Raw genomic sequence first — 70,793 nt, 5'->3', positions numbered from 1 at the left:
GCCCCCCCACAGGACCACAGAGCACCCCCAGAGGCCCACACAACCCCCTCAGCCCTACAGAGTTCCCCAGAGACCCTCACAGCCCCCTCAGCCCCACACAGCCCCCCCACACTCCCCCATAGTCCCCCACATTATCCACCCCCGCCATAGTCCCCACAGCCCTCCACCCCATAGAGAAGCCCCATGCAGTTGAGAATGTACATCCTTTCCTGACTCAACAGCCTACTAAGGGTCAGGATAAAATGCCATGTCCAAGAGTGCCATGAACACTGTTTGGGGACAGGGATGGCCAGAAAGGCTCCCACCAGACATGACCTGTGGTCTGGGTCTTAGGGGATGAGTGAGATTTGAGTAAGGAAGCCTGTTTCAGCTCAGGGAGCAGACCAGAGGAAAAGAAGGAAAATAAACACAGGGATAATGCGGAACACAGAGATAAGGGACACAGAAGCCTGATTCAGTAAATCCACCTTCAACTAATAGGAATTCCAAAAGAAAAGAATGTAGAGGGAGGGCAATTAACAATACAAGATTAGAGGAAAGCGTTGCAGACCTAAGGAACAGACCTAAGGAGACATGGGTATGCAGATGGAGTGCTCCGTGGAATGCAGGATCAAGGAAAAAATGACCTGCCTCTAAAAATATCTGAACAAAAGTGCAGAGCAACAGGGAGTAAGATTGGTTGACAGATTTTGAAGATGGTAAAAATAAAACGTTCACTGCAAAGGCTGAGAACTGCAGTGCATCAGATCCCCATCAGTAGCAATGGTTGTAAGAAGACGATTGGGAAGTAATTTTGAACCTTGTTTTCTATACTAGGCCAAATTATGAATCAAGCATGGGGTAGAAAAAAGATACTGTTAGACCTCCAAGGACTCAAAAAAGCAGAAACCCATCGTCCCATGCATCCTTTCTTGGATAGTTACTTGAGGATGTATTCCAGCAAAGTGAGAAAGAAAGCTAAGAGAAAGACCTGGGATTGACTCTTGAGTGATCCACCAGAGGGTGGTAAAGGGAGTCCAGGGCTGTGCTCCCACTCAGGGACAAGGAGTGGGGGTGCGGATCCATGGGGTAGGAGAGGGCAGGGGAGGTCTTGAGAATAAAAGGGTGGCAAAACTGAGGCCACATCAAAGGCACATTATTATTCTGTTATTAATATTATTCTGTTAATAAAAAGGAAGAAAGGCAAATAAAAGCTATAGGGAAAATGTATATAACAAAATTCAACTTCCACTGTAAAGCAAACTAACATAGGATAGGATTTTCAGTTCCCGAGGGAAGGCAAAATGAGTTCGCCCCCTTTGCTCTGGATGCTAAGAATATCTTCCTTATGTGGTTGGAGACGGTGGTGGTGGTGTTGATGACTTTAGGCCCATAGAGAAAGAAATGTGCCCCTGGCCCAGTGGTTAGCTGTGCAGTGAGTAACATGTAACAGTGACATGCCCAACTGCCTAGGGGTGTAGAGGCTCCCACTGTTGCAGTTCGAATCCACTGGGCTCCACTTTTACTATAGACTAAGCTGCAAAAGTAAAGGCTGAGGAGGATGGTGTTGTGGGACCTAGAGAGAGTGGATAGCAGAGGCCATCCTACTCCCACCTTCCATGAAGGGGAGTCAAGACGCAGACCAAAGGTATGGTAGTAAATATAGGGGAGTAAGAGCTAATGTAAAGTTTCAGAGAGAATCTGCAGAAGAGTTAAAACACTCCTCTAATGTAAACACAGGGGGAGGAGGGAGAAGGTGCAGAGGGTAGAGGGGACTGGAGGTAATTACAGTTGATGCTTGAACAACATAGGGGTTGGGACCGTTGATCCCCTCCCCCATTGAGTCAAGAATCCACATAAAACTTTTGACTCCTCAAAAATTTAACTACTGATAGCCTGTTGACGAGAAGAAGCCTTGCTGATCACATGAACAGATAATTAACACATCTTTTGTATGTGAGATATATTCTGCATTCTTACAATATGGTAAGCTAGAGAAAAGAAAATGTTATTAAGAAAATAATTATAAGAAAGAATATATTTAGTATTCATTAAGTAGAAGTGGATCCTTATAAAGGTGTTCGTTCATTCTCATTGTCTTCATGTTGAGTAGGCTGAGGAGGAGAAGGAAGAGGAGAAGCTGGTCTTGCTGTCTCAGGGGTGGCAGAGGCAAGAGAAAATTTACATGGAAGTGTACCCACGCAGTTCAAACCCGTGTTGTTCAATGGTCAACGGTATTCATCTTTCATATTAGGAAGCCAGTGTATTTTGTCAAATACTCATAAATCACAAAGTAGGAGGACAAGTATTTTATTGACACTGAAGGGAATAACGACAAAAACAAATTAAAAACAGAAGCGATAAAAAGTTTAGTCCCCTAAAAAAAAAAAAAAAAAGTTTAGTCCCAAGGTGGTAGAACTGGTGTGGGGGGGGGGGGGAATGGGTAAAGAGACATTCTTATCATTAGTTTTTGTTTGTTTGTTTGTTTTTTTGGTATTTTTTAACCTTGTTCGTATGTATGATTAGAATTCCTGAATTTTAAAAATAAAACCAACAATCAAATTACCTCCAAAGTCCTTGAACATCATGACTCAATACTCCATAAAATAAACATATTTTACTGTTTTTCTTTTTCTTTTTTTTTTTTTTTTTTGAGACAGAGTTTCGCTCTTGTCGCTCAGGCTGAAATCTTGGCTCACCGCAACCTCCACCTCCTGGGTTCAAGCGATTCTCCTGCCTCAGCCTCCTGAGTAGCTGGGAGGGATTACAGACACGCACCACCACACCCGGCTAATTTTGTATTTTTACATGGAGAGACAGGGTTTCTCCATGTTGGTCAGGCTGGTCTTGAACTCCTGACCTCAGGTGATCTGCCCGCCTCAGCCTCCCAAAGTGCTGGGATTACAGGCGTGAGCCACCACACCCAGCCTTTCTGTTTCATTTTTAAAATCATTTTCACTGGCACTTTCTCAGTTTTACAACTGTCACCAACTGTACACAGAGCATGCATTCTATACCCTAGACATGAAGGGAAAACAAACAAACAAACAAACAGTTTCTAATGCTTACCTAAAGTTACAGTGCCAGCTGATGAGAAGAATAATAACCACCCAGCCCCATCATGTTCAGGCACTTCCAGGTACCAGGACAGATGACTTCGACTCCTTCCTGACTCGTAGCAGCATCCTTACCTAGTCTCAGATCAATGAAACCTGTTCTTGTTTTAAAGGCCTCCTAGCAAGGAGCTCAGCCTGTCTCCTCTCTGGCTGAAGCAGTTCTATTTTTATTCCATGCTGTTTGATGGCTCATGTCCAAGCCAGTGGCTGTGCTCCAGGTGCCAGACTCCCTGGCAGCACCCCTATTATGAGACAAAGCTCTGCCTGGTCCAGGCAGCAACCTGGTCACAGCCTGATCACAGGCTGGTCACAGCCCTGTCACAGACATCTGTGCACACTTCAATCTGCCCGTTGTAGGGACAGCCTGCAGGCCTGCCTGAACCTGGCCAAGCCCTGATAACATGCAGGAACCACATCTGTGAACCATGTCACAGACTGTCAAATTGTCAAACATTTCACACCTACAGTGAATACAAAGAAAGGAAAAACAAGCCCCACTTTTCCCACCACCCAGTTCTAGTACAGGCAGACCTCAAAGATATTGTGGGTTTGGTTCCAGACCACTGCAATAAAGCAAATATCACAATAAAGTGAGTCACACACATTTTTTGGTTTCCCAGTGCATATAAAAGTTATGTTTAAACTATACTGTAGCCTATTAAGTGTGCAATAGCATTCTGTCTATAAAAATAATGTACATACCTTAATTTAAATACTTTTTTCGCTAACAAATGCTAACAATCATCTAAGCCTTCAGCAAGTTTTGGTCTTTTTCCTGCTGGAAGGTCTTGATTCAATGTTGATGGTTGCAGACTGATCAAGGTGGTGGTTGCTGAGGTTTGGGGTGGCTGTGGCAATTTCTTCAAATAAGACAACAATGAAGTTTGCCACACCCAATTGACTAGTCTTTTAGTGATGGACTTCTCTGTAGTGTGCAATGCTGATAGCATTTTACCCACGGTAAAACTTCCTCCAAAATTGGAGTCGGTCCTCTCAAACCCTGGCACTGCTTTATCAACTAAGTTTATGGAATATTCTAAATCCTTTTCTGTCATTTCAACAATGTTCACAGCATCTTCACAAGGAGTAGATTCCATCTCAAGAAACCACTGTTTTTGCTCATCCATACAAAAGCAACTCCTCATTCATTCAAGTTTCATCAGAAAGGAGTCTTTTTTCCTGAGCAGTAGATCTCAAAGTGGGCTTAAAAATATTCAGTAAACCATGCTGTAAATAGGCGTGCTGTCATCCAGGCTTTGTTCTTCCATTTCTAGAGCATAGGCAGAGTAGATTTAGTGTATTTTTAATGGTCCCAGGATTTTCCGAATGGTAAATTAGCACTGGCTTTAACTTAAAGTCATCAACTGTGTTAGCCTTTAACAAGAGAGCCAGCCTGTCCTTTAAAGCCAGCCATTGACTTATCTCTAGCTTTGAAAGTCCTAGATGGGATCTTCCTCAAATAGAGTCAGTTTCATTTACATTGAAAATCTGTTGTGTAGTAAAGCCACCTTCATCAATGATCTTGGCTAGATCTTCTGGATAACTTGCTGCAGCTTCTATAGCAGCACTTGCTGCTTCACCTTGCACTTTTATGTTGTGGAGATGCCTTCTTTCTTTTTTCTTTTCTTTTTTTTTAAGATGGAGTTTCATTCTTGTTGCCCAAGGTGGAGTGCAATGGCACGATCTCGGCTCACTGCAACCTCCGCCTCCCAGATTCAAGTGATTCTCCTGCTTCAGCCTTTCAAGTAGCTAGGATTACAGGTGCACGCCACCACGCCCAGCTAATTTTTTGTACTTTTAGTAGAAACAGGGTTTCACCGTGTTAGCTAGGCTGGTCTCAAACTCCTGACCTCAGGTGATCCTCCTGCCTTGGTCTCCCAAAATGCTAGGATTACAGGCATGAGCCACTGCGCCCAGCCTAATACCTTCTTTCTTTAAACATCATGAATAAACCTCTGCTAGCTTCCAACTTTTCTTCTCTAGCTTTGTAGCTTCTCTTAGCCTTTGTAGAATTGAAAGAAAGTTAGGGACCTTGCTCTGAATTAGGCTTTGACTAAAGGGAATGTTGTGACTGGTTTGATCTTCTATCCAAGCCACTGAAACTTTCTCCATATCAGCAATAAGCCCATTTCACTTTCGTATCATTCATGCGTTCACTGGAGTAACACTTTTAAGTTCCTTCGAGAACATTTCCTTTGCATTCACAATGTGGCTAACTACTTGGCACAGCCTACCTCACCTTTTGAGACTTCCTCACATGGCTTCCTCACTAGCTTAACTATTTCTAGCTTTTGATTTAAAGTGAGAGACCTGTGACTCTTCCCTTCACTTGAACACTTAGAGGCAATTGTAGGGTTATTAATTGGCCTAATTTCGATATTGTGTCTTAGGGAATAGGGAGGCCTGAGGAGAGGGAGAAAGACAGGGAAAGGCAGGTTGGTGGAGCAGTGAGAACACACACATTTATCAATTAAATTTGCCATCTTATATGGAAGTGGTTCATGGCACTCCAATTACAAGAGTAACATCAAAGATCACTGATCACAGATCACCATAATAGATGTAATAATAGTAAAAATGTTTGAAATATTTTGAGAAATACCAAAATGTGACCAAGACACAAAGTGAGCATGTGCTGTTGGAAAAATGGCACCAATAGACTTGTTCAAGGTGGATTTGCCACAAATCTTCAATTTCTAAAAAACACAATATTTGCAAAGTGCAATAAAATCATGTGCACTAGAACAAGGTATACCTGTAAATCCTAAATAAATCTAATGTTGCAACCCCCTTGGGCCCCTCTCAGTCACCTTGTCCTGACTTTGGGATTAACCTTCATCATGTAGGTTTCATGCTCTTGGTCTATAGATACTTATCAGTTCAGGCTGCTAAAACTAATTACTATAGACTGGATGACTTAAACAACAAACATTTACTTTTCACAGTTCTAGAGGCAGGGAAGTCCAAGATCAAGGTGCGGACAGATCCAGCGTCTGGTGGGGGCTCTCCTCCTTGTTTGCAGATGGCCACCACCTTCTTATATCCTCATATGGATGAGAGAGAGATCATCCCTCTCACATCTCTTCTTGTGAAGGCATCAATCCCATTCATGAGGATTATGAAATCATGAGATCCACCCTCATGGTCTAATCACCTCCCAAAGGCCTTACCTCCTAATGCCATCCTATTGAGGGTTAGAGTTCAACACGTGAGTTTGGCAGGGACACAAACATTCAGTCCATAGCAGGTATGGATGCATGAGTAGCACACGGCGTTGCTTGGTGTGTTTGGTGCTCCTTTAGCAGCTTGCTTTTGTGGTGCAGCATGGTTTTTGGGTGACTTTGGGATGACACACTCAGCTCTACGTCATCCCTTTGCATCAACGTGTGGACAGCCTTTGGGCGTGTCTGTCCTTGTGTGGACATGTTGAGGGCATTTGGGGTATGTCCAAAAGTACGCTCATGAATGTTGGTGGACATCTTTTGGGGGATGAAGTGGGGACACACTGAGCCAGCTTACCTTTGGCAAGCTCTTAGCCTCACAAAAGTGCTATTGTGAGTTTTAATGACAAAAGTGATACCTGAGTAGTTTTGAGAATTTAGAGAGCATACAAAAATAAGTAAATAAAAATCATCTGTTGTCCTCTACCTAAAGGTAACAATTGCTTGAGTTGGTTCTGTCTCTTACCTGTCCTTATGTTTTTGAGAAGGAGCCTCACTCTCACCCAGGTTGGAGTGCAGTGGTGCGATCTCGGCTCACTGCAACCTCCACCTCCAGGGTTTAAGCCATTCTCCTGCCTCAGCCTCCTGAGTAGCTGGGATTACAGGCACCACACCCGGCTAATTTTTGTATTTTTAGTAGAGACGAGGTTTCACCATGTTGGTCAGGCTGGTCTTGAACTCCTGAGCTCAGGTGATCTGCCTGCCTCAGCCTTCCAAAGTGCTGGGATTACAGGCGTGAGCCACCTCGCCTGGCCTACCTACCCTTTTTCTATGCATTTAAACATGTAAACACAATATAGCTATAGAGAAAAATGTTTTAATAAATCATGATCATACTTCTGTACTGTTTTGCAACCTACCTCACCTCTTTCACTGAATAATAGATTGGGTATTAGTGATAATGGAGGTTATGTGGTTCATTGAATTAGTCTCCTATTCCTGGACATTTAAGCTATTCGAAACATCTTGGTATTTTTTTTTTTTTAATTTATTTATTTTGTGAGACGGAGTCTCGCTCTGTTGCCCAGGCTGGAGTGCAGTGGCGTGATCTCGGCTCACTGCAAGCTCCGCCTCCCAGGTTCACGCCATTCTCCTGCCTCAGCCTCCCAAGTAGCTGGGACTACAGGCGCCCACCACCACGCCCAGCTAATTTTTTTTGCATTTTTAGTAGAAACAGGGTTTCACCGTGTTAGCCAGGATGGTCTCGATCTCCTGACCTCGTGATCCGCCCGCCTTGGCCTCCCAAAGTGCTGGGATTATAGGCGTGAGCCACCGCGCCCGGCCCATCTTGATATTTTTAACAGATAACTTTCTTTTAATGTTGTTCTTATGTGACATTCGCTGCATTCACAAGAACATATGTAATGAAAGTGTGAGTGCGACCCTGTCCTCAGCACTAGGCTGTCATCATCGCTGACACTCCTGTGTGTGCCTCTCCTGGCCCTGTGACCCTCACTGCAGAGGCACCTGTTCTCTTGGATTTAGAGGTTGTGTTTCCATTGTAATCCAGGTTCCACAAACTAGTAGCTGGTCTTCCCAAAGTGGAAGGTTCATGTACAAAGTCCACTGGGCCACGGTGGGAGAGCACTGCAGAGCCCGGGAAGGAGGCCATCCTCCCTGCTCTGAGCATGTTCAGCCCCCACAGGCCAACAGTCGATCTCAGAAAACCCACTGGAGTGTGTTTATGGTTAAAAGAGCAGGAGACAGACAAGAGACAGGGAGCAGCTGTGTTCATCAGGGTAAGCATGCAATAACCACTTTCCCAAAACACCTTGTGTTGCTGGTGTTGAGGTGAGGACCCCTCTTAGGAGGTGCAGAGGAAGTCTGCTGATTATGCAGGCCATCTTGATATTTACTGTTGATTCTCCCTGGTCCCCTGGCCCATTCATAAGTAAATGATTACCTAATTGTGAGGTTGGGAATGGAAGACATTATGATGGGGCAGGGGTCAAGAATGAGCCCTGGAGCTGGGGTCAGGACACCCAGACTGAGCTCCTTGGGCCTATCATGTGCTTGTAAATGAGGGCAACGCCCATCACGACTTTGTACTGTCTGTCTCTGAGTTCCAAGAGGTCTGAGTGAGTGGACGCGGTACCTAGACACATTGGCAGCCTGGGCACAGGGAGTCACAGCTATGCAGGGGAAAGGGCTTTGCCTGGTTGCTTGGTGGGCCCTGAAGGGAGGTCTGAACCTCTCAGTGCCTGGGACTGGGCCCCCCTGAGGGCAGCTTGCTCATCTTTTTAGAGGACATTGCGTTGGACACACTGAGCTGCCAGGTGCAGGCCCACACTGGCCAGTGTTCAGGCCCCAGAAATGCAGCAGCCAGAAAAATGCTAAGTCACCAGCCCTGTGTCATGGGGCCTGTCAGTCTTCTGGGCCTGTCCCACAATGCCAGAGAATAGACAAAGGTACCCCTAGACAGGTTAGAAGCCTTTAGAACTCAGAGCTTAAAAGGCAGCTGTGGCCAGTGGTCCAATCAGGCCAGGGTCCCTCCGTGACTTTTGCCAGCTGTGTGACCTTGAGAAGGCCACTTCAACCCTCTGAGCCTCGTACCCTCTGCAGCCCTAAGTTGGGACTACTCACAGCTCCCTCTGAGAGTGCTCAGAGGGTACAGCTCAGCAAGCAACCCTCTGGCCCAGGATCTGGGCAAGTGGCTGCTGCCCGGCAGGCCTCTGGGACAGGGAGTGCAGTGTGGGACAGCCTTCCTCTGTGTCCCAGGTCAGTCCCAGTCTCTGTCCACAGGGATCATTTCCCAGTGGCATGTGAGAGTGGAGGCCTGGCCTGGGGGCCTGAGTATCTGGCATGGGTACAGTTCCCAGCATCTGACATCTTGCACACCACTGGGAACTTCACCATGACCCCACACAGACCATGCCAAGCTTGCTTCCCAGGTGAAGGCAAGGCTCAGGAAAAGACTTCTTTCCACAGCTGCGTGGCAGGCTGCTCAGAGCTGAAGGCCCAGCTGTGTCTGGCATGGAGACACCAGACCTTTCTCCGCCCTGAGCAACGGCTGTGCAGGCAGCGGCAGGTGAACTGGGGTGCAGGTCTTCAAGAACTGATCGGCTTTTAAGAACTGTAGTGAAGTGACAATTATTTTTACTATTACTCCTACTTTTTAAAGCTGAATAGTTGATAGGGAATACTATGAAGGATGACAAAACACAGGTGGAAGAGATGCTCAGTCCAGTTTAATTCAACTATGTTTTGTGAATTTGCTTGGGTCATGGAGAGTGGGATGCAGGCTCCTTCCACTAGGCAGGAGTTCATCAAGCCCTGCAGCCTAAGCTGCCAGTTTGCTCCCCCCAGCTCAGGGGAGTGCAGGAAGGACATGAAGGCTGGGGTGGATGGGGGGCTCATCCTGGACTAGTTCAGGGTTGGGGGCAGCCTGATGTGCAGCCACATCTCAGCCTCACAGGGTAATCACAGAGGTCCTTATAAGAGGGAGATTAGGAGGTCAGAGAGGAGACGCTACTCTGATGGATTTGAAGACAGTGGAGGCCACAAGCCAAGGAACGTAGGTGGCCTCTACAAGCTGGGAAGGAAAACAGACTCCAGAAGGAAGCAGCCCTGATGACACCTGGATTTTAGCCCTGTAAGACTTGTTTTGCACTTCTGACCTCCAGAGCTGCAAGAGAATAAAAGAATAAATTTGTGTTGCTTTAAGCCACTGCTTATGGTAATTTGTTACAGCAGGAATAGGCATTCTTTTTTTTTTTTTTTTTTTTTTTGAGACAGAGTCTTGCACTGTCACCCAGGCTGGAGTGCAATGGCGCGATCTTCGCTCACTGCAACTTCCAGCTCCCGGGTTCAAGCCGTTCTCCTGCCTCAGCCTCCCGAGTAGCTGGGATTACAGGCACCCGCCACCATGCCCGGCTAATTTTTGTATTTTTAGTGGGGATGGGGTTTCATGATGTTAGCCAGGCTGGTCTCAAACTCCTGACCTCGTGATCTGCCTGCCTTGGCCTTCCAGAATGCTGGGATTACAGGCATAAGCCACTGTGCCCGGCCAGCAACTGGCAATTAATACAGGCCTTCTGTTTCCAACACTGTCTTCTGTACAAACCTGCCTGTCCTATGTACCATTGGAATGCTGGTCTCTGATGCGTAACGGTGGAGGAAAGTTGGTGCAGAGATAGCAGCCCTGCCAGGAGTAGCCGCATGTCTTTACTGCTTTCCACGTAGGAGACTTTTTAGGAGTGGTGCTAATGGCAGGAATTTTAGCATGGCCTAGATGAGGTTTGATTGGGGGTGATTGAGCCACCCATGTCCCCAGAATAAGCTACACATCGCCTAGTCTGTTATTCAAGGCCTTCTGCAGCCAAACCCAACCCAGAAAAGGCCAGTCCACACCCCAACATGACCGACAAGGCTAGGAGAAAGTGTCAGAGGGTCTTGATGATTACACCCCAGTGAGTCCACTTGGAAAACACTGTGGCCCTTCCTCTGAATGCTAACTGGGCCCCCATCCAGAACACCAGTCCCTTCATGGAATTCCTGGCAAGCAGTGTTTCAGCCCCTGCTTGAATGCCTCCAGCGACAGGGTGCTCACTGTCTACAGGCCAGCACCAAGGGTTGGGAAGTCCTTCTTTATTAATTTATTTGTTTTTGAGACAGAGTTTTGCTCTTGTTGTCCATGCTGAAGTGCAGTTGCGTGATCTCGGCTCACTGCAACCTCTGCCTCCCGGGTTCAAACGATTCTCCTGCCTCAGCCTCCCAAGTAGCTGGGACTACAGGCACAAGCCACATTTTTGAATTTTTAGTAGAGACAGGGTTTCTCCATGTTGGTCAGGCTAGTCTTGAACTCGAAATCCTGACCTTAGGTGATCTGCCTTCCTTGGCCCCCCAGAGTGCTGGGATTACAGGCGTGAACCACTGCGCCCGGCCAGAAGTCTTTCTTTAGAGGGGCAGATGTCACTGTGAACCTTTGCCAGGCTCGGCCCTCTTGGGGAGTGCACCTCCGCCCTCCACCAGATGCTTCCCCTCACCTGGGTCACTATGCAGCCAGACACAGCACTTCGCCTAACTGCCACAAACCTGACTTCTAATCCAAGTCCTGAGAAATATGGAAAAAGGGTCAGGTCCAGGAGTGTCCTGAGGCTGGCCTCTCAGGCCTGCCTCCAGGACACTGTCATCTCTGCTCAGCACAGAGGACCTGTCAGCCACAGACCCTCCCCGCCACCCGAAACTGCTTTGTGACCTGGTCCAAAAAGAAAGTGTGAGAAGAAAATGTGCTATGCGCATGCCAGAGACACTCATACATTTGTTCTTCAAACGCCGGGAAAATCTATTGCTTGCTTTTTTTCTCCATTACCGGGGGCCTCTGAAGGCCTTAGGAGACCCCTCATTCCTGGGATGGGGGCTCCATGAATGGTGGGTCCCCCAGTCTTCTGGAAAGAAATACTAGGAGGGGTTTCAAATCTCAGCAGTGACATAACTGACAGGCTTTTTTTTTTTTCCTGTCAATATTTTTTAAGCATCTGGGATCCTCTGACAACTATTTATGGAAGCGGATCCACCCTGCAGTTGCTGCTATCTGGGGAAGTTACTGAGCAATAAATGGCTCTGAGAAGGCGGAGCAGTGGCTGTCCTGGGAAAATACTCCAAGAATGGGCTCCAAACGTCTCAGTACCAAAAAGACTCTGTTTGAAAAATGTGTGCTTGTTTTTATGACTGTTCAGTATGTGCCTGGGTGCATTCATTTCACGCCTCCCTCCCCCCAGTCTATGATACAGAAAACAAACGTTCATCAGGCAATGCCAGCTGGTGTCAGGGTAGCTTCAGGAAAAACCATGTCTAATCAACTGCGATGCCTGTATTTGTTATTAACACTTCACATTTTGTGGTGGTTTTCATTTACCCTATGAACAGGTAATCACAGGCCTGGTATGGTGGCTCAATCCTGTAATCCCCAGCACTTTGGGAGGCTGAGCCAGTGGATCACCTGAGGTCAAGGGTTTGAGACCAGCCTGGCCAATATGGTGAAACCTCGTCTCTACTAAAAATACAAAAATTACCTGGGCGTGGTGGCAGACATCTGTAATCCCAGCTACTCAGGGAGCTGAGGCAGGAGAATCGTTCGAACCTGAGAGGCAGAGGTTGCAGTGAGCTGAGATTGCCACCATTGCACTCCAGCCTCGGTGACAGCAACAAGTGGGGCTACACAGCGAGACTGTGTCTCAAAAAAAAGAAAAAAGAACAGGTAGTCATGTATGAACAGTGTACAGCCCAGATGCACCGCTGGTCTACCCCTGGGTGAGGCTGAGATGCGGCTGCACCAGCACCTCTCTTCTACGTGCTGTGGCTAGAACAGGGTTCGGGCCAGACCTCCACCCCAGCAGCCACCTCCTCCACTAGCTGCCAGCTTCCCACTGCCTCTGATGAGGACATCATCTGCCCTGGGGACAGCCAGGGGCAGTTAGTGTTCATTGGGGACTTAAACGGGCTCTGCTATCAACACCTGCCTTCCTACTCCCCAGACTCCCAGGGTCCTGGGACCCGTCCTTGCTGGAGCACACTTTGGGGTCAGTGCCCGTGGCAGGTTGTAGGAACTTTGGTAGCTAGAAACAGGGGAGTTTTCTAGACTCTAGGCTGAGGGGTGAGGCAAGCAGCACATCTGGGGTTGAAAGAAGCGGTGGCTGCTGCCCAGGAAAAGGAAGTCCAGGTGTTTTGGGGGGACTTTGAGGGAAAGGTGCTGTGCCCTTTGAGGGAATCTGCCATCGCCACATCCCGTTCTCCTCCGTGCTCCTTCGGATGGACGGAGCGGTGGGAATGTGAAGAGCTGAAATAGCTTCCCATGGGCAGGAGGGGAAGCCAGAAGAGCACCCACTGTGTGCAAGAGCTCTTCTGCAAAGCCTTCCTTCCAAAATAGGACCTGCCAAGTTCCAGGCAAGCTTCAGTCCCTCAGTCAATTGCAACTGCTTGAGTTTGTGCATTTCAGTTCCCTTCCCCTCCCAGAGCCTCTGCAAGACATGCTCTTCAAAGAAACTAGCTCCAGCAAATAAAATAATGAATCATAAATTTTATTTCAAAATGTAAACGTCACTAAACATGCATACACGTTAAAACAATAAAATTTACAATTTCGTTAATTTTTCTTTTTGCATAGGACATCATTACAATATAGAATCTATGCCATACAAAATACATACAAAGTTTTATCCGAGCAAGCCAAGGCCAGACTGGGAACTGTACAACTGTAATACTTCACTGTAGTGATCCAGGAAAGATGAAACGTGGCCTTCGGAATTATGGTGGGTGCTGGTTAAAAAAAAGTTCCTACAGAAAAGAAAAACATGAGCTCCATGGAAATGGTCTTGGACCCTTGGATTCTGCCTTGGGCTTTTGGCAAATGATTCCAGAGAAGCTCCACCAATGGCTTTGGATGGGAAGGAGTTGCCTGTGCGGGCCTGGGGCAGCTGAGACCCGGAAGCATGCACCCAACACATGCACACAAGCAATTCCCAGTCACCAAGGAACCACCGCAAGCCCCAAACCCGACAATGACAATGCATAGTTGCTCAGTAGTGCCTCCTTTCTGCTGAGGCTTTCCAGCCCCGGAGGCCTCAGCACTAGGCACCAGGGGCCTCTCTAGGATGAGGCCAGGGAGCAAAGTCTCCCACTCACACACCCAGAGGCAGGCACCTGGAGCCGGCACAGACGCTGGGGCTAATGAGCCCACGTGGTGTCTAGAGCCACATGGGAGGTGGCCTCTTGCTCCTCTCAGGGCAGCCAGGTACAAGGGCTCCTCTGCTGAGTGCATGGCCTCGCAGGCATTCGGCTCACACACCTGGTTTGCAAATAAGCACGCACTGCGACCTGTCCACGGGCCCTCTAGAAGAGGCCAGGGAAAACAGGACCCTGAGGCCTTAAGAAAGCTGTTCCCGTGCTCCCACCCCCACCCCCATGACTTCCTGCCTCCACCCCCCACCCCCCTCCCCGGAATGTGTGACTTGTAGGGTAGGGGACGCTACTTCTCTCCCATTCAGTTCATTTTTAAATAAAAGTAGTAAAGTTTTAAAGCTGTATGAGAAAGAGAGAGGCAGGGCAGGGCCAGGTGGCCGCACTGCAAGTCTGAAATCTTCATGGGGGTCAGTAGAAACCAAGCGCGACCCCTCTTCCCTCATGGACACCGGGCTCCCGTCTCCTGCTGAATTCTACTCTTCTGATGCTGAGGGACAGGACAGCAGGCAGGAGGCGGCGCCTCGCCCTAAAGGGTGCTCAGGCGTGTATCAGTAGTAAGGTGGACTGTGCATCCAAGTTCTGGTACAAAGGTCTCCGGAATGTGTCTCAGACAAGCCTTCAGAGCCTCAGAATCAGGAAAATTAGTAATAGGACCTGGTTCTTCCTGGGGTAATCCTGATTTCAAAAACCATCAGCCCACGCCTCAGATTTTAGCTTTGGAAAATATGGTGACCAGAATTGTATATGGAAACAGTCAGCAAAAGATGTGGATAACCTACCAAGCGTTTCTTACTGGTTGTGATGTGACCAACACATTACACCCTTTAAACCTCTAGCACTGTGTCTTTGACTAAATGACCTTTTTTAAATGGGGGAAAGAAAATCAGTGACACCAGTCAGAAGTCAAAATAGTCAGGTAGCCCTGTACACACAGCCACAACCAGAAGCGGAGAAACAAGGCCACACTATTGCTCAGATCACATCTTCCTGTTGGGTGGCACCCCTGCCCAGCTGAGATCCTGAATGGGTCCCGAGGGAGTGCCGGGACCCTGTGCAGTCCATCTTAGCACCTGCTTCTGGCAAGAAAGAGGCTGGTCTTCTGGACACACCGGGTGGGGAGACAGAACACTTGAGGTCAAGTCCTGAGGCAGAGTGGCCAGCCCTCTCTGCCCATCCCCACCTCTGAATCACCCCTCACTGGTCTGAGCTGTGTTCAGGGTGCTGCAAGGACTGGGATCGCCAGTGCCTCAGATGTTTGTACCCGGAGGCTGCACCGTGGCGAATCCTGCACCTGCCTCGGTGTGGGGCCTGGGAATAAAGTCAGGGTTAGGAGTGAGGCGATCTTGCACTCGAGTGTCGTGGGTGGGGGTGCAGCAGGATGCAGGTAGGGCACCTCCAGGACCACGTTCCCATCCAGGACATCTCTGCCCATTCCTACGCAGCATCCTGCAGGACAGGACCCCAGGGCTCTTTGAGGAAAGGGCTGTGTCCGTCTGTTTTCCTGTATGGCTGTAGGATCCAGTAGGCATTTGGGGAGCTGACAACCGTTCCCCTAATATGGCTGATGTAAAGAGGGGCTTCCTTGTCTGGGACAGGAGCAACACCAGCCCCTTGATGGCTGAGCCCCAAATCAATTTTAGGCCTTTTATAGGGGAACTCTCCCTTCACTCAGGCAACCTTCACTTTGACATCTCTGCCCCTATGGACCACGAGAACTGAAGTCCCAAAATAAGGGTTTGAGTTTTCACTATTATTTCTATGAGTCCTATGGGTTCCTCAACCCCACCAAAACTGGCAAGCATGGCCATAAACCACAAAAATGGAAGACCCTGAAATAGACGCAGTCTGGGAAAACATTCTGCATGTTTGAAGAAAATGAAGGCTGTTTCAGGAGGGTCCGCCTTGTGTGCCCGCTTCAGTGGAGGCAGCGTTCCAAGGCCCACCACCCTCTTCCACAGGAGTCCCTCACTTCATGATGAAATGGAAATCTGCCCTTGAGGACCCCTGTGAACCGTGCCTGAGATTCATGGGTTTCTCCCTGCCCTTCAAGCGAGATGAGTTTAAGCCGCAGATGATTCAGGAGGGTCTGGCCAGGAGTACCCAGGAGGATTTCTCTCCTGGTGCCCTACCCCCATTTCCCAGTCCAGGCCGGGGCCTAAGGACCGCACCCTGCCATTAAACGAGAACCACTTTGGGAATGAAGACACACTCTTATGCCAAAAATAGCCAACGCCTGCATATTTCTGTTTTAAGGCAATGTTACCCTTCCATCTATCAGACGGAACAGCCCTGGGTCATTTAAAGGAAAAATTAAATTAAGTGCTCTCTTTGGAAACAGCCAACACCCGCTTCCCTCCCCCACCCCCCGCCCTGCTCTAAAACAAACCAGCTCTTCTTTTTATTCCAAGATGACTAGGTTTAGAGTCCTATCTTTTCCTTTCTATGTGCAGACAGATGTGGAGCTAGAAAATCTCCTTCCGTGACACCCTGGGCAGATCACAAGGACGTCTGACCCCTCCCTGGAGAGCACTTTGCCAGCCTCCCAGGGACGGGCCGCTCCCTCTCCCTGCCTTGGGGAACGGTGGACGGTGAGTGCACCAAAGGACTTTGGAATAAAATTCCTGAACCTGGAATGTGAATTCCTGAGACATAAAATGTATTCAGAGTGTGGCTTTCTCTGCCTCACACGAAAACAACTTTGGGAGGGACCTCACTTTGGAACTGGGCATGAAGATCTTTGCACCACAAGCACCCAGGGCTCTCTTCTGTCAAGGTCCCTACCAAATATTCCACTCTCTCTCCCAGACCCAATGCAAGCAGGGAGGTCAGGGAGCCCCAACACAGCATGGCAGCCAGAGGGACCAGCTCCGCATCCAACCAGAGTGGAGGTGACCCTCTCCCTGCCAGTTCCCACCACAGCAGAAACAATGCCACTGCCCAATTTAGGGCCCATCGGTCTATCTAGAAGTCACCACCACGCTGTCGGCCAATCCCAGCTGACACACAGTGGTAAGAAGCGGGCACCTGACGGCATACTGTGCCTGAGCAGCTGCTGTGGACAGAGCGTACCTGTCCACTCTGGAGCCAGCCAAAACAGTGACCATCAGCTGTGGGCAGTGGCTAGGCCTGGGTCCCGGGTTTGTGCTGCACCCCATAGCATGGCAGGGCTGAGTAGAAGCAGGATGGCCACAACCAAGGCACGCTAGGCCCAGGAAGCCCATCTGTGGCCCTCTGAGGTCCCAGGGCCGTTCCTTTGCATCAAAATAGGTACTCATCAAAACAGGTATCTCTGGCAAGATACCCTGAGTCCACCCCAATCCCCCCACCCCCCCCAACACACGCGTGTGTGCTCACGCGCGCACACACCCACACGCACGCACACACTCTGTCCTGGGCCCTTGTATTTACAGGCCTCAACTCTCAGGAGGAAGGGAAGGTGATACCTGGGCCACAAGCCTGGGGTCGACACTCCAGCCATCTGCAGAGGAGTTTGCTGGACCACGGCTTGACTGACCCCCACCCAGGGCTCGAATCCCAGCCCAGGACCCAGCTCTCTGCTCCTCCTCTCCTGCCAGGAGAAGGCCGGTGATGGGGCACTGGAGCAGCCCCACCAGCTGGGTGTGGCCTGGAGCCTCCAGGCAGGACAAGGAGAAGCAGGAGGAAAAGGGAGGAGGAGTCCAGGGGAAACGGAGAGGCTGGAGGTTTGCTAAGTCTGAGTTGGGGACATGGTGGGTCTGAGAAAAGTGTTGCCTGCAACTTTCTATCTGGCATTCCCTGCGGAGGAAATAGAATGCGCGCTCTCCGACTGCATTTCCTGTAACATCCGCGCCACTCCTGAAAAGGTCCAAGTCACAATGTTCCGGTCTCTTGCTACAGAATGGTCTCTGTGAAGCATGGTGCGCTGCCACATGCACAGCTGCTCACACAGACCCTCTGATGAGGAGGCCCCATGACCTGCCCACTGTTTCCAACAAAAGTGCCCATGCGGGCAAACTCCGGAACTGGATGTGCCACCAGGAATTTCTAACATCTTTTTAGAAGACCAGAATTCCCCATCAGAGGCCCAGGTATAATAGTGACAGGGTCCTGCGTGCCTTCTGCAGGGACACGGAGAAGCGGAGTCCTGGCAGGTGTGACCCCGGCCCCTGCCTCGGAGGTCGGACGGTGCAGTGCTACGCTCAGCCAGGGCTGGCATCTCTGCTTCCAGTGCTCCCTAGCGCCGTAGGAGAGGGCTCCTGAAGGCGGGGTGTGAGGCAGGCAGGGTGCAGAGGGCTGAAGGCCCCCTCCACTGTCCCCAAGGTGGAGTGCTCCTCCAGCCAGGGACAGCTTTAAGGCATCCCTCTGCAGGGGCCTGTCTCAGAATCAGCTGCGTTGCAAGCCCAGCCAGGCTCGTTGGGCAGAGGCCAGAGACTGGGTTGGGGGCTGGGCAGGAAGAGGTCAGGCCAGCTGCTTAGGAATCTGCCCTGGAGGCACAAACGTCAGTGAGCACATCTGCTCCCAACAGACCCACAGGCTGGCCAGCCAGCCAGACGCTGAGCTCCACCAGACTGGCTGGCCTGCCCTGTCCCCAGCGTGTTCCCGAACCTAACAGAAAACTCCAGAGTGCAAATCTATGTACAGAGTAAGGCGGCAGGAAGGGGTGTCCTCACTGACCTCGTGGAACGTGTCCATCCCTGAGAAAGGGGGTTCAACAACGCTGAATCTCAACTTTGTGGGTGTATCTATTGTGCAATTTGGTGGGTGGTGTTTTTTGAAATTTTTGTGTGTGTTTTTTTGTTTTTTTAACAAATTTACTTTGACACCTGAGGTGAAAAAAATTGTTTTTTCGTGGACTTTGCATCAAGTTCTCTCTCTTCTTTCTTATTACAAAAGGAAAGGCCAGGGACTCACGAGGGGGTGGGAGCGGCTGCTCATGGCTGTGGCGGGCTCAGGGCGAGCTGGCCGGGCTGATGGTGGGGCTGCTGGCGTCGGAGCGGCTGTAGTCGCTGAGGGAGCCGGTCCGCGAGCCCCCGCCGCGCCGCTGCAGCATTCCCGGGTGGAAGTTGGCGTGGCGGCGCGCGTGCTTGGTCAGGTGGTCGCTGCGCATGAAGCGCTTCTCGCAGATGGGGCAGCTGAACTTCTTCTCGCCCGTGTGCGTGCGGTAGTGCCGCGCCAGCTCGTCGGAGCGCGCGAACTTCTTGTTGCAGTCCTGCCAGCTGCAGGCGAAGGGCCTCTCACCTGTGGGCACAGGGGCAGAGCATCAGTATCCGCACCTGGCCCCGCCTTCACACCCTCTCTGGGGAAGGGCCCGCAACACCCAACACCCTGGTCTCTCAACACCCCTCCCACATGCCCCACCTCCAAGAGCTTCTGTGACAAATCCATCAAGGCAGAGATGAAGGTGGGCCCCTGCCCTCCCGCCCACGCCTGGGATGGAGGCAGAGGACACGGCCTAGGATAAAACAGCATTTCAGGTGCTGAAGCTGCAGGGCCCATGGGTAGGTATAGGTCAGGGCCCCAGGCTCCTGGCAGTGGACCCCCTAAGTACACCACAAAGCAGGCTGCACTACACACCCATGCCGGGCCAGTGGTCTCCAACGCCTGGGGGTTGCAGGCCCATGCCCTGGCTTCACAGGCCTCCCGGAGTCCAGCCACCCATGCTGCTCCATGGGAGCCACACTCTGCACCCCTGCAGGGCAGGAAGGCAATTCCCATTCTGACCCTCCTCAGTCTAGTCTGTAACATGAGAGGGTCAGCGTAGGTGAGTTCCGGGGCCTGGAATTCTACAACCAGTCTGCTGCTCCTTCTCTCACAAAAGTCCCAAAGTGGCCAACCAGGGATGGCTGGCAGAGCAGGAGAATGAAACAGCCTCTTGCAGACCCAAGTGTGGTGACAGACAAGGGCAGCAACCCAGAGCACCCCATTATAGGGGCCTGTGCCAGTAGGGAGGAGGCAGAACACAGTGGGGTGGGAGGTAATGAAGGTTGGCTACAGTCAGGATGCTGCTCCCTCCTTCCCATCCCTCACTCGGAGCGGGAGACAGGCCAGCATTTACCCAGGCAAACTCAACACACAAAACTCTCAATCACAAAAATGACATCAACTGCTCAGGAAGAACCAGGGTGGGGGGCTCTGGCACCCCAGAAACGAGCCCTTCTTGTATTAGGGGTGGCCGCAGGGCTGCCCTTCCTACACGGTCTCATCCCCTCTCACCCCCATACAGACCCTAAAGTGACTGCCAGTCACTGAAGCTGGTCTACCCATGTTCAACAGAGGAAACCCACTCACCCACCCACCTTAAACACAAGCAGATACCCAGGGATGGCCAGACAGCCAGGGAGAACCAGCAGCATGGAAAAGAAAGGCCAAGCGCAATGCAACCACCAACTCTAGAGGAAAAGAGTGAAGCCAGGAAAGAGAAGAAAATTTTAACTTGAAATTTCTGATTAGTATTCTCTGAGGAATTTGAGATGAAATTTGATGCAAAAGCAAAGAGGATACCATACAAAGAAGTTCAGAGAGCAAACACGGCCAGGCACGGTGGCTCATGCCTATAATCTCAGCACTTTGGGAGGCTGAGGCGGGTGGATCACTTGAGATCAGGGGTTTGAGACCAGCCTGGCCAACATGGTGAAACCCCGTCTCTACTAAAAATACAAAAATTAGCCAGGTGTGGTGGTGTGCACCTGCAATCCCAGCTACTCGGGAGGCTGAAGCAGGAGAATTACTTGAACCTGGGAGGTGGAGGTTGCAGTGAGTCAAGATTGTGTCACTGCACTCTAGCCTTGGCAAGAGAGCAAGGGTCTGTCTCAAAAAAAAAAAAAAAGCAAGAACAACAGCATTTAGAAATTGAAAACAGTATTGTGTGCATATAAAACTTTCATATAAAAGCTGGAAATATACTCAAAGCAAATATATGAGAAAAAAAAGAACCAAAAAACAGTTCTAGAAAATATGTGGATGTCACGGTGTTCCGTCTCCTGGTACTGCTGAAGCAGGGGCCATGTGTGGGTACACTTGTTCTCTTTATTGATTTTACATGTTGGGGGAAAGGGTGTTGGGGGGATTCAAAATCAAGTAGCCACCACGATTTCCCAAATACATGACAATTACAATCAAGTGAGAAAACAGAAAACATGGAGAAGAAATTACAAAAGAAATAATAGAACAGTCTCTGTCAAAGAGTAAAAAAAAAAAAAAAAGAAAAAGGAGACAGGAAACTAACATGAGACAGGCTGCACAGAGGTGGACCAGGTAAATGAGTTAAGACCTCTGCTGCCAGAAGCTCTGCAATGTCAGAACACTGAGTAAAAACAGGAGCTCTCACAGCTTAATAGAGAGAGGGGGAAGAAACAAACACCAGGTCATCCACAAAGGAACAAGGCTGGGACAGACATCAGACTTTTCCTAAGTCACACTGGATCCTGAAGACAAAGGAACAGGGCCTTCCAAGTTAATGTCTCACACACTCCAGCTAAAATGAGATAAAACCAAGGAGCTAGGGACATGACTGAATAGTAAAGGGCCATTGCATGACAAGAGCGAGGCAGAGACCCCGGGAGGTCACTGGAGCACAGGACCAAGACTCATGGGGGAAAATTCCAGGAGGAAAGTGAGTTTTGTGCACCAGAGAGTACCATCAAAAGGCTGGGTAAACTTCAGGACACAGTAAAGACACACCACTCTTCTTTGTTTAAAAGAAAAAAGAGGCAATTAGAAACTCCAGGAAAAATAAAAGATATACAAAAAAATTGTGGTTCAAATTAGATGTAAACGAAAATGCCTCATGATTATGGGTCAAGAGCTCCGAGCCAAGCTCGGTTCTAGGGGTTTTTCCTATGCTCTATTATTTATTCTTCACAACAACTCCATGAGGTGGTGGCAGGAAATGTAATCCCAGCACAGGCCCTGCTGATGGAAGCAAACTTTACACAGTTGTGGTCATGCTAACCTTAGCACTAGTTGTCAATGTTTCAGAACCAATCCTATAAACAAAGGCCATACAACTGACCTGTGGGCCCAGCAGAGAACATGGATTTAAGGGAAAAGTTGGAACGCACACAGTGTGCAAAGAACGTATCTAAATGAAATACAGAGATTTAAAATTACAAAGACAGTCAACAAAATAAGTAAAATAATACATCCATCAATTTAGGAAGAGTTGGAGGGGAGGGATAGGAGTCAGGTAAATCCTTAAATTTCATGGCAGGAGGATAACAGAAAATATCTAAATTTGATAAATCAAGAAACAGCAGTAAAATACAGTTCATTTATGGCAGTAACCATCAAGACAACTAAAATCAGAAAAGAAGTGTTGCTGTCTAGGGAGTGGGGCTGGACTGGTGAGAGGATTTTTTTTTGTTGCAAGCTCCTCTGTGTTATGGGTATCTATCTATCTACCTATTTATCTATCTATCTATCTAATCTGAGATAGAGTCTTGCTCTGTCACTGCAGCCTCCTCCTCCCAGGTTCAAGTGATTCTTCTGCCTCAGCCTCTCGACTAGCTGGGATTACAGGCGCCTACCCACGCCCGGCTAGTTTTTATATTTTTAGTAGAGACAGAGTTTCACCATGTTGGCTAGGCTGGTCTTGAACTCCTGACCTCAAGTGATCTGTCTTCCTCAGCCTCCCAAAGTGCTGGGATTACAGGTATGAGCCACATGCCTGGCTTGGGTCTTTTTTAAAAATCCTATGTATTTGTTTCTTCCATAACAATAAGAAGAAGTGTTTAAATGTAGTTCCTTAAATATCTAGTCCAATATTTCCCAAAACATGTTCAAAGAAATGTTATCATTGTATAAAACTGTTTATCGTTTCCAGAAAAAAAATTTTGTCAACTAAAGAGTGAAAATGTTGCATGGTAATTCCACTCTTGGAGATTCACAACGCACACTAGTCATTAAAAGCTTGGGAAAGTCCAGCATTAAATGGTTTAGCATTAACCATGTCAGGTCTGACAGATGAGGTTCAGACCCTGTTTGCCCTGAGTTGTGACACTATGGCCTCGAAAAAGCTCCGTGCTGCCTGCAGTAGGGCAGATAATGGTCCCCCAAAAGATATAGACAAGTGATAACCCTCCAGAACCTGTGCATGTGATCTTATCTGGAAAAAGGGTCTTTGCAGATGTAATCAGGTCAGGATCTGGAGATGAGCTCCCAAGTGTGGAGCATGGAGAAGAGGGGAGAGGAGTGAGGGAGAGGGGGAAGGGAGCAAGTGAGAAGGGGGAGAAAGGGGGCAGGGGAAGGAAGGGGAGGCATGGAGTGGATTCTCCCTCAGAGCCTCTGGAAGGAATTAACCCTGCCAAGACCTTGATTTCTGGAACTGTGAGAGAGTAAGTTTCGGTTGCTTTTCAGCCACCCAGTTTGCGGTAATGTGTGACAGCAGCCACAGGAAGTGAGCACACTGCCCCGTCCTCATGCGGGGGGTCCATACAGTGATCCCATGGGGCTGCGCACAACCGGCCTCAGCACAGTGCCTGGCACGTTCCAAAGGTCCACTCCTGAAATCTCAGCTGTTATTGTTGCTCTTAGTCATTAGCCCTGTCAACTGGGTCTCCTCTGATTTGGGCCTGTTGATGTGGGGGGAAGCCAACCCAAATTCAGACTCAGCCTTGCTTCCTAATAGCCCTTGTGAGGAGGCTTGTCCTTTAGCTTCTTCTGCCTGCAGGCTGGGGAAGCATGTGAGGTACACAGAGCTACAGGTGGACCACATGGTGTTGGGGCCGCAGAGAAATGCAGCATCCAATGGATGGGACGTTGGTGCCAGGCAGCCTGGAGTGGAGGAAGGTGGGTGTCGGGTGCAGCCACTCACTCCACCAGCACAGCTCTTGGCCTCCCTATATATCAGGAGCTTTATGCTTTGACAGGGCACATACTGGGTGCCTGGCCCAGAGACATGGTCCTGACCCAGGCAGACGCGGCCCCCACGGCTCCATTCTCTGCTCCTCCCTCAGCCTGCTGCAGAGAGGTGACGGCCAATGAACTGGCCCACAACAGGAGTTATGGCTCAGGCTAGCAAGGAGCAACACTGGGTCTGGCTGGGTCCCCTGGTAGTGACACTCAGGCAGCACCCAGGAGGCTGACAAGGAGCAGCCCAGAGAAGGGAGAACGGGTGGAGGCGGGAACAGGGAGCAACATGCCCCAGGCCACTTTCACGCACATGATCCGCAGGGAGCCCCAGGAGCTTTCCTGTATGTGGGCGGGAGCCACTGCTTTCATCGTATTAGAAATTACAAATTAAAATGGAAAAACGGTCTTCAACCCAAGCACGCATTCCAGTCGTCGTGGTGCTGTCACACATCCTGTAGCATCTGCAATAGCCTACTGTACTCTTTTGGGAGAATGAGGCAAACAGTGCTATTGTTATGAAAACAGTTTTGATCTCATGGCCCCTCTGAAGGGTCTGAGGCACCTGCGAGTGTCCTCCAGCTTCACTCTAAAAACTGCTGTTCTGGGGACAGACTCCAGGCGGGGCTGCGTGCAGCCGAGTACAGTGAGCACAGGGGGGCACACAGTGAGGTGAGGGGCCAGCCAGGCCCGGCCCTTCAGGGAGTGAGCCCGCCTCCCATTCTAAGGCAAAGGGAGCCCAATGGCCTAAACAAATCCAAGCACCCTCCTTGCTGGGCTCAAACCCTGCATCTGCCTCCACCCGGGCATGTGGTACACAGACAGCAACAGCAAGACAGGGACTCACCAGGACAGGAGCTCCCTCTAGCTCCAAAATGACAAGAGAACCGGTAGGAGATTCCAGACTCCTGCAGAGGAGCTCCTAGCCTTCCTGCCGGATCTCAGAGCCACTCCAGCTCCCCAGGTGGGAGGGCCCCAGGAGTTCTGGCTATGTGTGCCTGTGCCTGTGCATGGGGTGGGGGCTGTGGGACAAGGCGGGGTTAGGCCTTGTGAGAAGACTTGGTGAGAGGAAGGGGGCTGGGGTCAAGCCTGGAGGGGCACTAGGTGCCCTGGAGCCCTGAAGGGAAGCTGTAGGAGGGTTGGGGGAACTGTGGGGAGCTGGGAGAGGGGCTAAGCCATGCTGGGGTTTGGGGGTCCTACAGGTGCCAAGCAGTGGGGGACTCTTCGGGTAACAGGCTGCATGGCCGGGTGATGCAGGGTAGGGGACCGCATGGAGTTGCGGGGAGAGTGGGGTGGGTGGGGATTGGAGTATGGTTGGGCGGGGCAGCTGCTCAGGGCTGCGCGTTACGTAAATGTTCCCTGGCGCCACAGCGAGGCCGCGAGCGGAGCAGCGCCCCGAGTGAGAGCAATTGCCTCATCTTATCAGGGAACACAGCGTCCCACATGCTGCTCTTGCCCAAGCCGCAGGCCCAGGCGGGGACAGCGTGTTCTCTCAGAGAGCCAGCCGGAAGGGGGGCGCAGGGGCTCTCTCTCCTTCAGCTGAGCCCCCAATCCGCCTCAACACCCAAGTCCCAGGCCCTCCCCTCTCCCCCACAGCAGCCACATGCAAATGCAGCCAGCTCAGGAGTGTGCGTGCTCCAGCTCAAAGCCTGAGCTCAGACTCGGGCTGTGGCATGGACTCCACTCTGCTCTGCCCTCCTGCGCAAAGGGCACGCTCCAAGTTATCTCCTGCAATCCAGCCTTAGCCAAACTCCCACCCCCCGCCCACAGGTGAGTGGGCCCCCCCACCCCACCCAGCTCCAGCTGCACCTGTATAAACCACACTGCAGATCTTTCTGTCTGTGAACCTCCTGTGGGAAGCCTGTTGAGGGGTCATTTTTGCAATGTTTCCAATGCCCGGTACCAAGCTGGGGCCAGAGCAGCGTCTGCCACAAGGGCCTCTTCTGCCGGCCTCCTGCTGGGTCTTCTCTAGGAAGCCTCGCTGAGCTCCCCTTCATGGAAGGGAGAAGGGAAGAAATGCAACTCCTACCGGGAGGTCCTGGAAAGGCAAATGAGCCATCACCCTCACAGGGATGTCTTGGATACAACAGACCTCTGGAGCGCAAGGGTCCATGTGGGTGTGTATCTGGAGGCAATGGCAGGGGCAGGGCTGGTCAGACTCAAACGGAGGCACAGGGAGAGGCTTCCAAAGAGAAACTGCTTGCCTTCAGGCTCCCAGGCCACTGCCCCCAGTCTCCAGGTATTCCCCACCAGTGAGTGGGCTGTCATTCACTGATGGACAGCTCTGCCCTGTGGGCACTGGTTTGGGGCCACTTCTAGCTCCCAACCTCAAGAGTGCAATGTTTTTCACTCCAGGAAGACTGTTCACCCTCCTGTTCTGGAGCAGGTCGGCATGGCCAAACACAGGGGCTGATCAACTGCTGGCCTCCAATGAAACTCAGGCATACAGCCTTAGGGGTAGCAGAAAGGCCTGGCCTCTGTGGTGGGGGGTGGACTTCCTAACTCCTTAGGAGGCCATTTGACTGTCCTGCTCGTCTCTAGAAATGTTAGTGGTTTATTAAGCCACATGGAGCTGACATGCACATGGCCTCCCAGGAAGTCCAGGTTGGAAGCTCTTACCCACCCACTGAGCAGGTAAGGGAAGTGAGGCCCAGGAGAAGAGAGTGAGCTGTCATTCAGCTGGCTGGCGCCAGAGCTAGAGCCGCAGCTGGAACCTGCCTGGGGCAAGGAAGCAGCCTGCTCCACCTCCACTCCTTTGTTGATGCCTCAGGGATTGTCATCCAGCCTGTTTCTCAGTCACTGTGAGGGTTAAGTGGGAGAATACGTGGGGCACATGCCTGCTGCACAGTGGTGCTTGGAGGAGATAACAATGTTATCACCTATGGGCCAAGGGGCCCCGGGAAGCATGTTTGTGAGCCGCCCAGTAGTGAAAGAGACATGGGGGGCAGGTGTGCCCTGTCCCAGGCGCTCTGGTCTAGTGCCGCTGATCACACACTACTATCCACTCTTCACATGCAAGAGCTGGCAGGGTGCTGAAGCTTGGCTGGAGACTGCCACAGTGTCGGAGGCAACACTGCTTCAATGAGAGAATCCTCCTTGGGCAAATGTGTGGCTCCACATTTCTACAATGCTTGCGAAGATATTTTTTAAAGTAGGCATTTTTCTTGTTGCTTTGCTTTGCTTTGTTTTTGAATAGGATAACTTGATCCTAAAAATTCATACAGAAAAACACACAGTAATAGCCAGAAAAAATCCTGCAAAACAATGACGTGGGGGAAACGAGACCACCAGGATTCAACACAGTTTTGTAAGCTGATCACTGGCCAGTGAAGCCCAGCAGAAATGGCAGAATTAGAACTAAAGGTAGTGGTAACTGTGCAAAGGATAGAGTGACATCTCGAACCCCTAGGGCAGGGAGCAGTCAATACATGTTATCAGGACACTTCGGTAGCATCTGGAAAGGCTGGGTTCATTCTTCCCACCCTACACCAGGATAAATTCTAAATGGGTCAAAGATTCAAATGTGAAAAATAAAACCACAAACATTCTAGGAGAAAACTGTAAGACAGAAGTTCCTTCTATGAATCAAAGTCCACAAACCATAAAAGAAAAGACTAAAGGCTGGGCATGGTGGCTCATGCCTGTAATCCCAGCACTTTGGGAGGCTGAGGCAGGAGGATCACCTGAGGTCAGGAGTTCAAGACCAACCTGGCCAACATGGTGAAACCCCGTCTCTACTAAAAATACAAAATCAGCCGGGCGTGGTGGCGAGCGCCTGTAGTCCCAGCTACTCAGGAGGCTGAGACAGGAGAATCACTTGAGCGTGGGAGGCAGAGGTTGCAGTGAGCTGAGATCACACCACTGAACTCCAGCCTGGGTGACAGAGTGAGACTCAGTCTCAATCAATCAATCAATTTGACTGCACAAAAAAGTATACTATACTTCTCCATGAACAAAGTCATCATAAACAAAGGCAAGAGATAACTGACAAAACTGAGAGAAAAAATATTTGCAGCTCCTATCACAAACGGCTAATCTCCAATACAGAAAGAGCTCACAGGAATTTTAAAAAGAAAAATATCCAACAGAAAAATGGGCAAAGCCCATTCATAAAAAAGGAACTACAAATGGCTCTCAAGTGCATGAAAAGATGCTCCACCTCATCCATCAGGAGCTAATGGCAGATGAGACACACTGAAATGCAGCTTGGTAGCTATCACCTTGGTGAGGCTGCAGGTAAGCAGGCATTCTTTGCTGATGGGAGTACAAACTGCTACAACCTCCATGGAGGGCGATTTGGCAATACCTATTAAAGTTAGAAATGTGCACACCCTTTTACCCACATCTGAACTTTTGACATCCTAGCCTACAAACGCATTTGCATGCCTACAAAATGGGATGTGCTCCTGATTAGTCAATGCAGCAGGAACCTGAAAACAACTCATGTCCTTCCACTGGGGCCTGTCAAATAAATTATGGAACGCGCATATAACAGAACACTATCGCAAAGAAGTAGAATGAGTTCTTTACAAACTGATATGGAAAGATCTCCAAGCTGAGTGAGGAAAACAAGGTTGAGGAGAGATGACCAGCAAGGATCTACGTGCACCTTGGCCTGTATGTGCAGAGAGAGGGTCCCTAGGAAAGTAGGAACAGAGATCACCCAGGGGAACACTGAGCAGATGGAGAACAGGGAAGGTTGACAGAATTTTCCCTGGGGAAACTACTTAAATCTTTTAGATTCTGAAACACACAAATGCATTTCCTATTCAAAAAGTTAAATTCAAAACAAAAAATCCATAGCAAACTAGAAAATGCTAGCCATCAATAATGCCAATTTAAAAATCAGACATTCAACACTCTGGGCACATTACTGGCCCCATTCTGTATTCCCTATTTCAAAGCACAGTTCCTCATATTACCCCAAGAGCTCTCTTAAAATAACAATGGTCGCCCAGGCAGATTCTCCTCAGAATGTGCTGGGCAGTGGCTTCCAGGATGAGAAACTCAAAAATAGCAATAAAGTCCAATCTAGCTTTGTAGGAGATGCTCCCAGGGCAGGGCTCCAGGGCTTTAGAGCCCCTGGGTCACGCTGCAAACTGTCCTATTGGAGAAGGGCCCTCCCTGATAAATTGTTTGATAGGCCCAGCAGTTTAGAATGGGTCAGACCTAAAAGGCTATGGGTGACAAATATTCAGCAAAGGATTTAAACAGAAGCAGTTCCAGAGTTGTAATTCCACGTCAGAAGCCCCCTTCAGGCTCCTGAATACCACACTCCTGCCATAAGACCACTTTGTGACACCACTGTGGGCTGAAAATTAGCCCAGGTGGATGGGGCAGGTGTTGGCAGCTAGGAGAGCCAAGTCCATCCAGCCACTAGGATGCAGATCCCAAGTGCCACTGTAGGGGCTCATGAGGAGTAGGAACCAGGGAATCTGTGGACTACTGGGAAAGGGTTTTCTCTTGCACCAAAAGAGAAAAGGAAGGAGGGAGGGAGGGAAGAAAGAGGGCAGAGCACGTGGTGGGTAGGGAAAAGGACACAGTATGGAAAGGCCTCTTGGGCCTGCCTCTGGCTGTGACGTCTGGGGTGGGGGGTGGGGGGCACCAGCCTTGGCAGTCACAGGGGAGATCTGCAGAATCTCACAGAGAAGTCCAACTGCTTCTTGACATGAACAAGCACCTGCACAGCCAGCCCCAGCTCTGCACCCCAGGTGCCCGTGCTCCCAGCCGGCTCTCTAGGCAACTGAGGGAGGGGCCCCTGTCTGCAGAGCCTTTGGCAACCATTGTGGCCCACTTCCTCTTCCTGTGTCTCCCCTCCCCCAGCCTTCATTTCCTCCCCTGCCCTCTCCTTCTGTGCCTCCTGGGGAGGACCTTGCCTGCAGGGACCCCACCCTGCTAAGCTCTGCTACAGACACTCAATGGCACAAACAGCTGCATGTACACTCTTTACAGGGGCGCAGCTTTTACTTTTGGCCTGCACTGGGCTCATCTGACTCTACCAACCCGGAAGACAGGAAAGTGTTGATGTGAAACCCTTGTCAGAGGTGAGGAACCAAGTGACCTCACCAAGGTAACACACCCAGAAGGGTGGGCCTGAGGCTAGGCTACACCGGGAAGAAAAGACATTGTCACAGCCCCTCCCCAGCATGGAACAGGAACACTGCTGCCCACGTTCACGTTCCAGGAGGAGCAAGCAGGGGCACCCACCCACAGTGCGGCGAGGCTACCCTCTGCACCCAGGGGCCCCTGCTGCCCCCACAGCCAGGCTCTACGAGGCCTATTTCACTGCAGGCTTGCCCAGGCTGGGGGCGTGTGGGCCTGAGGACCTGTGGGGGACCTCCACGGTCCCCAGCTCCCCTGCAGCAGGAGGCTGCAGCTGAGGAAGGAGCCAGGCAGTTCCCTGGAAGCGCCCAGCGCTACCAGGCAGCGCACTCAAAACAATGGCACTCAGAAGCCCTGGAGGAGACTCGGCAGGCTCCTCTTCCAGGCCCAGCACCTACCACCTGGCCGGCTCCAGGTGCACAGCAGGCTCAGTTTTCTCAGGAAAAATGTGGCAAGGTTTCCAGCAGAATATAACAAAACAATATATTCTTCAGGGTTGGTTTCACAAAGTAAATACATCCGAATTAAAATGAGCTTGTAATTTGGACGACGGGCCTAAAAAACGCCTTTGGTTTTTGAGGGAGCCGAGACAAAACAACAACAACAACAAATTAGACAACGGTCTGTTTTTTCTGAAACAGGTGAACAGTGCCAGGGCTTCTGCTAGGAACCTCCAGACCCCCAGGGAGGAGCTAGAAAGCCCCCAGACCTCTCCTGCAGCAGCCCAGGCCCATGGAGCCACCAGGGGCTCTCGGTCTTGCCCACTAGGAGCAAGTTACCCCCTACCTTTTGGGAAAGCCCTTGTGTTCAAAAACCCTCTTGCAGAGAACAGGTGACCTGGCAGCCCCAGGCCCTGTCCCTCAGCCCTGCCCACAGGTCTAGTAGCCCCCTACATCCTGCTCAGGCTTGTCGCAGCCTAAGTGCGTTGGAGAGGGCCTGAAACAGAGCCCCACTGCCTGCCATGTGGGGAGACCAGTGCTCTGGGGGGCCACCTCTTCTCAGGAGACAAAGCCCACCCTCTTCCCGGCACAGGCCTGCCCGCCGCATGTCCGTGCCCACACCTTCCTCCCTGTATCCTGCTGGCCCTGTTTCCTAAGCCCTTCCCTGTCCTAACCTAGAACAGGGCCCTAACCTTAAGGCAGCTGACCCCAGGGACACCAGCCGGGAAGAAAAGCAGTGCCACACTCTGCACTATCCCACGGCCAGGCCCCCAGAAGCTTCAAGGTTGGAGTGACCCCCTCTGCAACAGCTCTGTACGGGACTCCAAGACCTGAGGCTACCTAGGTCTGCCTGATGCCAAGGGAGGGCTAGCAAGAGCTGGGAGGAACCACTGGGGCAGGAACCCTGTTCTGTGTCCTGCCTGCCTCCCTCCCCCAAGACCACAACATGCGGGGTGGAGGGCTCAGCGCTCCTTGGTGTCATCCCCAAGGTTACTGGAACCAGGCTTCACAATCTGTTGGATGGGGTGGACGAGGGAGAGTAAGCACACGGAGCCAGCCCAGCTGTCTCTCTCGAATGTTCTTCTGAACCACCAATGTGAGCTGCTGATAAACAGCCCCTGGGAACGTGGACAGGGAAGAAAACAGACTACCAAGTGGCTGAGCCCCACCCTCAAATGCACACATGAAATGCATATGCCAGAGCTCTAATTGCAGGAAGGAAACAGAGGTTACCTCAGGAAGATGGGATTTGTGTGTGACTGTCCTTTCTGCATTTCTGTCTTCATCAAATGAATCACTTTGGACAGTCAGAATTAATGCAATAACACTATGTAACAAAGTGGTGTATGTACACACACGTACCTTTCACCCAAGCTCCAGCTCACCACTGGGACTGCTTCCACAGAACCCAGCACCCCAATCCCTAAGAAGGGAATAGCACTAGTTTGCATGAACCAGTACACTGCCTGGAAAGGTTAAAAGGACCACATGCCAGAATTTCATAAAGGTGTTTGCTCTCCTTTTGCTAAGGGTTACAAAACACATTTGAAAATTTCCGTTCTCAAGGTCCCTTTTAAAAACAGAATAGAATACCAATGGTTTCTGCCAACAGAAGGCCAGAAGCCACCTGAGACAAGGGCTCTGGAGCTTCTCTCCTTCACGCACACCCGAGTCACAACCCTTATTGCTCCTGAATGGATAAGTAGGGAGACGTATATCGGCCCCTTGCCACAGAAGCTTCCAGATCATGGATTGTGCAAGTGAAGGCCTTCTCTAGATGAACGGTGCCACCTGTGGACTCATGAGAGCTGAACCCAAAGAACAGACATTTCCATTTCCTTTCCATTGTGAGACCCTCATCACTAGCTGCCTCCCAGGGGAAGCCAGAAGCATCTTCCCTGAGCACGGTAGGGTGACGCATGTCCAGCTGACCCCACTGCCCCCGCCTTTCCTCTGCCATCTTGAAGGGAATGTTCCCTGGCTTCAGGAGCCAGTGTGCGGTTAACATCCTTGTTCCGGGCATCGGGAGGCAATGTGACTGCTTGCATACCAACACAGCCCTGACGGCTGGTGATAGCCCAGGGATGACATTCCTATGCACCTCTTCAGAGATTTTCTGAAACACAAGGCAAGACAGGAATATGAGGTTGGAATCCACAATTACAGAGCCAGGTTTATTTAGCTGATAAAAATGCTCTTCATTTGAGGCCGATCAAAAGTAAAGGCAACTTGTATCTAAAATACATAAAGAACTCAATCTCAACAATAAGCAAATGCCAATTTAAAAAATGAACAAAAGATCTGAACACTCTACCAAAGAAGATAGAGAGATGGTAAACAACTGTGTGAAAAGGTGTTCAGTGTCATTTGTTATTATGAAAATTCAAATTACAACGAGATATCACTATACATATTTATGAGAATGGTTAAAATCCAAAACACTGACAATACTAAATGCTGGTGGAGCAATTGGAGCTCTCATCCATTGCTGCAAGCATGTTAACCACAGGGGAGCTGACCAGCCACTTGGGAAAACGATGTTTTGATGGAAACTGTAAGAATGCAGACAATCGCAACTGTACTATAGTCAACCTGCCAACCTTAGGTTTGGACCCCCTCCTTCCACTGCACAACTGTCTTCTTGTGAGCTGCCTTCAGTTGCTTCCAGGATATTGCTGGATGTATCTCTGGCAAACTCCTGGATAACATTGTTGGGCAAGAACAAAGGAGATGCTGGCTGCCCAACAGCTGGACAACTCTCAGCCACCCCCTACCTAGTGCTTACCTTACCCTCCATCTCTCCCCACGCCTCCTGCACTGGACCAAAGGCCTAACAGGAACTCTGGATAAAGCTGGCAGGTCAGGCACAGGCACCCACCACCTTTCCAGCCCCAGATCCCACTACAATGAAAGAAAGTGGATTTTAACAGACAAAGCAAAAGGGAAAGAGAGTAACAAAAATAATCTGGAAGCAAGAAATTAGAAAGACAGCAGAGAAGGCAAGGAAGCAATCCACGTTTCCCCACAAAGGCTCGGGAGTCTCTGGCGGGGGTGGGGGTGCAGTTGGTGGGGGGCACCTGAACATCAGATAAAGCAGCTGTGGACACAAGGTCTTTCCTCACCTTACAGATGGCTGCTTGCCCTTCCTGCACCTGCCAGGAACCAGAGGCTGACTTTCTGGGAGGGTCTACACAGGAGGGAGCTCTGGACTGACGACTCCAGACCCAGCTCAGAGTGGGGCAGCCTCCAGAACAGGGGTGTGGGGAACAGCCCACTCACAGAGTGCTGCCTCCCAGCTTCTCTCCCAGTGTGCAGCAGGACCACCCTCCCTCCCCCAGGCAGGAGCAGAACACTCCTCTTGGGGGAAAACCCGGAAGGAGATGGCCCAGTAGACCACCCACAGGAGGCCACCGTTGCTGAGCCTGATGGGCACCCAGAAGCCCCCATGCAGCTCGAGGCTCTCTGGGCCGTGTCACCAGACATCAAGGATCAGCAGACAATGCAGAAGAGCCTGACGTGGGTGGGCAAGAGACCCAGACCAAGGAGCAGAGACAGGTGATGTGGAGGGAGCAGAGGCCACGCAACGAGAAGACTTCCAGAGCTGTCACTAACATCCTCACCGCATAGACAGCCTGGCCGAAGCAAGAACCGCATGCGCCTTTAAAAGGGAAGCTTAGAAACCTGAGTTTGAAAGCAAAGGCTTAGAAACCTGAGTCTGAAAATAAAGATACAGAAGGAAAAATGTGGCAGAAATAAAAATCCCAATAGCAGGGTTGGGAGAGAACACTGAGAGAATTTCACAGAAAACAGAGCAAAAATACAAATGGATGGGTAAGAGGGAAAAAATATGAAAATGTAAGGATCAGACCAACAGCTCCAAATAAAAGGAACTGCAGGCAGCCCTGAGAACACAGGAGGTGAGGTGATCGTGAAGAAAGTGGCAAGAATGTTTTCCAGATGCCACCCGACGGGCCCGCTGCAGAGGACAGAGCTTGGCCAAGCACCTCCACACACGTGCACACCTCCAAGCCCTGGTAAAGGCACAAGCCCAAAAGGCCCTGAGAGGCAAAGAGACCAGGAGGTGCACACAGCCAGAATCAGAACAGCTTCAGTCTTCTCCACAGCAACATCAGAGCTCCAAACTGCACGAGTAAACCATTCTCACCTATGATTCAACCCAGAGAAACGTGAATCAACCTCAGACCAGGATCAAGACATTTCCAGACGTATAAGCCTTAAAACAATGGCCTCCCATTCTCCTAAGTGAATTAAAGCAGGAACAGAAAACCAAACACTGCATGTTCTCACTTATTTTTTGAGACGGAGTCTCGCTCTGTCGCCCAGGCTGGAGTGCAGTGGCGCGATCTTGGCTCACTGAAACCTCTGTCTCCCGGGTTCAAGCGAGTCTCCTGCCTCAGTCTCCTGAGTAGCTGGGATTACAGGCGCCCGCCACCACGCCCAGCTAATTTTGTATTTTAGTAGAGACAGGGTTTCACCATGTTGGTCAGGCTGGTCTCAAACTCCTGACCTCAGGTGATCCATTCACCTTGGCCCCCCAAAGTGCTGGGATTATAGGTGTGAGCCACCGCGCCCGGCCAGTTCTCACTTATAAGTGGGAGCTACACACTGAGTACACAGGGACACAAAGGAGGGAACAGCAGACACCAGGTCCTACTTGAGCGGGGAGGGAGGAGGGTGAAAGACTGAAAAACTACCTATCGGGTACTATGTTTATTACCTGGGTGATGAAAGAAGAATATCAAACCCCGTGACATGCAATTTACCCATGTAACAAACCTGCACATGTACCCCCAAACCTAAAATACAAATCAGAAGGAAAGGAAAAATGGCCTCCAGTGCACCCCTTCCAGGAGGCTATGCAGCAGGAGCTCTGCCAAGAAGCAGATGGCAGGGGCTCCAGGAAGTGGGGCCTGGATGGTAGGGGAGGGGTCCCAGGATGACAGCCAACCCCCACAGAGATGTTATCCCGGCCACACGGAGCAGGCCACACTGGGTGTGTGGGGACAAATGGGGGGCTGGGGGTGTGGGGACAACAGCACTGGGAAAACCAAGCAGAAATGGCAACTATTGAGTCTAAGGGAAAGAAACACGTGTAATGTATGGGTCACCTGCAACTAGCATTTACTGTCATGATCCCCCAAAATACCGCATGCTGGCTCCATCCTAAATATCCAATTATCACATGGGTGGGAGAAGGGTGCCTGCAGGCGCTCATGTGCCATCACGGGAAGTCAGGAGATAATGCCTAACACTTTTCTACCATCAAGAAGAGCCCCTATGAGCACGTTATCGAGCTGGGAAAGGTAAATACCAAAGGCAGTAGCTGAAGAAGCTGGCAGATGGTGGGGGTGACCTGCTTATCACAATGAATGTACAGAATGACAGGATCCTTAAGCTATGTGTATTACCACATGCACTACTCTAACACAATTTTTAACATAATTTACAAAATGGGATGGGTATACTGCTCTCGGCAGTCCAGCCTTTCCTTAGAGCATCACTTTCTTCTCCTAGTAGCTCCTCTTCAGAAGCCATTGGAGGGTGCTGGCCCTGCCATCTCCCCAAGGCATGTGGAGATGACACCCTGCCCTTCTGGCTCAGGGGAGGTGAGGGACCGTCCACAGGAGACACTTACTGAGCACCTAGCCTCTTCCTCACCTATCTGTGTTACCTTAGTAGCACTGTTGATTGTTTCAGTTGTTGTTGCTTTTGATCTCATAAACACCTGTGTCCTGGTTGCCTTCTTTTTACCTATGACTAGTTATAACTCGAGGCTGAGGGATGGTGAGATAGGCTCCAACACTTCTTTAAATGGTGGCTCCAACCCCAAGCTCGGGGGTTTTAGGGCTGGACCCACACAATTCCCAATACCAAGTCATGTGGGGTGACTTCAGGCTTTGGATTCTTTGCTTCACACTTACTGTTAGCCCAGTATTAAAATTAGACGTATCAGGCTTTCATTTGAAGATGTAAGGCACTGAAATATTTATGGACAAATTGATATTGCATCTGGGATTTCCTTCAAAACAACTGGAGAGGACGGTGGTGGGGGAGGGGCAGAGATAAGACTGCAGGGAGCTAGCAGGTGCTGAAGATGTGGGTGTCCTGAAGATGTGGGCATCTGTCTGAAGTTCTCCAAACAGAAGTTTAAAAACTATTAATATGACCAGGTGCAGTGGCTCACGCCTGTAATCCCAGCACTTTGGGAGGCCAAGGTGGGCAGATCACTTGAGGTCAAGAGTTCAAGACCAGCCTGGCCAACATTTCGGTGAAACCCCATCTCTACTAAAAATACAAAAAATTAGCTGGGTGTGGTGGTGGGTGCCTGTAATCCCAGCTACTTGAGAGGCTGAGGCAGGAGAATTGCTTGAACGCGGGAGGCAGAGGTTGCAGTGAGCTGAGATCGCGCCATTGCACTCCAGCCTGGGCAACAGGAGTGTAACTCTGTCTCAAAAACAAAAACAAAAATTACAGAACTATTAATATATGGACAAGGATTGCAACCCTAGGCCCTGCCTGGAGGCCATTCCTCCTCGCTGGATTTCAGCCCATCCCTCCTCTGGCTCTCCCCAGGCCTGCTCACCAGCACACCATGGTTTGGGGTTTGGTCAGCTGCTTCTCTCCCTGCCCCAGGCAGGCAAAGTCCCATCCTGCAGGCCTGGGCTGATGCCCTGGACTGGACATTGCTGTCAGTCAACTGCAGCCTGACACTCACTGGGAGGGCAGAGCTGTGCCAGGCTCCGGGGCCAAGCTGGGTAGGGATTGGATAGGCCTGAGGCCTCTACACTGACGCTGTCTCCAGGGCCTGGCTGTAGTCAAGTGCCATGTCTGACCCCACACTACAACCTGGGTCCTGGAGTCTGAAGGGCTCAGGGGAGTTAGGGACTCTCAGGGGTCTTCAAGCTAGGCAGGGTTGTGGGGGTGTACTTTTTCCCCAGAAGCAGCCTGGTTTCTGTTTAAAAGAAGGAACAGTGAAGTCCTCTTCTCCTCTGAGGCCCATGCCTGCAGTACAGAGTCCTCGGTGAGAGAGGGGAAGGGTGTGGGGGTTGCCTGCCGAGAGCCCCCTGCCCCAGGCTTGGCCACAGCGAGCCACTCCACAGCCCTGCCAGCTCACTGTTGGAACTCTGGCCACAGCCACCACAGCCCCCCTTCCCAGCAGCTATTCTTGGTCTGTGTCTCCCTTTGGGGGGAGGATAAGGGTGGAAATGATCAGAAGCTAAAATTAGCAAGAGGCAAACAATTGAGGCCAGGAATCTGAGGTCAGCTGAGGACAACAGTTTGTTCTCTGCAGCCCCGAAGTGGTTTTATAGCAATAAAGGGAATTGAAAATGAAAACAGATCTGGAAGCAGCCCAAGCCCTGGTGGGACCAGGCCCAACATAGCCAGCCCCAAGTGGGCAGGCCAGATGGCAGGGACTTTGCCCAGCCCAGGCCCCCCAACCTGGGGCTCCCCTCTTCACAAGGGGGCCCTCTACAGCCAGGAGGCAACACCCAGAGCACCTGCAGCTACGGTTACAGAACGCCTGGGACAGGTTTCCCACGCACTTAACGTGGGCGTGACTTCCTCTCCAGGGGAGGCCCAGCACAGGCGGCTGTAAACACCCCCAGTAACTACTGGATGACCAGGGCCACAAGCCCCTGCTTTGATACCTCCAGGCATCCCCCTTTAACAGGCCCCAGCAAAACTCCCGAAGTGACAGACCAGGAAATGAGGCCACAAAGTCAGCAGATGTGGAGCCACCCTTGAGCCCAGCCCCCTGGCCCAGGGTCCCTTCCCTGTCACTACCTCCGCAGTCCCTCCTCCCCTGGAAGGCCCGCCCAGAGTAAGCCGCACACTCCAAGGCGGCATCAACAGAGCCCACAGCCTAGGTGGGCTGCATGGTGGCTGCATACAGACGGGGAGGTGGGTCCAGCCTCGTCGTGCTCCACGGTCAAGAAACTGCCCTCCCCACAAAAACTCCAAGTAGCCACCCTGGAGGTCCCAATGCCAGTGGTCTCTGGGTTCTATCTGGTGATGCTCAATCCTAAGGGAACTTGGCTCAGCCTAGGATGCATGGGATTAAATACAGCCTTTTATTAAGTTTTTATTCATTGATCTCTGCCACCTAACAGCTTGCAAATGTCAGAAGAAATAAATCAGCCCAGTGGTCATAATTCAGAGCTGGGAAGCACACAGGAGGCTGGAAATGCACAGACCGGGTTGGTAGACCCAGCCCTGAAGATACTGCTCCTGTCCCCAGGAGAGAGTAGATGCTGACAGGCCCTTCCACGGGGCCAGCACAGGGCCAGGAGCCAGAGGCACACCAAGTGGCACCACATACAGACGCTAATCTCAGCAGCTGCTGAGGCTGCTGGCCGACCTCATGGCCTATGGAGAAGGCAGGCATGGAGCCCATGGCCAGCCCACACCTGGGCCAGGCAGAGCTCACACAGCCTGTCCTTTCTCACTGGTACGGTCAGGTCTGTGCATTCTGAGCGGGACCAAGGGAGCCTGTAGGGCAGACACTGGGACTGAGGGAGGTAGAAACCCCTGAGTGTGGCCTGCAGCACGCAAGCCTCTGCTGTGAGACAATCTCACCTTTCCCTGGACTGCAAGATCTCAGGACCCGGCATCCAAGGCTGGATCACAAAGCCTCCAAGATCTCAGGGTCCAGGGGAGGCCTATTCGGAACAGTCTGAAGCTCCCAGGTACAGGGCAGCGTGGCGACCCCTCTGTTGTGTAAACTCCAACAGTGACTTTTGTTCACTGCAAAACCCTTTTTTTGTTGTTGTGTGTAAACTCTACTTAAACAGTGACTTCTGTTCACTGCAAAACTCCCCCCGCCTCCCTTTTTTTTTTTTTGACGCGGAGTCTCACTCTGTTGCCCAGGCTGGAGTGCAGTGGCGTGATCTCAGCTCACTGCAACCGCCACCTCCCGGGTTCAAGCAATTCTCTGCCTCAGCCTCCTCAGTAGCTGGGATTACAGGCATCCGCCACCACACCCAGCTAATTTTTGTATTTTTAGTAGAGACGGTGTTTCACCATGTTGGCCAGGCCAGTAGTCTTGAACTCCTGACCTCAAGATCTGCCCACCTCAGCCTCCCAAAGTGCTGGGATTATAGGCATGAGCCACCGTGCCCGGTGTGCAAAACCCTTTTAGACATCCAACAGCCACCCGCCCACTCTCCCTGCCAGGGTGCGTACCTGGGCACTCTCATGCCTTGCTTGTGGGTAGCACACTCATCCTTCCTTTCTGAAAAGAAGCAACCTGCCCTGAAAATGCACATTCCTTTGCAGGCTCCTGGGAACTCCCCCTGAAAATAATGAGGTGGACGGCTGTCCCAGGACAGCCAATCACTGGAGCTCTCAGTGCAAGACAAGGGCACACGGGGCAACCATTCAGACCAGGTTAGAAACCAGTCAGTGCCTTGGGGTTATGAGCCTAACAGGATGTTAAAGCAGGAAAATGTAGAACAGAAAATGACTTGTATGGAATGATCCCACGTTTTAACAGTGGTGACTTGTGAGTGGTGGGATTAAAGTTATTGATTTTCCTCTTCATTAATTTTTCTTGATACTTTCCTGTTTCTCAAATCATCCTTAATTAACATGCTTGACTTTCACAAATAGAAATAAAAACAAATGCCAGGCACTCAAATGATGATCTTTTGGCAAGGCAACTTCTTACAACAGGAACACACTTACAAATCTGACCCCAGCCCAGAGCACCAAAAGCAAGTCCATGATACGGGCTGAGAAAAGACTTTCCAACTCAGGTTTCCCAGGCCTTGGCCCAACTCAGAATCTGCGCCAGGTCCAGGGATGGTGGATTTGGGTCATTTTACAAAGCAAGTGGTTCCTGGAGACACTGGGGAACTCTTACTCGGATGTCCATCCACACACTCCCTCCCAGCCTCCCTGCTCTCGCCATCATCATCATGTTCTTACACAAAGGGCATTAAACATTAGGCTCCTTACTTACTCAAAACTGCTGCTGCCCAGAAGGCGCCTGGGCGAAGAGTGCCAGGCCTGCATTCTGGCCTGGCCATGGGCGCACCTCAAGAGCCTGCTTAGCCTCACCTTCTCCACTGGCATGGCCACCTCTAAGGCCCTTCTCAAGGGCTGTACCCAGACCAAAGCTTCCTTGCGGATCCTTCAAGGTCTGAAAGCTGAGCCAAAGAACCAGTCCTTGTGCAAGTCCCAGACTTCACCAAAAAAGGGGGTGAAGTTGGGCCAGAGACCACCTTACATGCCAAGCTACTTTCTCTAAATACCCAGTGGATGGGACAGGTACAAAGAACCAAGGCTTGGGTGTCATTTCCTTTATCCCGAACCCTGCAGGGGCATAATTTCCTACACTTCATATTTTAAGAGTTTGGTGAAGACGGAAGCGAAGTGGAGCATCCTTGCCCAGAACCACAGACTCCCTCCTTTGAGATCTGTAATGAGATGAAGTTCACAGGTGTCCACCTGCTCAGCTGAGAGACCATTGTTCTCAACAGGCCCTGGCAGAAGAGAGCTAGGGCGAGGTTCCGAACAACGGACCAATGTGGTCGGCATCCAGGTGCCCTGCACGCTGGAGGGCCTGCTCGGCTCATCCCCTCCCTCCCCAATCCCAAAGCTTCATCTTTCTGTCCAGGATCCGTGGGTCCAGGATGCCCAATATCCTACCATAACTGAGGCAGACCCTGGCTGCTTCCTGCCCTGTAATGGGCATATTGGCTTAAAAGCAGGGGCCGCATGCTGTACTACTCTCCAAGGCTGGAATGGCCGAGGGTTAGGGGCCATTTTCTCTAGGGCTTCACTCAATGGAGAAAAGCACATCATCTCATGAAATGGGATTCATCCCATGAAGCACAAATTCGGCAAAGGCTAGGCTACTCTGAGGACTTGGCAGCTTCAGCAACACTCTGAGTACTTCTGGTTCCGCCAAGAACACATGGCTGGTTACATTATACCATTCAACTTCATGTGGAATTCCAGGGACATCTGAGCTCATCTGCTTTTCATTAATTCACACCCAAGTTCAAACTGGCAGGAGGGGACCTGGAAGCTGTGAACCCCCTCCCCAGGAAGCCCTCCAGGCCCAGGAGAAACAGGCTTAAAGCAGCCTGAGGACCTGAAGCCCCCTGCTCCCAGCCTGGGTCACAGGCACAGGGGCACAGGCTTGGCCCATACTCGCCTCACATGGGCCCGGAGGACTTCTCCTGCAGACACCAGCCTAATTCCTCCCCACTGCATGCTAGGCACTAAGAACACAGCACTGCCCTTGCGCTCATGCAGCCAGGGCAGTGAAGTATCAGAGGCAAGGTGACTAACCACAGGCTGGCACCAGCTGGAACAGACTGGGTCCCAGAGACTCATGTTAAGGGTCAGTGCAGAACGAGGCAAGTGCCCTCCAGATCCCCAGGTCCTCGGCATGGTGGCTGTTCCATCGAAGACAGCGCTGCTGTACCACTACTGCCTGACAGGGCACCCACCTCCCATGTGGCCCAGCGGGCATTGGTCCATCCCATACTCTGGGGAAACATGTCATAATCTGCACAGGTGGCGGCTCATGGGGAAAGCAGTGTCAGCCTCCCCTCCCTAAATGGGCAGCAGCAGCATTGCCCTGGGTCCTGGGATTCCCCCAGATGGAATGACAGTCACAGGCTTCGGCCCTACAAAGTTAAGGGGCAAAAAAGCTGCCATGAGTTGGGGGAGTAGGCCTGCAGAGGATACAGTACCCCACCCTACCTCGCCATCTGCCTTCCGTGGTTAGGCAAGAACGCTGGGCACTATAGGCTGAATGTTTGTGCCTCCTGAAAACCCATACCCTGAAGCCCTAACTCCCAGCTTGATGGATGGTCTTAGGAATTGGGGCCTCTGGAAGGTGATAATGTCATGAGGCTGTAGGGCCCTCCTTATGGGATTAGTACCCTTAGAAAGGAGACCCCAGAAAATCCCTTTGCTCCCTCTACTATGTGACATTATAGTAAGAAGACAGCTGTCTACGAACCAGGAAGAGGGTCCTCACCAGATACAGAATAATCTGCCAGCGCCTTAATCTTGGACTTCCAGCCTCCAGAACTATGAAAATAAACTTGTTGTTTATTTGCCACCCATCTCCAGTATTTCTGTTACAGCAGCACACTGAGCCTCCACCACAGCTCTGGGGCGGTGCTTAAACTCTACAATGCCAGCACCGAGACACCCCACTGGAGCCCAAGGCACTGCGGCCTGAGATGCAGTCAGGACCCCAGGGTCTAAAAAATGCGGACATCGGTGGCCAGAGCAGGCAGGCTGCCGTGACTGCAGGGTCACACCCTTGGCTGCCAGGAGGGGCTTCCTGGGCTCTATGCTGGCAGCTTTTCAGTGAGAACCGGGCCAAGCAACAGTCCTGTCTGGGAGGTAAAACTGTGGGTGCCACTTAATTTCTTCTTTTAGCTTTTCTGTACTTAAATGGTCTGTAGCACACGTATACTTCAATAAAAAGCATGTGGTGCGGCGTGCGTGTGTGCCTACGTACCACGCGTGGTTTTTCCTTTCGGAAGGCACTGGAGGCTGGGCTGACAGAGCCAGGCCCTCTGGGTTCTGCTGTCCCTTTAGTGCAAAACCAAGCTGAAGAGGGGCGCCTGTGCTCCTGCTCTCTCTTCTAGACGTCACCTTCCACAGTCATCCTGACAAGAGTGGCAAGCTGCCTGTCCCAGCTCCACAGGCAATCCACGGGAGGAGGAGTGGTGTCCTTTCTTCCCACAAAGCCTGCGTGTTTTCCACTTTCCTCCACCAGCAAGAACACCTGGGGTTCGAGGCCTGCCTTCCGCCTTCAGAAATAAACCCCCCGGAAAGTGCAGGAAGAAGCCTCCACACTGAGGCAGACTCATGTGGAGTGGCCAAGAAGGCCAGGCTGGAGACACTGAAGCCTAAGATCTGGAATGCACTAAGAAGCGCAGCTCTCTTCCGTGTTAGGAGGGTGTCACCTTCAGGGGGTGTGGTCCAGGAGAAGCCAACAACACACCTTCTTGTTCCACCAGCGCTGCAGCCACTACAACAGAGGCAGCCCCCAACCCCTGCAGCCTATATGCTGCCCCAGGGCCCCAGAGGCTGGAGGGGGTGGAAGGGCAGACAGAAGAGGTTGGGGCCCCCTCAAGCTGCTGCCACAGGATGGCAGGATGGGAGCCTTTGGGCCCAGCCACTGTGACACCCACTTTTCCTTTAGCCATTTCTTGCCTTGGCTTCCCAAGTCACACTGCCCCGCCTCTCTCCCCTACTCTGAGGCTCCGCTGGCTTAGGGCCTGCCATAGGATGCCCTTGTCCCTCATGAGCAGCACCTCCAAGGCAGAGTCACCTCCTGGGCCCCACATCCTGCCTCTCTCATCACCACAGTCAAGGTGGGGCCCCTCCCCAGCCCAGCCCCCTGAGGGTGCCCTTTGACGCTAGCACACACAGGTTTTAGCGGGCTTGCCACCCACGTGCGGCAAAGCCTGGGTAGCTCCTCCCTGCCTCCAGTCTCCACTGCCCACCCCCAGCCCTGCCTCAGGGGGAAGCCTTGTTCACAGCTCCCCTTCCCCACCACGAGCACCAAGGACGGCCTCTTCCTGAGGTGTGCTGTCCCAGTGGGGCTCAGCAGAGAAGCTGGTCACCCTGCTCCCTCCAGGAGGTTCCCAGGCCCTGCCAAAGAAGCCTTTTTCTGGGAAGGCTGGTGCTACCAGCAGAGCAATGGAGGGGGGAACGCCTGCTGATCCCAGGAGGGTGTCCAAATCCTAAATTCCCTGCTTGACCTTCTAGCTTCACAGGTCCTCAAATCCTCCTACCTGCTGGGCTCGGTGCCGTGCCCTGTCACAGACCTGACCTTGTCCCAGCCCCGATGAGAGCCAGCAGGTAGGGGAACTGAGGTCCTCACCCATGCTTGCTACCACAGTCTGCTCCTGTCCCCAGACTCAGGACCCTACGCTGTCCCTCTCCCCTGCTGGCCCACCCAACCCACACGTCCAGTCTTCATCTCCCCAGACCCTCCCTGATGCCGCCAGCACAGAGGGGTGCAGAGTGGTGGCAGGCAGGAACCTGGCCTGCAGGCCAATAGCCCACCTATGGCCGGCAGGAGCCCTGGCCCCACCACCAAGTGCCTGGGATGTCCCTCGCTAGAAACAGAAAGATTTCGAGGCACAGGTGGTATTTTCATTTCTTCTTCCAGTTGAAGGTGATGCCTTTAAAAGAGAAAGAAAGATACGGAAGTGAAGGCTGCTGTGTGACACAGAAGTCAGCCTGGGGGGCCTGCAAGGAGGGGACGCCTCATGTCCTGAGAAAGCTGGGGCAGGGGGCAGCATGAGGCCTTGGGGCTCTGGCCTGGAAGCTCCTGCAGAGGAAGAAGAGAACCCGGGGAGGAGCTCCTGCCTGGCTGTGGCCTGGGGGCTTTCCACAGCTGTGTGGGTGGCCGCAGCTCCAGGGTGGCTGAATACTGGTAACAGCGGTGGGGGGTCCATCATACTCTTTACCAAAGGGTCAGGTTAGAGTGGACTAGTCCAGAAGGGGAAGGACAGCAGCTGCTATGCAGGAGCTCAGGCCTGTGGCCAGGGTGAAGGGCCCGTGTGGAAATCTCTCCTTCTGGCCTCAGAGAAAAGCAGAGGACAGGAGGTCGGGGGAGAAGGCTGTGAGTTTCAGAAAAAGGAAGAGGTGCTTTCTGGAAGCCACAGATGGGTAATCTTCCCAGAAACAGAGTCAAGATCATTGACCTGGTGTTCTGTGCGGAACAGCTCTGGGTTCCCGTCAGGGTTCTCGGGGGCTCCTGAGAGATATGCCTGGGCCGTGGGCATCTCAGCGTGAGGCAGGCATCTGTACAGAGGGGCTCACGGATGCCTGAGCCAGATGCCGGCACAGAGGGGCACACTTGTGGAGCTGCACTCCCTCTGAGCTCAGATACTCTTCCTCTAGAACCAGAACCCCCATCAGTGCCTACAAATGGAACCCTCCGGGAAACAGAGACAACCAGGGGTGAGAGGTGGGGAGCAGTTGCAGCCCTCCCCAGAAGGTCATTTGCCCCCGGTAAACTGAAGGTGCAAATATGACCTCGCGTGGCCCACAGCATCTGACGACTTTACACCAGGCTGGCAGGGCAGACACCCGGGTCAGAACTAAGCACACTAAGCCCTGGTGTGGTCAGTCTCAGGCTGCGGCCTCACAACCACAACAGCCAGGCAGGATGCTGCCCATGTAGGGCCACTGGAAGACAGTGAGCAGGGCAGGGACCCCTGGTGAGGGGGATGGGGGCCAAAGGAACAGTACACCTCCCGGGCTTTCTCCGTCCCACCCTCACACTCACGGATTTCCTGTCAGTTTCAGGATGGGACCCTGCCACGCTCCTGGAGATCCCCTGCTGCTTGCTGCTGGGCACGCGGTGCTCACTCAAGGCAGTATCTGCCCCCACCCCAGTGCTCTCCAGGCAGGTGCCCGAATGGGCAAGAGGCAGGCTGAGGCGGGGGCACAGGCCTCCAGGCCCCCAGAGCAGCACACAGGGTGGAGCCACAGGCCCTGCCCTCAGACACCACGCCCTCAAGGGACAGAAACACCAGCCAAAGCCAGGCCCCTCATGACACTCAGGCAATGAGTGAGGAATGCCCAAGTCCCCACTCCACCCCTGTCTGCTGGCACCCCACAATCCCAGCCCGATGCAGCACGCCTGCCTGCCATCTGTCCTGCTCCTCTCCTGGCTCTGCCTGGGATCTCACAGCTGCCTCCTCCTGCCCAGCCCTATGGAACCCAGACCCAACCCCCACCTGCTCAAAGGCGGGGAGGTCAGGGTGGCACCCTCAGAAGGGCCAGGAGAGGACCCTGACCCACAGAGCCTGGAAGGCACCTGCCCCAAACTGCAACAGCTCACACTCCCTGGCCAGCCCCCAGGGTTGGCTTGCACCTAGCCTGGCTGTCCTGGGCTGAACCCTGGAACCTTGGCCTGCTCCTGGTTACTTGCGGCCCCTCCCTCCCCACTCAGGCGGCTTCCTTGGGGGACCCAGGGAGGATCCCGCGCAGCCTCAGGACAAAGTCAAAACCCCTCCCACCCTCATCCTGCCCCACCCAGCAATCCTCCCAGCTCTTTTCTGCACTGGATTCCAGGAGATTTTGTTAAAAGAAAGGTTCCATTAGGTTTAGAATAAAAATCTGTAAACCCAAGGACCAGAACTCCTTCTCCACATTCTTACAGCAAATTCTGTAATGGTCCCTTGCGGGAGCTCTCCCTCCCCACTGGCCCAAACCCCCACAGTCCAGAAGAGAAATAGGGCCCCTGGCCTGGCCCAGCCCAGTCTCAGCTCCTAAGCAGCAGGTGAACCCTTTCGCCATGGGCCAGCCATGACAGTAGGGTGAAGTCACCCCCAAAGGCCACCAGCCAAGGCACTGAGGAGCCAAGCTTGGCAAATGTCTGGGTGGCTGGGGATTCCTGGCGTTGGTGCCTGGCACCCCTGCCACCTCCCCTGGAGCCCCTGCCAGCCAGACACATGAAAACGTCCAGCCATGGCGTGTTTTCAGAGCATGCCCTGGTTTAAAGGGAAGGGGAAGGAGGCCACTCTGCTGACACTCCTCCAGTCCTGCCACAAAGAGGGGAAAGCCTAGGTGCCCACTCCCCTCCTGACACAGGCTGGAGGGGTGGATCTGGGATGTCTCCATCTGCACAGAGATGGGTATGGGTGTGGGGAGAGCCCCACCTCTGGAGCTGGAGTGACAGGCTCAGGGTGGTGTGGGTGCCCAGCGCTAGCAGGAGGTAGCTGCTAAGTATTGGCAGGTGTTTGTCCCAGGGGGGTTGGAAAACATCCCCCAGGGCCAAAGTCACCCCTGACAGCCAGGCCATTTGTGCACAGTAAGTATTTAGGGCAGCAACCAGGCATGGGCCACTTGCAACGCGTGGCTCTCCTGTCTCTGCTGCCGTCTCAGAGGGAGGGACACTGAACACATTATACAAAGACTGACAAGTGACCAGAAGTATGGGTGGGGACAGGAGATCAAGAGGTCTCCCAGGGAAGACTAATGAGCAGGTTAATTCGTGCACCAGAGCCTCAGACCTCTCCAAGGAGACCTTCCCCATGGAGTCATGGTGACCCACAGTCAGTGGGCACATCCCCACATCAGGACTCAGCCTGGCCCGAGGGCTGTGTGTGCTGTTGGAAAGCCAGAGCTGGCCAGCTCTTAACAACAACAGGCAGTTTAAGTAGAAAACTTTTCCAGGTCATTTCTTGAAGTTGGAAATCATCTCCTAACATGAAATCCAGTTCTTGCTCCTGCGGTTCAGGAGACTGACGGCATGGGTGGGCACACAGACTCTGCCAGGGCCCATCAGCACCCAGGCCACCTGTGGGTCCCCACTGGAGGCTGGATGCACCCCTCATGCCTCCTTGCCTTCTCCCTTCAGGTGAGCAGCCTGAAGGCTGGTCTCCTTCCCACTGCTGGGGGCCGACACCTGGTGGGAGGTGTGCAGACTTCAGACTGCAGGATGCTGTTTGGGAGGCTGTGTGCACCCAGCCTGTCTGTGGGCACTGCACCCCGCCTTACGGCTGGGGGCAAGTCTGAAGTCCCAAAGGCAACTGCCTCTGCAGAACATGCAAATGTGGCCACCCCAGACCTTGCTGCTGTTTCTCCCAGGATGGTGTCTGCTGCACACCTGAGCCGGCGGGCTCTGTGCAAGGGTGCAAGACAGTCCCCAGCTCAGGCGCCACTCTACACCCAGTCACTCAAAGCAGAAGAGAGAAGAGGCCACTCATGACCACAAGAGCAGGGCACGGAGACAGTATGTGCCTCGGCATCCTCCTCTCCCCAAGCACAGGAGCCTGGCCAGCAGGGGGATGCAGAAACTCCATGGCCAGGAGCGGCCCCGACACCCTCCAGCAAGCAGGCCCTGCCTGGGGAACAGGCACAAGTGTCCACGGAGCAATCAGACGCTGGGAGAGCGAGGAAGGCCATGCTCTCCTTAGTCACTCCAAATGTTCACCTCCGACCACAGGAAGCACCTCTATACAAAATACACTCACAGGAAGACGGAAATAAAGCAGGAAAGGGGTGCGAAGGCCCAGCTCAGCAGCCAAGAGGCCAGCCTCAAGAAGGCCTCATGCTTCCCTTTAGGAAACAATCCTCATATTTGCAAACATAGAACTGCTGCCCCAAAAAAGAAAGAAAATAAAGAAAAAAATACATATATCCGCAGATGGCCCAAAGCTCATGAAGGCAATTACTCCTGTAAACAAGAAGTGGAATGCCTGTGGAAACGAGCGAAGCCCAGGCGAGACACAAAAATAGCAAACCTAAGTCCTGAGTGGGATTCTCCGGGCTGCTGATGGCTGAGATGCCGACGGCAGCGATGAGCTCGCCCCACTTGAAGGAGCTGTTATGAAGCGATCCAGTGAGGCAAGTTTTGCTGCAAACAGGATTTCTGTTCTCTACTAAAGAGCTGTCAGTTAAGAAACCCGTCATGGTGCCTGGGTCTCAGGAGGGAAGGCGGGGCACCCAGCAGGGCACTGCGTCCCTGGGAGGGCAGCCGACATCCTCACCCAAGACTGCCCAGTGTGGGGAGTCTCACCCAGAGAATGCCTGTTCTCCGAAAGTCCTTCCCTTGGGGTGGGGTCACTCGGCAGGACTAGCATGGCCACCTGCAGACACAATCTCTCCTGTCCCTGTAAGACTGCCCAAGACTACTGACACAGGGTGCAGGGCAACTTTCAAGCCCACCTCAGAGAGATGGACTTGTCCAGAACTGTTCTGATGACTGGTGACTGAGTCTTTCACCTTGAGGTTGAGGTTTCAGTTCATCTACTTCTGCTAATTAAAGAGTCTAGCCAGGTACAGCCTGTTGGTACCTGAGAGGGGTTGGTTACCTGGTAACACGTGAGGCTCACCTGAGACGGGGTCACCACTCCCTAGTCTGAGCATGCCTGATGTCTAGCAACAGGGTCTCCATAGCAACAACAGGATGCTCACAGAAGCTCACAGACTGTACCACTTTTCTGCAGCCAGTCTGGGTTTATCCAGGAGGATACAGACGCGGAAGCTGAGGCTGGATGCGCCTGGGGCTGGGATGCCAGGAGCATCACCCCACATGCTGTGTCAGAGGGTGACTCTGGGAAGGGGGGCTCAGGGCAGGCTGTGAGGATCCTGGAAAGTGACCCAGCACCTGCTTTAAAACAGTAGTTCTGGGCTGGGTGTGGTGGCTCACACCTGGAGTCCCAGCACTTTGGCAGGCTGAGCTGTGAAGATAGTGTGAGCCCAGGAGTTTGAGGCTGTGGTGAGCCATGATCGCATCACTGCACTCCAGCCTGGGTGACAGACTGAGACCCAGCCTCAAAAAAAAAAAAAAAAGTTCTGAATTGTCCCAGCCTCAAAAAAAAAAAAAAAGATTCTGAATTGTCTATGTGTCTGTTTCTTTTCAAAAGAGAAGACAGCAAACCTGTCTGTTCATTTAGGTACCCATGAACAATACTGCAGGGGGTGAAATTTTGCTCTTGCAAGTTAATCACCACTTACCCGACACACACACGTACACACACGTGAACACACACGCACACACACCCCTCCTACTGGGTGCCTCACCCACATTCTACCCCTCTGCTCCTAGAGGCAGCATGACCAGACCCACTTCACAGTGAAAACCCAGAGATGGGCTCAGCCTGTCCCACTCTGAGGCCAGGGCTCCTCATTACTACACCACAGTGCCTCTGTTTAGATAACAAAGAACCAACAGACAAGAAGGCCTTTCTCTGATGAAAAATAAAACACTGAGAGCCTCCCAAGGAAGGTCATGCAAATACAACATTTGTGGAGTCAAGCTTCCATGAGGCGATCCAATAAGAGAGAAACAGCAATGTCTCGGGGCTCCAGGTCCAGAGCCCAAATTGTCAGGATGAGCACAGGGCACAGGGGCGCTGGGTCTCCCGTGAAACTCCCAAGTGTGCTCATGTTTTGGACTCCTTTAACACTTTCCAATACTATTTCAATACCTTTGACTTGAGATTTTTTTCTTTTGTTTTTAAGATAGGATCTCCCCGTGTCGCCCAGGTTTGAGTGTAGTGGCAAGATCGTGGCTCACTGCAGCTGCCACCTCCTGGGCTCAAGTGATCCTCCTGCCTGCAGGCTCCTGAGCAGCTGGTACAGGTGTGTGCACCACCATGCCCAGTGGAGTCTCACTATGTTGCCCAAGCTGGTCTCGAACTTCTGGGCTCAAGCAATTCTCCTGCCTCAGCCTCCCAAAGTGCTGGGATTACAGGCATGAGCTACCATGCCCAGCACGAGTTTTTTCTTAAACACTAAAAAAGTATATTTTCCAGGAAAAAAAATCAAATTCTGCATACATCTTTGAAGGGGGTGACGTTAGCAGGACTGTTTCTGCTTTACAAACAGAGAAAGGATGACAAGAAAGGAACTGAGCACCCAGGTGAGGAGGGATGCTGGGGCCCTCACCACAGCCCTGTGCCACCCAACCGCAGGAGAGCTGCCTGTTCAACAGGGAAACCTGGAAAGGCCAGGAGGCTTGGGGTGTGCACAAGCAACACCAGGCACTCATTCCAAAACAAATGCAGCAAATCTGAACATCTTTTTTGGTGCTGAGCTCCCTTGGCAACTGCCACAGCAGCTGCTGCACAGAGAGGCTTTGTAGGCAGGTTCACGCCTAAGGTTGGCCATGAGGGCAGTGGAGAGAGGACCCATGAGGCAGCCCAGCCCAACTGGGTACATCCTCAGCCTGCCTGAGTCGTGAGAAGGGACCCAAATAGACCTGCAGGCCTACAACGAAGACGAGACCCTGGAAACAGGCCTAGAGGCAGAGAGGCTCACAGGACACACCACCCACCAGGGCAACCTGGGTCAGCCCTACTGACAGTAAAATAAACAAAGCCACTTCCCTGGATCCTCACCTGGCTCCTCCATGGGGCAGGTGACTCTTTACAAGATAACCCATGGGTGGGCAGAGCAGGGAAGCCCAGTGAAATCCAAGGTGAAGGGCCAGGCCTGCACGAGAGCCCGCTGCTGCATCTCCCACAGCAAAGTGCCACCTGGGGCACTCCCACGAGACAGCAGGCGGGGGGCGGGAGGACATCCACTGGGTGCAGCCAGCCCAGGCTACCTAGGTGAGCAGTTAGAATTTAACAGCAAACACCAACAAGGTATAAACAAGCACATGCCCTGACCTGCAGGGAGGGGGCCAGGCCTCTGGCGGGAGAGTCCAGCACTGGGTGGGAGGGCGCTCCTCGGGCTCAGTCAGACGCATCAGCCTTCAGACAGCTTCTGGAAGCACCAGTTGTGGGTATCTGAACACCCAACAGGGGAGAGGCATCTCCCCAAAATTTTCCATGGAACTTAATTAGCCTCGAAGCCAATAAAATCCTGGTGTGGTGTCTACGTAAGCACGCCTGGTCCCTGGATCGTGGCCAGTGCTCTCCCAGCCTCCCGTGCCAGCTGTCGGCAGTGGGGGGCCCTCTGTGCTGCCCCCGCACTGCCTCACCAGGGCCTTGCCACCGTCTAAAAGAAAAGTCAATGAATCACTAAAACATTCCTCCTATAAAGGGAAGACAAATGTTTATTAAGAAATTATAGAAACCAAGTCAGACATTTTGGTATCTTAGTCATTCTTGCTAATTTAAAAAAAAAAAACCAAAATAGAAACCCATCCTAGAAACTTGAGACAATGGGAACTTCTCTAGCCAGGAGCACTTGGAGCCATGGCACAGCCCAGTTGCCAAGGCAACCCAGTGTTTACCTCCAGTTCTGCTGTGTAGGAGGACCCTGACCATGAGCAGGGACAGTCAGCCAAGCCACCTCCTCCCAACACCCAAGGGACAGGCCGCCAGGGCATCCCCAGAGGGCGGAAGGAGGAAGCCACAGCCTCCCCCACAGTGTCTCCCAGGATGAGCAGCTACAGACAGCACAAAGGAGGGGTGCCTTCGCCCTCCCTCCTCAGGCCCCCCTGGGGTCTGCTCCCCTGTATACCCACCTGCTGCTTGTCCTGAGGGGTGGAAACCCCTGAAGGCTGTTAAAGAAATGCTCAGATCCCACAGTACAAGGGGGAGTAGAGGAAGTGAGAATGGGGCCAGACTGAACCTCAGCTTGGCAGCCAAGGAGCTCAGTTCCCATCCATTAACCCGGCCAGGGCCAGGATCCCAGCAGGCTGCTGGCCCCCCTGGTTTGCAGAGGAGGAGCAGAGAGACCAGGGGGCAGAATGGCCCAATATGGAGTACCTCATCAGGGACCAAGGGTACACACCCTCTGGCTTGGCTCCAGGGTCCCACCCTCCATCCTGAAGGCTGGTTCTGCCTACACAGCCACGGCTGGGCACACACTGCTGCTTCCTACCCTGCTCTTGTAGAGACCAGCCTTTAAGTGATGCAGCCCCACTGGGGTTCATAGGGCTGGGAGAAACAAACATTGTGCTGCAGCCCGCACCACCTGGCCAGATGCCTCAAGACTGGGTTACTTCCAGTGGAACGACTGTTCTGAGACTTGGCTGCATGGCTGACCACGTGTGCATGCGCATACACAAGCACATACACGCATGCTGCAAATATGGGCATATATACACACACACATACACATACACATGCACACACTCACATAAATGTCCATCTTCCAAGGCCATGTGCAGTGCTAGATGTGCAAAGGAATTCAAACGCTTGGCTCATAATCCAGGGCAACTAGGAAGATCAGGGAAACAAACTTAGAAATTTCTCAAAGGCTAAAGTGAGTGAACTTAAGAATGATACAATTTGTCCAAAGCAAACTGCTGAAGTGTACTACCCAGCCCATCATTAGGGAAACTTCAAATCACAAGCTATAAGTAGCCAAGGCTGTATTTCCTGTAAGACTCTAAAGCCTGACAGTAATTCAGGAAAACCACCTACCTGCTCGCCAACACAGCAGCTCTACACCTGTGACAGTAGACACTGACAGGCTCCTGCTCTGTCAGCCGCAAAGAGGACACAGTATAAAGTGCTAAAACTAATTTCAACCTTGATAAAAGATGGTATCCTGCAAAGCCCCTCAGGCTTACCCAGAGAATGCCCTGGCACCTTAGGCCAAGTAGCAAAGTACAGTCATGCACCACATAATGACGTTTCAAACAATGACAGTCCACGTGGGACGAGAGGCTGGTCCCATAAGACGATACCCCATTTTAATTGTACCTTTTCTATATTTAGATACAAAATGCTTACCATTGTGTTACAGTTGCCTACAGTATTCAGGACAGTACTATACTGTACAGGCTTGCAGCCTAGAAGCAAGAGGCTACACCATACAGCCTAGGTGTGCGGTAGGCTATGCCATTTAGGTGTGCATAGTAAGTGCATTCTATGATGTTCACATAAGGACGAAACTGCCTAACAACACACTTCTCAGAACGCACCCCTGTCATTAAGCAACCTATGACTGTAATTTTAGAAACGGCCTGCCATGCAAGCAGAAAAAAAGGGCACTCTGGAAAAGATAATAAAACCTTGGGCATCTTCCCTCAGAACGCACAGCTGCAAGGGGCCAGAGCCCCTGTGGGTCCTAACGTGCTGCTGTCCAAGGCCTCCTTCTGCCACACCATCCATGCTAGAAGACAAAAACAACAACTGGTGGACAAGCACAGGAGAAACCTTCCACGTGTAAGGCGGGCGGAAGAAGGAAGTAAGACCTCAGCGATGGGATGGAGGGAATCTGAGTCCCTGCCTGCCCTGCCGCAGGCCACTTAGCATGCCTAGTGGGAGAGGGACACGGGCGCAGATGGCACCCCTGTGGATGCCTTCAATGACGAGTAAACAAACCAGACATGGACAGTCATGCAGGTGAGGACAACAGGGCAGTACGTCTGGAGAGCAGATAGGCCAAACTATGCAAAGCAAGACCATGGACAGCCTGCCAAATGCTCAGACTGTGTGTCACATTTACATATCCCAGATTCAGATGTGTGGGAACCATGTCATTAACTCCCATTTATCCGCCCTGGTCCCTGAAAATGTGTTGGGGTTTGTTGTTGCTATGATGCCCAGGTGCACCCAAGGTGCTGACCCCGGCTCCCAGATCCTGGCTTTGAGCAGCACCCCAGCCAGTGGCCCAGGTGAATAGCCTTAACCTTTTTGGTAACCCGAGACCAATGACCTGCTGGACCCATGCCCTCTGCCCCACTCCCAGTCAACAAAGGAGTCAGGTTCTAAGACTCACATACGCCTTCGCTCTATTTCCAATCTCTTTTCCAACAATTCCTTGCAGACACCCCTATTCATGCTCTGCCATCAACTTTAACTTCTACCAATACCCCTAAACCAAGTTCCCTTTATTATTTTTCTTTTTTAGTGAGCATTTAGACAATAAAAGGGTTAAAGACAAGTAGAAAGGCTCAGAGAAGTTTATCAGAGGAAGAAATTCTGGCTGTATCACAGGCCCTGCACATACTTAGGTGTGGCCCAAGAAGGACTCTCAGGTCTCGCTAACCCATGCATACCTGTTAGATCTCCAGGGAGCACCTGACCACCTCCCACATGCCAGGACACTTGGCCTCCCCATCCACAGCTTGGACCCACATATGGAAGCACAAGGCCCCTGCCATCCCCAGTGGCCATAGGTCTTGGGGTCACTGCTTTGTTCACAGGCTCTCCTTACTCCAGGAGGAAGACAGATGTGTCCCCCAACGAGGCCAGACCGGGAAAGGATGGTGGCCCCCCAAGCATTAGCTGCCAGTGCTCCAAAAGGGAATGAGGAGGCCCCACCCAGGGCCCTGACCACTCGCCAGGCTGCTCAGGCATCACCTCACCTCCCATGTGTGTCCAGTGTACGCTGGGGTCAGGGGAGAAGCTCGTGGCTCCTCTGAGCCCACGTCATCCTCTCCCCACTCCCAAGCTTCCTCCCACCTGGCCTGTGCTCACAGGAGACAAGCACGTGACACAACTCCACCTTTAGAAGCTTCTCCTGAGACAGGAGGCCAAGGTAGGCTCTGAGCCACATGCTCTTTGGTAAGCGATTTTTGCTCTGGGCCTTCAATTCTTGCAGAGCTCTTTCACGATGCAGCGTGGGCTCCAGCTTCAAGGAGACGAGCCTGTGCCCTGTGCCTGGGGACCCAGGGTCACCCATCCATGCAGAGTAGGCCACACCCCTGTGGCACCAGCATAAGGACATTTAATCTGAGACATCAAGCTTCAGTGCTTCCCCAAACAAGTCACCTTGGGACAGACTGGCCAATGGCCATGGAGTGCAGCCAAGTTTCTGGTTAGCAAGTGTTTTTGTGTGATGAACTTCAAAAATGGAGAACAATAAACAGAATACTCCCCCTGCCAAGTGTGCTGTCTTGTTTGTCCAGAAAGATGTTGGTAAAAACCAGGGACTGGTCAAGGCTGTGTTTCTGGTGCTCGGTGCCATGCTGTGCCCTCCCCCCGCCCCCTGCCCCGCCACCACACACACACACCCACCCACACACATACACACACACACAATGCCCAACAGCAAATGGCGATCACAGCCTGGCCCTGCATCAGGAGGGGAACTGAAGCAGTGTGGAGGACACAGGAGCCGGTCACTCTGCTGGGCAGGGCAGCAGGGTGTGAAGGCATAGCCCCTTCACCACAGCCCTAGTTTCAACTGAACAAACTCCATGTCTCCCCCAAAAGCCTGCCTCACAAACAGCTGGTAACATTTGCTGGGGATGAAGACGGACCTAAGATCTAAAACTGAACTAGAAATCAGAAGTTCCACATAGCCACTATGTTCCAGGTGTGGATGCTCCCCCATTCAGCAAGCATGAGCAGGGTGCCACGTCCACTCACACACACACCCATATGTGTTTCTACACATGTACGTGGCTATGGAGGCATACGTGTTTATGGCCAAATGGCAGAGCTTTTGGTTGGGTGAGGATTTCTTCTGTGCCCAGTGCCCGATTGATGCCAAGAGTAAAACAAGTTCGAGTTTCTGTTATTTTGGCCCAGAAGTGTCCAAAGCCTTCTGAACTCAGTATCTCCCACCCCGAGGACTGCACTGGTGGCTGTCTCCATGACCCCAACATCAGCCACACAGCACAGTGGCTGCTTCTGAATTGCCAAGCTGGAGAAAAGTTTATTCCCATCTCGACAGGAAGTTGACTTCTCAAGAAAATAATCCCATTTGGGGCTTTGAAAGGAAAGAAAAGGTCGGGTGTGGTGGCTCATGCCTGTAATCCCAGCACTTTGGGAGGCCGAGGTGGGCGGATCACCTGAGGTCAGGAGTTCGAAACCAGCCTGGCCAACATGGTGAAACCCCGTCTCTACTAAAAATACAAAAATTAGCTGGGCACGGTGGCAGGCGCCTGTAATCCCAGCTACTTGGGAGGCTGAGGCAGGAGAATCACTTGAACCCGGGAGGCGGAGGTTGCAGTGAGCCGAGATTGTGCTATTGCACTCCAGCCTGGGGGACAAGAGCAAGACTTCGTCTCAAAAAAAAAAAAAGAAAGAAAGAAAAACAGGTTCAGGTGTGTGGACTTAGGACAATTTTTGTTTATTTCTTGAAAGCACATAAAGACTCACCAGGACTTAGAGAGTGTCACCCGCCGTAGGCCCTCCCCAGCCCTAGGAGACAGGCTGCCTGTGGCCACAGGGCCGGCATTCAGGTGGGCTGACCAAGAACACACTCACAGTTACCCTTGAGCTGGCTATTAATACCATCTGGAGCCATTTTCATTCAAAAGAAAATCAGGGTGTCTTGTCTGTTTGGGGAAAGGAGCACCTAGGCCTCCTCCAGGTGGTCCTTTGACTTCAAAAGCCTTCCAAAGCTGAACCCAACCCCCAACATCTCTCCAGTCAAGGAAGCTGGAAGATGGAGTAGAAACCAACCAGGTGGACAGAAGGGGCTGAGCCTGGCCGCCCACCTTAACCATGTGATCCTGCAGTAGGACAGGCTAATATCCCATGCCCCCCCCCCCCATGAGGTGATGGAAGTGCCCAGTATCACCTGTGCCATATTTTGGACCAAAATTTGTTTAAACCAGACCTGATCACGGGAAACAATCAGACCAATCCACATTGTGAGTTGTTCTACAAGACAACTGGCTTTGGGCCTTCAAATGCCAGCGTAACATAATAAAGGACCAAAAGATGGGAAACTATCCTAAACTAAGGGAAACTAGAGAGGACAACCAAATGCAATGTGTGATTAACTGGATCCTGAATCCTATACTGGACATTTTAGGAATCACCAGGGGAACTGAATATGGACTGCGTATCAGATAATATATAATATTTAAAGAGAGAGGCGAGATGGAAAAGGGAGAAAAATATAGACAAAAAATTAATTTTTCTTTCTTTAGAAAGAAAAAGAGAAGGAGGAAAGGAGAAAAATGTGGCAAAATATTACCCAATGACCCTATGGGAAGAGTATAGGAGTGTTCACTATACTACTCCCTCAACCTTTAAGAAGCAGCAAAAATCTGTGCGGGAAGCCGTGTGCTGGGGACATCCAGATTTCTACTACCACAGGGCCCTGCTCACCTGCAGTCACCTGAAACACTGGTCCAGACAGGAGTGGCAGTAGGACACAGCAGGTACACCCACCTCGGGGGCGGCTGCCCAGGCTCAAGCCCCAGCTCCAATCCCTGTTCCACCCTCACTTACTGTGTGACCTTGGGCACGATTCCTAAGGCATCGGAGCCTTAGCTTCCTTATTTGAAATTTAGTATTAATAATAGAGCCTACTTCATAGGGTCCTTGTGAAGATTAGATAGCTTGATGTAAACTAACACAAACAGAACGATGCCTGGCCCCTAGAGCAAACAGTCTGGAAGTCTTAGGATTGTGAAAGTTGAGTGTACCGTTCTAGAAGTTTTTATTTTTAAAACTATTTTAATTGCTTCCTGAAAGCACAAACTGAACACACTTCACAGTGCCATGGTATCTCAAGATCCCTGCTAGAGTGTTCATTATTCCAGGGTCTCTCATGCAGACCTCAGGGATTGCTGCGGAGAAACATGTGCCTCTCCACAAATGGCCCCATGCTTGTTCCAGTGCTGGTTGACTGTAGGGCTTCTTCATGACCCATTTAAACACACACACTTACACACGCATATGTTAACAACCTGCTGGTTTGTTTCTTCCCCTGCCTTTAGCTGCCATCCATGTCTTTTGCCCTTCCCCAGTAACCAATTGGATTAAAACTATGTGTAAAGTGGGAGCACACAGGATCTAAGGGCAGGAGGCTGTCAGAAGCTTGAGAATTGGGCTTCAGGGCACCTACTCAGAAGGATCAGGCCCCCATCTCTGCTGTGTTCCAGACATGTGAAGCCCCAGACACAGGCTACTGGTTTAATGAACTGCGTCCTATCAGTTTGCTCAGGCAGCACAGCTTCCAGCCTTCTTTCAGCAGGGGGGGAAGGGGGGGGGTGGAGATGGCGCCACACCAGCCCCCATCCTACTGCTCCAGGGCTGAGTGCCCACCACACACTTTCCAATCTCTGTAAAACCAGAACTGAAGATGGCCAAGAGAGCCAGCCACCAGGCGTGCGGGAGTGACAGTGGTTTTGCTGGTACTGTTTTAAACGTTCTCAATGTTCTCACACATGCAAAAGGAGAACTGGGAGAAGTAAACATTTTCAAGAAGGTGGAGTGGCGACACAATAGGTCTCTCCCTCAGAGCAGGGACTAACAAGTGTGGTCTCTTTCCTTGAAAAACATAACATAGTAACTCCACAACAAATTTAACCAACACTTATAAACCCTGTCAATACCACCACTAGGTCTCAATCCTACAGAAATGCCAGCTCCTCTGCACCAAGACACACACACACCAGAGTCCACTGCTACACAACTTGTAATAGCAGAAAAAACAAAAAAAGGCAATGTAGCTGTCCTTTCCATAAGTGAAGGGTAAATAAGTTACAATGCAGCCATATAACCACATCTTGGAATACCATGCGGCTATGAAAAAGAATGAAGATGCCTCATTTAAGCAAACACACAGAACAAAATGCCAGCAGTGAGATACTTGCTAGGATCCTATTTAAGTATGTTTCAAAATGTCTACGTGGACACACACGTATGCATACGTGCAAATCCATCTAGAAGGTCTGTAAAGAAAAACACCAACGTGGGGTAACAGTGGTTTGGTGGTGGTGCAGGCTGGCACCTCCCATGCTGCATACACTTCTGCATTGTTTGAGGAGTTTCACAACTAGGGCCACTGGCAGCCTGGGACAGCGAGGGTATGAGAGGGAGGGGTGGGCGTGCTGAGCCACTGGCCTGTGTGTGTCTCTGAACAAAGCACAGGCCACCAACAAGCCTGGCTTTGCCCTGGGTAAAGGAGATCCCACCCAGATGCCCTCTGCTCTGCCAGATGCCCTCTGCTCTGCTTTCCCAGGCAGCAGCATCAGGGAGGACCTGCAGGGAGCCCAGGGGGCGGTGTGCTTGGAAACAAGTCTCTAAAGCCAGAGTGTGCCCTGGGGGAGGGGTCGCAATAATCTGTCAGGATCAAATCCTTGCTTCAGTGGGTAAAGATAAATTTCAGGTGAACCCCACCCAAATTATCACAGGAAATGGCTGACAGAATGTGATCTTACTCTACGTCCCTCCTCCACCCCAAACAGGGCCAGGTGACCACAAACATGCCTCGGGTTCTGCAGGAGGGAAGGCTGGGCACGCCACTGTGCCCACCTTTCCATGGGACCCCCAGAACCCAGAGAGGGCCCAGCATGCAGAGAGATGTTTTGGCTCCAGCACTGGAGGGAAAACAGGGCACAGAGCAGTTTTGAAAACAATTCTCTGTGGGAACAAATAGGTAGAAATGCATTCAGGGTCTCTCTGCCAAGAAAGACCAAGTGGCCATTCTGCTGGGGGCCTGCCAAGTCTCCCCATTCAGGACAACACGCAGGACTCTCCAGAGGCAGGATCTGGGCAACCAGTCTGCCCTCAAGAGGGCCCCAGCCTGACCTATCGAAGGTGAGTCCTTGAATTTCTGCATCAAAGCACCTCAGGTTCCAAGAAAATCTGCTCCTGGTCTTGCTGCTCCCCTAAGCCCCTCTTAGCAAACTTTCCAGGTCTGGACTCGGAAGTTCTAATTGGCCAAATAATAAAGTAGCACGAGCTGCAAAGATGCTTTTCTCGGTTTTGTGTTATTATGCATTGTTATAACATCAACAATTACCTAAATGTGACAGAAACCAATGTGTCCACAGAATAACTCCTGGAAGAGTGGGAGTGGGAAACCACACTGCTACACAGCTAACCAGGACAGAAAGCTCTTAGCATGCAGCTGTTCAGAGAGTGGGGGTGGAAAATCAGAGCAGAGCCACGGCCAAGGGACCACAAGTGCCTCCAGAGTCAAGGCTGACCCTTGCACTTCTCAAAGGGTCTTCACATACTTGACCTCATTTCCCTGAAGACTTTGCAGGTGGTCAGGGCAGACATCACAAAGTTGCAGGGAGATCTGGGAACCGGTCCCTGGTCACATAGAGGAACAGCACAGAGCAGCTGGCCACCTTCCTGGTTGTGATATTCACCCTCTGCCATGAAATTACTGTGGATCCTGGAAATGCGGGAAGTGGGGCGGGGGCACCTTCCCGAGCCTAATGGAGTACGGGGCCCGGCATGACCTCAGTCACTGACTGCAGAGACCCCACAATGCTGCTAGAGGCCCACAAACCACGGACACCTCAGAGCCCACGGCTGCAGCAAAGCCATCACCTTGTGGCCTGCCTTCTCAGTCATCCCTGAGGCCTGCCTGGGTTTCTCCCTTCTGCAAGATGCTCTTTTCTCCCCCAACAGCAAGCTCCTCTTCTCCCTTGAGGAACACCAGTTACTTATGCTCTGCACACCTGGGAAGGGGCTGGAAATGGGCTTCCCAGGGGTGCCCTCCACCAGATGCTGAACCAGACTCCCTCCAGAGGCAGGTTTCTGGGCAGTTCAACTCTCATAATGGGTCACCTGGGGTACCGGTAACATGCACTCCCAACTGCAGGCTGGAACTGTGTGTACTAGGTCGGCATCAGGGGCCCGGAAATCTGCATTCTTCCCAACTCCCCGCCACCCCGCTGCCGGAGCCCTGTGCACTTCCAACTTGGAGGCCGGCTTCCACCGTGGAGGTAGGACTTCTGATGTCTGCAACCTGAAGGGTGGAATAGTTTCTCTGCTTCAAGAACGAGCACTGTAGCACACTGCAGACACTCAAAGGGTTGGTCCCATTCTCTTTTGCCTGCCTTCGGTTTCCAGGCGCTCCGAGGAAACTGGCCCCACCTACAGCGGGAGGCCCGGGTCTCCAGGGCCCCTGCGCCAATATTCTAGTCAAGAGGCTCGCGCGGGGCCAGAGCCTGAAGCAGGAGATGAACCCACCAGGAAGACATCCCAAGGCTGAGGCCCTGACAAGCCGGCCCCGCCCACGACGGCGAGCCCCTCCCCTCGGCCACCCCCCTCCTCAATTCCCCGCTACCGGTGCTGCCGAGTGGCAGGCCACCCTGACAGGAGCCGTAGAAAAATTTCCCAAACATTAAGTATCCTGCCCAGCACGGGCATCATCCCCCAAAGCGGATCTCAACCCCAGCCACGCCCCAATCGCTGCCCCCACCCGATACTCAGGATCCACCTGGAGCCGAGCTGAGCCTAGCCTGGCCCCTCCCCTAGGGCCACACCCACCCTGCAGCCGCGTCCCGAGCTGAACTCTGAGCCCACACTGACTCCCACCCCCAACCTGAGCCCCCACACCCTTAACTGACCCCGAATGCCTAGAAATGGCCCCGCTCTCACCCTCTACCCCATCACCTGCCACGTGGTTTGGGGCGGCCACAAAAGCCTCCCGGGGGAAAGTTAGTCCGAGATCCGAAAGCCTCACCTGCAGACCTTGGGCCCTTTCAGTTCCAAATGGTAAAAAAAAGGGGCCTTCAGCTCTAGGGTATCCAAGGCTGCAGCTTTTTTATGCCTTTTAATCACTATGTGAACTATTTTACAAATGAGAGATCACCACCCTTGGTCACAAGACAACAGTATTCAGTAGACGGGTTTTGAGCCTGCCCCCAAGGTAGAAGAGGTGAGTGTCACAGAAGAACTCACGTGAGCTCAGAGGAAGCATACAATTCTTTCCACCAAAATGGGGAAGGATTGCCGTCCATTAAAATATTTTCATCTTTATGTTAAAAACGAAACAAAAAGGGGGGAGGGAACCGCCACAGATGAATCAACTACAAAGTATCGGGCCGCGCGTGGGAACTGTTGCCGCTGGGCTGGCGGGGGCGGGCGGTGATCCCCAGGCTGGAGGCTCAGCGCCCGCCCTGGCGCAGGTGCCGCCCGCCCCGCACCGGCCCAGGGCAGGCGAGAGGTGCGCAGGCGAGAGGTGGGCAGGCGAGAGGGCAGCACGGAGGATGGGCAGCGGCCAGGGCATTCCTTTCCGGAGAGAGCCTCGAGGCCGAGGAGCCCTAGGGCCGGGCGCGCCCCCGCCGGGCCGGATGGGCGGGGGCTCCCACAAAGAGCCGCAGGCGGGGAGCGGGACCCGGGACCGCCCCCCGCATCGCCCAGCGCCGCCGCTGACTTTGGTTACGACAAATTAAACCTTAGAGCGCTGGAAAAATTACAGGAAGAAGAGAGCGAAGAATGTGCCGAGTGACGAAGGAAACCTTGTCCCTGCGTGAACTTCGCCCGCCGCGCGCCGGGGCCGGCCCCTCCCCTCCTGAGCGCGCGCACGGGCAGCGGGGGAGGAAACGAGGAGGGACCCCGGAGAGCGTCCCCTGCCCCCGCTCCGGGCGCCCCACCGTCACGAGTGCCGCCTGCGGTCCACACCCAGGCCGCCCGCACCTGCCCGCGCCGCCTCCCGGCCGGGAGGGGTCCCCGCCCCCAGCCCAGATGACTATATCCGCCCCCGCGGCCCCACCCGAGCGCGCCCGGGGAGGGGGCGTGCCCGGCGGGGGCGCGGTCGCCTGGCGGGCGCCGGCTCCGCGAGCCAGGACCCGCCTCGCGCGACGCGCGGGGCCAGCCGCCGGTCGGAGCTGCAGGGGAAGGGGCGAGGCCCCCGGCGTCCCGGCCCGCCCGGCCCCCACCTCGCGCCCCATCGGCGGTTCCGGAGGCGTGGTCGGGCAGCTCGCGCCGACCCCGTCCGCGCGATCCGGGCGCCCGCGCCGCCCCACTGACCTGTGTGAGTTCTCAGGTGCGCCTTGAGGTGCGAGGATTTCCCGTAAACTTTCTCGCAGCCCGCGTAGTGGCACTTGTGCTTCCTCTGCGGGGACTCGAGGTCGGCGCGACTTCTGCCCCGCCGGCCCCTTTGTCTGAGGCCGGGCTCGCCGCTCCCCGCGGGCCCCGGCTCCCGCTCGGGCTCCAGCCCCGCCTCGGGCTCCGGCTCGCTCCACGCCGGGCTGGGGGGCGCGGCCGCCGCGCCTTCGGCGCCGGGGGAGGCGGGCTCGGGGGCGGGCGGCGGCAGGCGGCAGGGGGTCCTCGCCTTCCGGGCCGCGGCGCCCTCCCTGCGCTCCGCTGGGGCGGGCGCCGGCGCTTGCTGGTTGAGGTCCGCTAGGATCCGCGCCACCACGAAGAGCGAGGCGCTGTCCTTACCATCGCGGCGCTCCTCGACGCGGGGCAGCGTGGGGGTGGCGGCCACGGCCGCGCCCTCGGGCCGGGATTCCGGCCCCTCCCGCGGCCCGTGCACGACCGCGCGGCTCGACATGGACACGAGGCACTCGGCGGCGAAGTGGTCCACATAGGCGGCGGCTGCCATGCTGCGGGCTGGGGCCGGCGCCGGTGCTCTTGCTGCGAGGCGTCAGCCGCGCATCCGCACCCACGGCCTCGGGAGAGCGGGCGGGGGGCGGGGGCGCGGCGCGCCCTCTCCTCGGGCTGGGCTGGGCTGGGCTGGGCTGGGCTGGGCGCGCAGCCGCCTGTGCCGTCACCCGCGCGGCTCCGCGTCTGCGAGGCGCCGGCCCGGCCGGGCACCGAAGAGTGAGCGCATGGGGCGCGCGGGCGACTGGGGTCCCCGCGCGGCGTCAGGGGCGGCCGGTTCTAAGGATGCCGAGCGGCAACGTTAGGGACCACCTCGCCAAGTCGCGGCCGCAGCTTCGCCGCGCATTGTGGCAGGCGGGACAGCTGCCGTGCGCGCCGCGGCTCCGTGTGGGCGGCCCGGCCCCGGGGGTGGGCGGGGCCGGGGCCACATCTGGACCCGACGTCAGCCCCCAGCCACATCCTGGCGGCGCAGGTTACAGGCGGCAGCGGCTGCGGGGAGCTGCGCGCGCGGAGGGGGCGGGGACCCCAGAGCGCGCACCGGCGGAACGGAGCGGTCGCGTGCCCGCGCCTGGGCAAGGGGGCGTGACAGAGGGCCGGGACAGACGCCATTGGTCCGTGAGTGCACGGCCAGGCCAATCCGGGCCGTTAGAGGGGCGTGCCCGGTCCCGGGCCCTGCGCGCGCCAGTGGGCGTGTCCCCTGGGCCGGTGGGAGGAGGGGCGGAAACTGGAGCGGGGCGCGCTGACGCATGACGTCCGGGGGCGGCGGGCCGGGTAGTCGCGGCGTGGAGCGGCTGCTTGTACCCCCCGCGGCGGGGACACAGCGAGCACTTCTTTGCCGGAGCTTTTGTGTGGTGACAGCCTTGGCCCCCGGCATGGAGGGGAGCGGTTTCTGGAGGGCGCCATTTGTTCCTCCCGCGATGGGCGCCGGCGGGGAGGCGTGTCTGCCCGGCCGGGCGCGGGGCTGCCTAGGGGCGGAACGCACTCGCGCCGCGCCCTCCGCCGCCGGCTTGCCGGGAGGCCGCGCTTAGAGCCTCAGGCCGCTCGCCCTCCCCACGCCCCTGCCTTGCAGAGCTCCGGGAGTCCGGGCGGGGCAGCTCCCGCGGGAGGGACAGACTCGGGCTCGTTCCTGGCGGCCGGGGTCCGGAGTGCGGCCGCGCTGCCCTTGAGGTCGGGTCAGCCCGAGCAGGACTGGCCTCGGCTGGCGGTGAGCCTGGCAGCCCGGGTGGCGCGCCCACCGCGGCCTGTGCCTCCAGAAGCGAACTACGTGCCAGGGCGGCCGGCGCCGCTGCTGAGGGAACGCGGGGCCCCTTCCTCCCCCTCCCGCCGCAGGCCCGCTGCCAACTCTTCTAGGCTGCCCCTCTCCCACCGCGGTCGCGGGGGCTTCAAACGCCACCAGCTGCGAGGACCCCGCCCACCGCGCCCCACCCGCCCGCTGTCTGGGCCTCCCGGAGGAAATGCTCGGCTGCGCCCAGCCCGCGCCTCCCAGCCCGGGCCGGGCCACCTTGCCCTTGACTCTCACGGTAACCCCTACCCCAGCCCGCGGCCCCAGCCATTCTCCAGGCCTGGGCCGTCCTCGGAGACGCCGGTGAATAACTTCCCACCGCCGCGGAACCGGGCTCAGCAAACCCCCTACTGCCTCGCCCCGGTGCATTGTGCTTAGTGGACGTTCGAAGGAGTCAGCCACCCTTGCTGTGTTCTGAGAGGAGCCTGGAGAATGAAGGAGCCCGGGCACTCACCCTCAGTGGACCCTCGCAGTGGGAGGGGGGTGTCATTCTTCTCTCAGAATTAAGGTTAATAGCCGAGTTCGAGTTCTCACCAAATTAATTTGGGGTTGGAGCTCAGTAAGACTGGTTTTCAGGTAACCGACGAGGGACCGAAACGGCCATTCTGGGTTGCGTGTTACGGTGAACAGCAAACTGCATGGATGTTTGAGCACCCTCAGTATCTGTAACTAAAACCCTGAAATGCGGTCTCGCTGATTGAGTTGCTACCCTCTGGGGAGACTAAAGGTGCTGGACTGGGTCTGGTCCCTTTAGGAGGGTCTGTGCTTGGTAGAAAGTAATCGTGTTTCTTCCAGGCAGATTGTGTTGATGACATTTAATAAGAGACGTGTGTCCTGACCAAGTAATGATTCGGAATGTTCCTCTATTCCCACCCCATGTCACAATTAGTCACTTCTTAAGGAAGGAGTGGTCCTACACCAGCTTATCAGCCACCCATACCCTCCTGGCCCCTTTCCAGCCAGCAGAATTCTCCCCAATCTTCAAGGTGCCACGTCTCCCCACTGGGTCACCCCAGCCGGCATACACAATGGTAGGCCGTCTAGAGTCTGCACTATTCTAGTATTAGGCTACTACAGCCATGAACAAAACAGGCCTGCCTTGGGTGAGGGGATGCCCTACGTGGTCAAGGGTCCTCTGCACTGATGCACCCCCCCCCAAGAGTTTTCCAAGAATGTGGGTCCCAAAGAATTTTGACTGTGCCCTGTGGCATTCTGTATAGAAAACTGAGCCCCTTGGCTGGTTTCTCAAAAATCCGCTCATCAAGCATTTGATGATTGTCGTGGTGTTCACTGACTATCCCAAACCTACGTGGAAGGGTCTTCCGGACAGACAGCTCTTCCCCAAAGAAAATCTTCTCTTAGCTAAGAGTCCATGTTTTCTAAGTAAGATTTTGACAGAGATGGCCTATGTATATGTGAGGGCTGGGTCGTCTCGTTTCAAATGGAAGCAACAGAAAAGCAGAGCAGGTGTGTCTGGGGAGTATAGAGACTAAAGGCTGAAAGGGTGGTTGAGTTTCTGGGTAAAGTTGGTGGATGGTTAGTATGTATTGACTTTAACTTCCTTCTGGAGCATTTGTTAGAAGGCAGAAATCCACAAAGACAGGGAGAACAAGAGAGGAAGTAACAGCAACGCAGTTCTTGAAGCTAAAATACTTAGCAGATCCAAGAAAATGAAACCCTGAGATAGTAGCTAGGAAGGAAAGCTAAGAACATACTCCATGGAATCCCCCAGAAGGTTCACTAATGGGTGGCACTACGTACCTCTGAATGTGAGAGTAAACGGGGGTGAAAATAAGATTGGCAGAATGTCAGCTTGAGGAGCACTCAGATGCCCATATCTGCACCCCAGTTTCATGCAGCCTGACAACTGCCCCTTCCTTGTTCTGGCGAAAGGCTGGATATTTATGACCTGAAAAAACTAAAAGGCAGCATCTTGGGTAGGTGGACACCAGGCACAATTAAGGACAGAGGTACGGTAATAGGATCAGGGGATTAAATACACACGTGGATACTGGATGCTGAGACCCACAGCCCCTTTTTGGGATTTCAGAATGCAAGTAGCCAGGAGACTAGAAGGGTCTTTCCTGGGGTAGCCAACCATGCCAAGGGGAAACACCCAGACATTCTAACATTTGTGGCTGCCCAATTAAACAGCCAGCTCACCCTATAGGGAAGGCCACAGTTAACACTGCCACTCATGTGCACAGAAGTTCTCATCAGCCTCTCAGTCCCTCCCAGGCCAAGGACAAGCAGGGAGCCAGAGCTGACCGGCGTCTCGGGAAACCCTGTGTCATGAAATACAAAGCCACAATAGAGTTTTTAAAAAGCAAGTTGGAAGAAACAGACTATGCAGAAAGAAAGAAACATCAACAAAACCATCAATAGTGTCATTAAATTTTAAAAGACATACAACCTGTGAAGGGAGAACATATATAAAGAAACATTCAGGGGAAAAACAAAAAGTGTTCTTGAGATGTTTACTAGGTAGCAGAAATGTAAAAGTAAAAAACCTCCTTGAAAGTAGAACCAAATTTTTTTTTAAAAAATGGAAAATAGAGAAAAGCTAAATTAGTGGACCAACCAAAAAAATTATTGATCAATGAGTAGGGACCCCAACAGGTGATCAGAGAAAACACAAGAGAGAAAATCGTCAATGAATTATTAATCCAAGAGAGATCTTCACGACATATGCCGAAAGGGAGAGAGCCCAACACAGTGGGAAAGAATAGCTCTACGCCAAGGCATATCATTGGTGAGTTTCAGAATGCAGGGGACAAAAGTGTCCTAACATTAAAACAGGTCACCTAAGGATAGTCGGGTCAGAATGACTGTGGGCCTCTCCACAACAACCAGTTGAAGTTAGAAGGACGGGAACAAAGCCATGGGAAATAAATGTAAAGGAAAATTATTTTCCAGCCTTCACCCAGCCAAACTATAAACCAAGTATTTTTCAGATGCATGAGGTTTCAAAAAATTTATCTCCCATGCATCCTTTCTCATAGTAGGAAGCCACCAGAGATTATACTTCATCAAAACAAAGATGTAAACCAAGAAAGCAGGAGACATGTGATCCAGAAAGCAGGGAAGTCATTGCAGGGTGGAAGGGAAAGGAAGTCCCAGGTGATAGCTGCCCAGCCAGGTGCAGAGGGTCAGCAGCCCAGGCTGGAGCAGATCGGCAGCTCCAGGAACACGTCTTCAAGAGGTAGGATGAACAGAGTCCCTGTATCAGTCAGGAGAGGCTGGGCCACACTGCAAAGCTCAAAGGTTTATTTCTGGCCATGCTGCGTGTCCATAGGGAGGCACCTGGGGACAGCAGGTTGATGGAGCAGCCTCTGTCTAGAATGTGCTGGTTGCCGCACAGAAGACAAGGGATAGCGTGGACCCAAGGGTGTTAACTGTCCCTTCTTTCCCACACACGAAATACATTTTACCCCTCCCTGGGTGGGCCTGACCCATCTCACATGCCTTTTTAGTCTGGGTCTAGAGGCCAGAGACAGGATAACAGGAATTTGAGGTGAGGGACATTCTATAGCAGCCAGTCAAAGCCCAGGACCCCCGTGGGAGGAACAGTGGCTTCTTCATGTGGCTCATGTGGTTCCTCTTGGTTTAGAGACCTACGGCCTTAAAGATGAATTGCCTGGGCCCCCGCTGCTCGTATGCACACCCAATGCTGAAAGTGCAAGGAGACAGAATAACACAACAAACAGCCTAATTCAGAAAAGGGAGGAGGGGGAGACACACAGTAGACAGTATCCATAGCAATCCTGAAACCCTGCTGGGCAGATACTGCCCCCCTGCCCTAAAGTGAGACTAGTCCTTGAATAGCCTCAAATCTGCTCACTGTGGAGTTTGAGGATGGGGCAGTCAGGACTTTACTCCACCCTCGGGAAGTTTTTCGTTTTGCAATTTATATCTCACAGTTCTGGAGGCCGGAAATTGTATTCCAGCCACAGATTGTATTAATCCTAGTTTTGGGCACTGCTAGTTTCTCAGAAATGTAGTTAACATCTTACCTAGTCTCTCTGCTTTCACTTGGTTTCATTGTCAGTATCTACTCACAGTACTTTTCAAGACATGCCTGTCTCTCAACTTGGTTGCAGATCCTCTGAGCCTCTCAGTCTTTGATGGTAGAGTAACACCCTTAGTCTCTTTTCCCTGAACCTTTTAAGTTATCCAAGGTGACAATTTACTAAATATTATGCCATTCAATACATGGATGGCCATGCTTCGAGCCTTCAGAATCCATTTTCCCACTGCCTGCTTGATCAGCCACATATCTTGTTTTCTGTTGCAGCAGTGCCCCATTCCTGGTTACTATTCTCTGGATCAGTCAGGATCAGCTAAGGTATGCTACAATAACAAATAGTTCCTGAAGCTCAGTGGCTTAAAATAACAAAAGCCTAATTCTCAGTACATTGAGGGTTGGATGGAGACGTTGCTGTCTGTCATTATCATCCTCACCCCAGCACTCAGATCAACAAAGCAGCCACTCTCTGACAGTCACCATGGCAGAGGAAAAAGGGACTTTCTGTAAGGTCTTGCATTGGCACAGAAGTGACACACATCATTTCTGCTCATAACTGGCCACATGGACCGTCTGCTAAAGACTGCATGTTTGTGTTTCTCCAGGATTCGTATGTTGAAATCCTAATCCCAATATAATGATATTTGGAGGAGAGATTTTTGAGAGGTAATTAGGTCATGAGAGTGGAGCCCTCATAGTGGAATTAGTGTCCTTAGAAAAGAGACCCCAGGCAGGGCGCAGTGGCTCTTGCCTGTAATCCCAGCACTTTGGGATGCTGAGGCAGGTTGATCACTTGAGGTCAGCAGTTTAAGACCAGCCTGGCCAACACGGTGAAACCCCGTCTCTACTAAAAAAAATACAAAAATTAGCCAGACATGGTGGTGCACACCTGTAATCCCAGCTACTTGGGAGGCTGAGGCAGGAGAATCGCTTGAACCCAGGAGGCAGAGGTTGCAGTTAGCTGAGATCGTTCCACTGCACTCCAGCCTAGGTGAGCAAGACTGTCTCAAAAAAGAAAAGAAAAAGAAAGAAAAGAGACCCCAGAGTACTCCCAGAGTACTCCCTGGCCCCTTCCACCATGTGAGGTTATAGTAAGGAGATGGCCTTCTATGAACCAGAAAGTAGGACTTTGCCTGACATCAGATCTGCCAGCTCCTTGATCTTGGACTTTCCGGCCTCCAGAACTGTGAGATACAAATTTTTGTTGTTCATAAGCCTCCCAGTTTCTGGTGATTATGTAATAGCAGCCTGAACAGACTAAGACACCATCCTGTCCACAGGGAGCCAGGAGTAGACCCATGATGTCCCCAAAAGGCAAGGAACTGAGCTATTCAGGGACACATTTAAGAGTTTCTCCAATACCCAATCTGACTTGAGAAGATTGAGAAAACTGGTGAAGGGTTTGGGATTGAAATAATAAGTAGACAGAAAACTAAATGAAGAGAAAAGACAATAAAGAGCTCCAAAGAAAACAAAAGGAAAGTCCGTTATAGTTGAC

At 52.6% G+C, this 70,793-nt stretch overlaps 1 protein-coding gene across 1 annotated transcript; it reads right to left on the bottom strand.

The window, feature by feature from the left end:
* Nucleotides 1-13,314: 13,314 nt before the first annotated feature.
* On the bottom strand, nucleotides 13,315-64,378 carry KLF13 (KLF transcription factor 13). The gene is made up of 2 exons (XM_510269.6): nucleotides 63,414-64,378; nucleotides 13,315-19,213 (listed from the first exon to the last, which is right to left on the bottom strand). Exons 1-2 carry the CDS (start codon nucleotides 63,988-63,990, stop codon nucleotides 18,924-18,926), a joined length of 867 nt encoding a protein of 288 aa, XP_510269.2. The 5' UTR covers nucleotides 63,991-64,378; the 3' UTR covers nucleotides 13,315-18,923.
* Between the last annotated feature and the right edge of the window lie 6,415 nt (nucleotides 64,379-70,793).

The sequence above is a fragment of the Pan troglodytes genome, chromosome 16, assembly GCF_028858775.2.
Source record: "Pan troglodytes isolate AG18354 chromosome 16, NHGRI_mPanTro3-v2.0_pri, whole genome shotgun sequence".
In the NCBI taxonomy this organism is placed as follows: domain Eukaryota; kingdom Metazoa; phylum Chordata; class Mammalia; order Primates; family Hominidae; genus Pan; species Pan troglodytes.
Note: the sequence above shows the minus strand (reverse complement) of the source record. Positions and strands in the feature narration are given on the sequence as shown.

Excerpts from the sequence above, each read along its gene's own strand:
- KLF13 (XM_510269.6), bottom strand. The coding sequence starts at position 63,990 with ATGGCAGCCGCCGCCTATGTGGACCACTTCGCCGCCGAGTGCCTCGTG. Across the intron at positions 19,214-63,413 it reads GCACCTGAGAACTCACACAG|GTGAGAGGCCCTTCGCCTGC; the intron begins GTCAGTGGGGCG and ends CTGTGCCCACAG.